This window comes from Impatiens glandulifera, chromosome 1, assembly GCF_907164915.1.
Source record: "Impatiens glandulifera chromosome 1, dImpGla2.1, whole genome shotgun sequence".
In the NCBI taxonomy this organism is placed as follows: Eukaryota; Viridiplantae; Streptophyta; class Magnoliopsida; order Ericales; family Balsaminaceae; genus Impatiens; species Impatiens glandulifera.
In genome coordinates this window covers 69,206,031-69,278,119 of record NC_061862.1, presented here as the reverse complement: position 1 = coordinate 69,278,119, position 72,089 = coordinate 69,206,031, and the positions used below count along the sequence as shown (strand labels likewise).

Genomic DNA, 72,089 nt, shown 5'->3' with positions numbered 1-72,089 from the left:
CTTGTATGTCAGAAGTGGCAGAATTCCCCATGGACAACTTTTCACCATTCTTCACTTCTTCGAGGCTTGAAAATACTTCTTTGTTGGAGCAAACATGTCTTGTAGCTCCTGTGTCAACCCACCACTCTCGTGGATTAGACCCCACCAAGTTAACCTCAGATATCATCGCACATAGATCCATGTTCGATAATCCTTGAGTCAAGTTAGCCTCTCGAACTCTTCTCGGCTTCTTGCAATCGGAAGATCTATGGCCCATGCCATTGCAATTGAAACACTTGCCCGTGAACTTCTTAGAGATTCCTCCTTTAGGATTAAGGCTCCGGTTTTTGACAAAAGAATTGTATTTCTTCTTGTCTTTACCATGCTCAACCACATTTGCTTTAGCCACATGTTGACTAAAGTATTTCTTTGAAGTGCTTTTATTTTCCTCTTCAATGCATAGACGAATCACCAATTCTTCTACGTTCATCTCCTTTCGCTTGTGCTTAAGGTAGTTCTTGAAATCATTCCAAGACGGTGGCAACTTCTCAATAATAGCAGCCACTTGGAATGTTTCTCCTAAATTCATGCCCTCAGCATGAATTTCGTGCAAAATAACTTGGATCTTTTGAACTTGTTTAATGACCGGTCTTGAATCTACCATTTTGTAGTCCAAAAATCGACCGACCATAAACTTTTTTGCACCCGCATCTTCTGTTTTGTACTTACGTTCAAGAGATTGTCATAGTTCTTTGGCCGTATTCTTCTCACTGTACACATTGTACAATGAATCTGATAAGCCATTCAACACGTAATTTCTACATAAGAAATCTGAATGGTGCCAAGCATCAATGGCCGAAGCCGCTTGCACATCAACTTTCGGATGCACGTTTGCATCCGACGATGAAGCCACGTTTGGCTCATCGATTTTGGGAGTGGGAGGATCCTCTGTGAGGAATCGCGCAAGACTTAGGGTCGTGAGGTAAAAGAACATTTTCTGCTGCCATCTCTTAAAGTTTGAACCATCAAACTTTTCTGGCTTATCCAGATGGTTAGCTGGAACCGGCATCCTCATGTTAGAAGTAGGTGTTTCGGTAGTCATTTCTGAAACAAAACCAGAAACGTGTAAGAATCTGAGATAAGTAATACTTGAAACTGTTTTAAGATTATTGGTAATCTTATCTCGTAAAAATTACACGTAAATAATATATGAAAATAATACAATGATAATAAAACAGATACAACATATTATGTAATAAGATGAAGAAAAGTCTTCTCGTTTGCTCCGAGGCCTGTGAAATCACAGTTCCCTTAAAACAGTTTCACCGTCTCCGGTTTGTGCTGGAGAGTTTCGTCGGTGGCTGCTTCCCAGGGTACAATGGAACCTGCAATGATTTAGCACAGAAAAACCACTACAACAGCGAACTAAACAAAAATAACTGAATCACAATCACCGAGTTTCGCACAGAAATGATCGAGTCAAGAAACTCGAATAACACTCACAAGAACACTCACAAGAACACTCACAAGAATACTCACAAGAACAAGGAAAGACTTTAGAATTCTAGAGAGAGAAGTAATAAGATAATGTATGGAGAGGAATACAATATGAAGGGATATTTATAGTTGAAAATTAAACTCATAATCAATTCTTTAATCCAACGGTCATTAATCCATCATCCATTCATCCAACGGTTATCGTTGCTTGCCTTTTCATCATCTTTACAAGTTACATCCTACAATAAATATTTTGTAGTTACAAGGCATTCAAGACATTTATGTTAACAAATTTAATTCACAATGAATTTGATGTGAATTTCATTTGGATGAAATTTCACCTTAATTTACATTTGAATTTCATGTGAATTTCATTTGGATTAATTTCACTTTAATTCACATTTGAATTTCATGTGAATTTCATTTGGATTAATTTCACTTTAATTCACATTTGAATTTCATGTGAATTTCATTTGGATTAATTTCACAATTAATTCACATTTGAATTTGGTGTGAATTTAATTAGCCCAAATATCATTTCTATTTAATTAATGGAATTAGTTTAATTCCAACATGTTGATCTAGAAGAGGCCTCCATAAGTAATTCGGTTTCACCTCTATTATGGAGTTTTTGATTGTTGAGAAGTCGCATTGCAATTGACTCCATGTTTGGGGAAGCAAAAGAGTAGAGCTTCCCTGATGGGGAGAACATCATGGCAATAAAATCGAGACCACAATCAATGCTTAGGTCATTAATTGTTTTGTACAATCCAGTACGACGTTTAGAGAAGGTGATCCAACAATCTTCTTCCTTCTCTTGACGTTGGTCCATAGGGATTCTTTGACGGCCTTTGGACATCTTGTTGCATCTCGAGTTCCTAGGACCGTTCTCCATTATTAGCTCCCAAAATATAATAAAAATTCTAAACTATGAAGAAATTTGGTTTGTGTCTCATTCACGAAGTAAAAGCTGTATTTAAATATATAAGAATGGAAACAGTTAGCAATTCAATTGAAAATTTTATTAAAAAAACACATTATCAATGACAATCTAACTAATTTGATTTGGCAAGTTTCAAATATAGAAAATTAGAATTTTTACAAGTAGCTAAATTGACCATTTGAAATCATTTATTATCTAGTCCATTTTAGCATTTTTTGCAAAGCTCCATATTGTTTTTATAACTGGTTTATTGACCACAATTAAATTATTTAATTGTGTTGTTTTGACTACTATAATTAATTATTTATACCTTATTGAGATATTGTTGTAACATAAATATAAATTATATGTAATATTATAATAATTTATTTTGGAGATATTGTTGTAACATAAATATTAATTATATTAAATATTATACTCATTTATTAGGACGATTTTAGTTGATATGTGCAATAAGTCTCTCAACATTCCAAATGTTTTGTCATTTATATCTATGGTAAATATCTAATGGAGATATTGTTGTAACATAAATATAAATTATAAATATATATTCATTACAATGTTTATTTATGTGTATCGCGGATTTTCATTAACTTGGCATTTTTGTGAGTGTATGAATATGAGTGATTTTCTGGAAAATATACTGGTCAATCGCAGGTCATATTCATTAATATCTAAAATGATCTCATACATGTTAAAAGAGGTCATATATAATCTCATGTTACAAATGATTTAGTGTAGTATTCTTTATTTCATGATTTGTTTACAAAGTTTGAAACAACTTAAAATTCACAACAAATATGTATTTAATTCATCAGCGGACTAAACCCAGCAAGACCTAAGATGGGTGGCATGAAGATTAGAAACTTCTAGTGTATCAAAATTAAAGAAAAACAAAATCTATTTATATAACATAAAAAACATAAGTTGTCACATTTTATTTAAACTTAAATTATCCATTCATCCCTAGCTGATTTTTGTTTGTTAAGTTCTCAGTTTGGGAAAATTAAAAGGTCCAATACAAAACAATCCATGCATGTTTATGAAGAGAACTTACTAAATTTGACGAGGTTGTTGCGAGAGAAAAGGAACTTAAAGCAAATATGCATCGTCCAACTAACCAATATTTTGGATTCCCATGTCCATGGCTCGACCAATATTTATTGATCTTTCAATGTGATCTCAAGGTGCTTCTTGAGATGACTCAATATTATATCGATTAAACTTCATATTTTCACTTCAGTTCTTGACCTAACTCAATACCATATCAATTAAACTTTATATATTTTTGGTAATTATTAACATGTTGTGAGTTTGAATCCATCCAAAAAAAGTTAAATTAAAAAATAATATCTAAACTAAAACTTTCAAATTCCTTAGTCATTTAAACATTTATTTAGGAGGATGAAAGACGTGTAATACCTCTATTTTTTATGTAGTCACAAATACGTACTCCTAGATTCCGAGTATTCTCAAGAAAAAAATATAGATCTGGATAGTTAAATAATAGGCCACAACTTAGATCAAGTTCCGAAACCTATCCATGCGAAACATGTGGCACCAACTTTCTTTTAACACATTGAATAAACTAATGGTGATTCAATTGAATGTACTATAAAATAAGAAGGAGTTGACCTCAGATGAAATATATAATTTGCACAAAATTTAGATCGAATACAAATGACGCAATATGGTTTGGTAATCCAACAAATGACAATGAAATCTAGTAATGAATGTATTTAGTGAAAGAAGACGGTTTGGTAATCCAACAAATGTCAATGAAATCTAGTAATGAATGTATTTAGAGAAAGAAGACGAAGCATCTTGGGAGGAGGACAGCTATAGATGCTTAATTGTGTTTAGCATAAGCTAGCTAAATATATATTTATTGATCAAGAGGGTTAGGGTTTTCTTCCGAGTATGCGCATGGGCTTTTTTCGGCCAAACCTTAGGCGCACAATTCCCTCAACCCTATCTATTTGTTTCCATTCCTTTAAATAAAATCTCATGCGGTACAATGTCCTTTAACCCTATTCAGTTATCCTCATGTTTCGTTAAACGAAAAATCAAATAAATTTTATGTAATTCTCAAATTAAGTCATCTCTATTAGAATTCAACTCTTGAGTTATGTTTATTGTTTCAATTTTCATATTACCCATTTTAACTACTTGATTTAGAGTACATATGCTATTAAATATTATCCCATTAGGTAGATAACTCGCACTTAGTCCAAGAAATGTTTAATTATTTTTTATGTTTACAAAGAAAAAAAAGTTATATAAAAAATTTGTGAAACAATAAATTACTATCGCTCCTACTCTTATTCTTCTTAATTTGTCATCAACGTGAAATTTAAGGCAATTTAATTTATCTTGGTAAAAATACAATACATTTTATTTAAATAAAATTAAAAAAATAACACATAAAATAAGGCAATTTAATTTATCTTGGTAAAAATACAATACATTTTATTTAAATAAAATTCATTAAAATTAAAAATAACACATAAAATACAAATTTTAAGTGCATAAAAACAATCAAAAATAAATGATCAAAAGAATGAAAATGTGGAAACCCTCCCCATATGTCCGATTCCCAAAAATAAATTAGAAACCGATGCAACCTAGTTAGAACTATACTAATAATAAATCAATTATACATATTTTATTGTTTGTTTTTATAAAATAGTTTAGTCATCAAATTCTCTTCAAAAACATTCTATTTTCTTAAATACATATTCTTAATATATATATATATATATATATATATATATATATATATATATATATATATATATATATATTTTATTATTATTTATCAATAATTTTTTATTTTTAGATATGTAATTATAATTGTTCAATTTGTTATTTATTTATGTATTATGGTTAGTTAGTTATGCATGAATTAAAATTATAATAATAATTGTTTTTAATTGATAAATTATTAATAAATTACCATAAACCATTAATGTCAATAAACCATTAATAATTTTTTATGAGAATATAAAAATGACTTCTGAATATAACATGACATTAATTTATACCTTTTATCTACCTTATTTATATCTATATCTATATATTATTATTATTATTATTATTATTATTATTATTATTATACTTCATTGATGGGTGGATAAATATTAGATGAGATGAATGGTTAGTTAAAATAGGGCCGGATTGGTGAGTCAAAATGAGAGTAAAAGAGTTTGGTGATCACTAATGGAAAATACGCCATCAGCGACATCACATACCGTCTCTAAAAGCCCAAATGCCGACGTTACAAAATATTAACGTCGGCGAACAAAACTGTCGACCGTCACCGCTAAAGAGTTGGTCGTTAAAAGATAATTATTTTTAACCACTATGATATTCCCCTAACGTAGACATTGATAATCTTTTCTAATTCCATTATTAACGTCGGCTCTCCCCCAATATCGACATTAATATCGTTATTTATCAACGTCGGTTATCCCTTAACGCCGACGTTAATATCTTTCTTTATCAACGTCGGCTCTCCCCTAACACTGCCATTGATAATGCTTGCTCTCTGGTTTTTGGGAAATTTCTGATTCTCTTATTAACACTGGCATTCACCTAATGCCGGCGTTAATATCTTTCTTTATCAACGCCGACTCTCCCCTAACGCCGACAATGATAATGCTAGCTTTCGGGTTTTGACAATTTTTGAATTTTATTAAACCTGTTTTCATATATTGTTATACTAATATTAACAAAAAAAAATACCATTCATAAATAAATATCAATTCCAAGTTTCAACGAAAATCTCAAATCGTATGTCAATCACTACTAATCGGGGGAGGATGGAGGATCCCCCTAGTATGCATTTGTAGAAAGAAGTCTACATAACTAAGTGTGTCCAATCTCCCTCTCCTATACAAATAACATATATACATATCATCTATTAGATATTATGAAAATTTAACACTCTTACTAAAACTTATCATATGTCGCTCCACTTACGAAATGGTCTGCTACCAGTGTGGTGGGGGTATACCAATTTCGATCTATTGTCGGCGTTGGTTGTACTTTTTTTTCAATTATAAGATAGTTATAGTTTTTAGTTAATAGTCGATTAAACATATAATGAACTATAAATGACTACTATACTTTAAATTCAATCGTGAAGTAGTGATTGTCAAGGAGATAATTTCAATCTTCGAAGTCGAATTTAGGAGAAGGGTTTAGTCTGATTCTCTCCTCATCGCCATTATGTGGTTGGATGTAGTCTCTTTTGTTCGTATATCTCCACCTATCTCATACTTTCTTCACTTGTGGCATCACCCTATCTCTGTAGGAGTCAATGGGATGGGTTGTTGAAAACTGGAAAGAATCTTGAAAAATAACAACATATTTTTATATTATGAAATCTTTAAATTATAAGATAACATGTTAAAAAATATTAAACTCACAAAGATGGACTTCCATATATGGTTTAATTGGGAATGAGACAAATCTGAACAATATTGTAGACATTGTGGCACCACCTCGAGTTTCCGAACAATACTACCAATATGTCGAGACTAGTAACAAGTATTATCACATATGGGCTTTCCATCCATCTTCCTGAACTCCAACATCATCTTCTTCCTAGTTGCCATTTTCCCGAGAATCGTATTTTTGTTCTTACCCCATCCCCTCTTCGATGAAGAACCTGCAAAATAATAGTGAAACGACATTTGTTAAAATTTATATAATCATTTAAATGTCACATATAAGTTGTAATTAACTATCTGTAGTCTCGAGAATCAGAGAATTCCCCTTGGGATGACAGACTCCTTGGGAATGCTGGAAACGGGATCATCTAGTCTCTCAATATCATGAAGTGATCACATAAAGTCCATAGGATTATCGAACTATACATCATATGTACAAGCTCAAAGTTCGTCCAAATGTCTCGATAGTGCTCGTCTAGTAGCCCGTTTAGGTGCCATGATATTTGGAAAAAAAGTTGAATTTTAAAAAAGTCATCATATTTGATTGACACACACAAATAAAACTTATATAGATGTTTAAATAATGGAGATTTATCTTTTGACAATTTTCCATCCATGTCTAGATGCCATATTTGTAGCATAAAAAACCTAGTGTTCTTGATTTGTCATTACAAATGGATTATTAAAAAAACTAATTAGTAGTATTTGCAAAAACATACCACAAAGATTACCAACGAAAAAAATACAATAAAAAATAGATCATAACTATTATTCCAAGCTTATGTCAATTGTTACTTTATTATTATTTAAATATTTATAAACTTTCAGCGATGGAATCTTGAATTTCTTCCCAAAATACGTGCACATTCTCATATTCAATCAAGAATCGCGTCGAAATCAAGATCGTCGGCATGTTTGGAACAATCGACACAATCGGCACAATCGGCACGTTTGGCACAGTTGCTCAGTCGCGCGATTTAGTTGATTTGGTAGTCGGTTACGGAAAACGTGGTCGGAGTAAAGATCGTCGGCACATCTGGCACGATCGGCATGACAATTACGTCTGGCACATTCGACACATCGGAGAAAATCGTCTAGGGTTTGAATAAGGTCGTTTCAAGATTGTTGTTCTAACTTTAATCCTCTGTTTTGAAGTCTTATTGGAATATGGGTAAAAGGAAAAACAACAAGGAAAAAGAAGTGGATGATTTTGTTCTTAAAAGAGTCAATGCCATAGAAGTGCAGGACTTTGTTCTTAAAGGAGTCAAAGAAACTATAGAGAAGGAAATGAACAAAATAGCTGAAGAAGTTATTAACGAAAAAATGCAGGAAATCAGCAAAGACCCAATTGCTGCCCAAAAGCTTTTGGAAAATAATGCAAGGATCAAGGAGAAGAAAGAAGGAGTTTGGGTGATAGGGTATAATCAAAGGGAAATTTTATTTGGACTAAAAAACCAAATCACCAAACTCCTGTTGCATGCTAAGAAATGAGAGATTGTACTCAGCAAGAAGAAAATACAAAGCACAACCGTCCAGCTTAACATTTACTATCTCCAAGACTGGAATTTACTCAAGAAGGATAAATATGAAGTGATAGTAAAATGATATGTTGCAACAATGAGGGAGTTAATGAATGCTCCTAAATCAAAGACATATACTATCAGAAATAATTCTACATGAAAAATCAATGAAGTCTAAAAAAACAACATTGGGAAAAAGGCTGAAGATCATGCATACAAAGGAAAAATCTACTTGAGCAGTGTACAGACAAAAGTGGAGGTACTGAATTCTCCTTTTGAATTTAAATTGTCTTCTATAGTAGAAGCAAATTGTGTTAAGGAATGGTAAAATGTAGTGGTGGGAAACTACATAGGAAAGAATAGAGTTTCCTTCATAGTCACCAAAGAGGCACTTATGAAGCAATGGGAGGAAAAGGGATTGGAGAAAATTTCAGCGAATGTACATGATCTCTGCTTTCTGAAATTTAAGAAGGGATCAAATCTGGATGAAATTCTGGAAAATGGGCATACATATATTGGATCCAACTGCATGAAGTTGGAAAGATGGTCTGAAGATTTGAACCTATTAAGAAAGCCTAAAGAAACAGCTCAGATATGGTTCAAACTTTGGAATATCCCTGCACACATGTATAATGTAGAAGCTCTTGGTCATTTTACAGGTTTATTGGGTACGCCATTATACATGGACCCAATTACTAAAGGAGGAGAGCAATATCATTTGCTATAATTAGCATTGAGGTGCATCCTAAAAGCACATAGGGGTGGGGAAAATTACCGATATTAAAGGTATATCGAAAATATCGTACCGTAATATATCGAAAATATCGACTTTTAAGGTATACCGAAAAAATGTAAGGTATGATACCGATACCGTAATTATTGGTACGGTAAAGGTATGAGAGTTTTTAAAATTTTAGTATATCAAGATATACCGAAATACCGAAATAGTATTTATAAGTTAATATATATATAAATATATATATAATACTTATAAAGAAATAATTAAATAGATTTGAAATTAATTTAATTATAGAAATATATTTTTTTGAATAATATCAAAATATAATTATACTGAAATATTATTCCACATATGCAATCTTTACCTTACCGATGGAATTGATTTTTTTTTAAAATTAATATATTTTTTAGGTATCAAAGGTATAATACCGATACCGTACCAAAAATAAGGTATACCGAAATTAAGATAAGGTAAAGGTATGAATTTTTTGTATACCGAAATTAAAGTATATCGAAACAAGGTATACCGAAATCAAGGTAAGGTAAAGTATGAATTTTTTGTATACCGAAATTTTAGGTAAGGTATAAGGTATGGATAAAATATTAAGGTATACCGTACCGACCCATCCCTAGAAGCACACTACTGAATAGTATGACAGTAGTAGACAGAAAAGGAAAACCTATTGTCATGGAAATCACTTATGAGTGGAGGTCATACAGATGCACTTTCTGCAATACCTTCCAACATGCAAGCCCAAATTGTGATTTGACTAAGGAAGAAGATCAAAAAATTCATAAAGACCAGAAAGTAAAGATGCAGAAAAATGAAACAGAGATGTTTATTATCAAAGAGCAAATGTGGTTAAAGATCAGGAAACATAAGATAAAGAAAATTATGTACAAGACGAAAGCATTATGATGAAGGAGGTGGAACCTCAACCTAATCATATTGAGGAGATAGTTGAGGATTCTCAATCTAATCAAGTTGAAGTGGTTGCTGATGAAAATAGAGAGGAAGATACTCAGACTAATCAAGAGGAAGAAGAGAATTCTAAGGTTGATATAGAGGAATTCAAAGTTGCTGAGGATTCTAAAGCTGAAATTGAAGAAAATAAAGACAATGATCTTGAAATTAAAGTTGAGAATAACAAGGTGAAGAGAGCTCAGAATTCCTGAAGAATAATTCTTTTTATCAAATTAGAATGAGTTCATATAAAGGAAAAAACAAAATGAGAATAGACAGTACTCATCATCATCTTCAATTCACCCCTCTTTCATTACAAGAGGAAGGGGAATGAGAAGAGGAAGACAGGGGGAAGAGGAAGACAACCTGTTGAAACATCAGATAGGTATGGAAATAAAAATCCTAATTGGAATAATTAGGATTTGATACAATTTGTAATCTTTGTTTGTAATTTCTGTTTTTTGTATGTTTGATGACTACTAATCAGTTTCTTTAGGGTCGTTTGATTGTCATCTTTTAATCATAATAGGGTTTGTCTAGCTTTTATTCTTGACCTTCCCAGTTTTGGGATTTTAATTAAATGGTTTTAACCGTTTTCCCAAAAAATATTTATAAACTTTAATTATTAGAAAAAGAAATATAATGTTTAACTAAATATCAAACATAATTGAAACCATTTTCCTGAGAAAGAATATAATTAATAATATAAAATAATAATAATTAAATTACATTTTATATTTTTTTTATCACATAAAATTGCTAAGAAAGTACCCAAAATAAAGATTATATTATGAAACAAAATGACTTAATCAAAATAGAATTTCATAATAAAGAATATACAATTAGACATTCAATCATACATAATGAGAATAAAATTTTATTGATTACTTGACCTAAAACATTCCATCTTATTTACAACCACAACCATGGAAGATTTGAACAAACCGAGACCTTCACATAACTTAAAGAAGATGATAGTAACTTATGTGAAAGGGTAGAAGTTGGAAAAGAGTAAACTTGCAAGAAGAATATAGGTTGTGGAATATGCCCAAATCAATATCTTGCTAACACGAGCTATATACGTAGGGGTGAGCATACGGGTAAAGCTAATTTGTTTTATCCGATTCGTATTAAATCTAAACTAAATTTATCCAATTCATAATCTAAACTATTTTACTAATTAATACGGATCAGATATAGACACTAATAAAAAAAGTCTATACCGATTGGTTTACCTTGTTATCAATCGGTATATGGTAACCAATCGATAGAAACTTTCTCGGTATTACAAATTCAAGGCATGTCGATTAGAATCTAACCAATCGATATAAGGTAACATCGATTGGTAATTTAACCAATCAATATAGGGTAACACCAATTAGTATTTTAACTAATCAATATAGATCTTTTTTCAAAGAAAAAAAGAATACTATATTTTTTCAGTTAAAGACGAAGTTTGAGAGAGACGTCTTTCTTATTCCTCTCGAACTCAATCACTCACTTAATCAAGTTGGCATTACTAGTAGAATGACTAGATGACATTTTGCAGCAGATCGGGAAAAGAGAAGAACGAATAATTAGAAAAGCTCTATTTACTAATTAAAGAGGGAATATCGATTGATATTAAAACCAATTGGTACTATAACTTAAGAAATACCGATTGGTGAAAAACCAATCGGTAATATTACTAAAAAAACGACAAAATTTCGGCACTTTTTCTTGGGGTTTATTAGGGTTATACCGATTGGGGTTTTTCTACCAATCGGTAGAATTAATGGGACTTTACCAATTGGTTGTAACACCAATCAATATTAATAAAATAATACTGATTGGTTCAACCAATCGTAGGGGTACAAATGAGTCAAGTTGCTCGTGAATCGCTCGATCAAAGTTTGATTCAAGTTCGGTTAAAATCGAATTTGAGCCGAGCTCGAGCCAACTCGTTTAAGAGTCAAGCCGAATTCGAGCTTAGGTAAGACTCGATGATGACTCGTCGAGCTTTTTCGAGCCCAATCATATAACTTTTTATTATATTTAATTTTTATTATATTTTACTTTTTAATCAAAATTTGAAACATACTCATAAGACTATCTATTGAGCTTATTACTCGTGAGTCTCCCAAAATTATAGTTATAAATTAAAAAATATATATTATATAATACTTATAAGAAAATAAATATATTTGATATGAATTTAATTACGAAAATATAATTTTTAAAAATCAAATCAAAATATAATTATACTATAATATTATTTAATATATACAATCTCAATCTATTATATTTTATAAGTTATAAAGCTATTTTTATTTCACTTTAAATTATTTATCGAGATATACCAAAATAATATTTATAAATAAAAAATATATATTTTATAATACTTATAAGGAAATAAATATTTAATATTAATTTATTTATATAAATATAATTTTTAAAAATTAAATCAAAATATAATTATATTATAATATTATTTAATATATGCGATCTCAATATATTGTATTTTATAAGATATAAAACTATTTTTATTTCACTATAAAGTGTTTTAGTTTTCAAAATAAACCTAATAGAGTCTAATATGTTTTCAAGTTCATCTCAATTACAATACACGACTTGAAAGTAATCTTCTTGAGAAGACTCTCGACTTCCATTTGCATCTCACTCTACACTTTGGTGATTGATGAATGTCGATTTTTTTAATATAAGAAATTAATATATAAATATATTTAAATTCGAGCCTTTCGAGCCGAACTCGAGTCTATGGTTATATGATTGAGCCGAGTTCGAGCTTAATATTCAAAGCTCGATCGAGCTCGAGTTCAAGTTGAGCCAATAAAAAACAAGTCGAGCCAAACTCGAGTTAGAACTAGTTCGAGTTCGGCTCGTTTACACCCCTAATCAATCAGTATTATTATGTTAATATCAATTAGTGTTACAACCAATCAGTAGAGATGGTTGTCATTTGTCATTTTTTTACTAGTGGGATCAAATGGAATATGGTTTGGACTATCCAAACTAAAAAATATTTATATAATTGTAAATCTCAATTTTAAATTATTCAATAATTTTAAATTAATTAGATTATTCAAATTCAGTCCGAATTAAATTCAATTCAAATTTAATCCAAACCGAAATAGTTAATTTAATTTTGTAATTCAGATTCGGTTCAGATTAGTTCGTTAAAGGATCACATCTTGAATTAAGAAAATCTAATTACTTAATTTATTTTATTATTTAATTTTTAATATTTTTAATTTTAAAAAAAATGTATTAAATTTTTAATTTTATAATTAATTTTTTATTTATAATTTGAATTTGAAAAAAATAAATAATAATAAATAAAAATCATGTAAACTAAACTGTGCAGAATTGAGTAAAATAATATATTATATTGAGTTTAATTAATTTAAAGAAAAATAAATTGAAAAATATATTTTTATTTAGATAATTTAGATAATCTTAATCCAAACCGAATTTAATCCGATCGGTACTCAATCCGATTCGATCTCAATTCGAATTAATATTTCAGATTTGAATCCGATTGAATTTCGGATTAATTCACCCCTAATTTGATATCCATATAAAATTTTCCTGGTCAATAAGTTTTGTATTTTTACAAGACAGACTTATTGTGTGTGATCCACCATGTTTCGGCTAACAGGAAAATGTTAACACAAATCAAAACAAAATGGTTTGTTCTCCAAATCATACCTAGGGATCCGGTTGAACATCTACCTATTTTTATTTTTTTTAATTCATATAGGTAACATGGCCTCTAACTTTAACCTAAAATGTTCTTTTTTATTTATTTATTCAATTCATTTTTAGTTAAATAATATAGAATTGATCTATATATTCATAAACATGTGTCTAAGGTTGTAAACAAGTCAAGACGAGTCGAGTTGAACAGTTCTAGGCTCGAACTCGACTCGTTTAACAATGTTACTCTTATTATAGAGTTAGAGCTTAGTTCGTATGTATTTAGTTGAGCTCAAGCTCGATTCATTTAGAGATCGTTAAGAAAGTTCGTGAATAGCTCGTTTACGACCGATAATAATTTTCATCTTAAGCGAAGAACTTCACTTTTTATTATTATTAAATATTAATTTATTAATAAATATTAAACGTGATTTTAAACGGGCCTCTAAATAAACATGTTCACGAGCCAATTAAAGAACCTTATTAGAAAAATTAAGTAGATTAATTTTAAACCGGCCACACATTACAATTTTTGAATATTTAAAAAAAATAATCAAAAAAGGAGAAATTGTTAAAAAATTAAGTAGATTAATTTTAAACCGGCCACACATTACAATTTTTGAATATTTATTCTAAATAATCAAAAAGGGAGAAATTGTTAGAAAATAATTGTTAGAACTTATGAAAGGTTTAATGAATAGATAAATTATGTTCAAATAAATATGTTAAACCGCTAAGTCATATCAAGTATATTAATTGGTTTAAATATAACAAGAAGCTGCTGTAGCATAGTAGTAAACACCTCTGCCTGTCACATAGGTGACTAGGGATCAAATCTCACCTTAAATAATATTTAAAGTTTTGCTATTTCAGGGAAATTGAGCAAAATCCGTTCGGTTGGAAATATATATCGTTCGGTTGTTTGACTTTGGTTTGATGTAAAAGCTCGGTCAACCAGTTCGGCCAAGAAGTTCAGTCAGCCGGTTAGTCAACCGGAGTTCAGTTAAGAGATCGGTCAAACATGCATTTAATGAAAGAAGGTGTTACGACTTGTTTCGTAAGATGTGTTTTGGGTTCAAGAATCAAGTTCTTGATTTATAAGACCGGTGGAAATTCTACAATCAAAGGGCAGCGGAAGGTTTTCGATAGAGAATTTGGGGGAGGGGATAGAAGAACCAAGGTGCGAAGAGAAATACCGTTGGTCTACACCAAACAGTCCATAGTAAATAATAATAGACGAATAGGGCTAAAGTTCATATCTTCATTATTCTATTCATGGGTCCTTGGGGAAGAAAGATCATCCTTATATAGGTGATGTCTTACCCCTTAATATTCGGTTATAACAAATACTAGAAAATAATAGAATTCGGTTTGTAAAGTAGAAAAGGAAAGCAAAACAAAATAATAAAACAACAAAACAGAAATCTGGCTCATGTGCACCATAGGACCGAGACCGGGTGCCGAGAAAGGTTGCTGGAATTTATTCTAGGACCGAGGCCTTGATTTTAGACCCTAATAGAAGGCTTCGGTCAACCGGCACTTAATGAAGCATGGCCGGTCATAAATAAGCCGCTCCAGTCATAAATGTTCCGGTTATTAAATGAGCCGCTTCAGTCATAAATATGCTCCGGTTATTAAACAAGCAACAGGTAGTTGTCAGGCATGCTTGTCTAAATCCAGAAGCAACCTCCAATTAGAAGGTAGCTGTCAGGCAGGCTTATCCAAGATCTATAGCAAATCTCTGAAACAGGAGGTCGGCCATGTGTCCAAAATGCAAACCGGCTAAGTGCATGTCTGCCACGTGTCCAAAATGTAAATCGGCTAAGTGCATGTCTGCCATGTGTCTAAATTGATCTGTCCAAGAGGGAAGGCGTGCAAGCCTCTTGATCATTACCGGTTTCCAGCGGCCAATCTCCTGGAGAGAGAAAATATGACCGTTGTCATATTTTTCATATAAATAGAAGCCAAGGAAGAAATTTTACAAAGTATCAAATTGACATTCAACAGTTCTGAAACAAGCAAGAGAGAGAAAGAAATCTAAATAGTTGTTTCATTTATTGAAATCATTGTTGTTATATTGAGTTATTGTATTACATCATAGTTAGTGGTATAACCGACGAGTAGCGATTAAGGCTCGTTCGGCATTGTGTGAGTGTTGTAACATTCAAGTTAGTGGAGATCCTTCTCATAATCTGAGAAGAATGGGTGACGTATGAGGGTTTGCTCCGAACATCCATAAAAAATCTTGTCTCGTGTCATTTCTTTTATTTCCGCCTTACTCACTCTAAAAACCGAACTATCACTCACTTCAAACGAAACCGGAACATAATCTTAACCAAACCGGTCTATCCATCCTCTCTAACCGACTCCTCCTAAATACTCTCCAAACCGAATCGTATTCGTTGCTTCAGATTGAAACGGACATTTCTGCACTTGAACTTGGTTTAAGAGTCTGTGACAATCTGCGTAGTGTTAAGAACGGTTTTAGTCTCTAACCGGACTATCATCAAATTGTGTGTTGTGTTGTGTAAGCGGCTACCCTTCTAGAAACCGGAACACCCCGGTCCTCCAAGGGCGTCCCCGATCCTAACAAACCTTCATTTAAAAAAATCACGAGTCTCTAAATGAACATGTTCACGAGGTGACAAACCGGATATTTAAAAGCTCTAGCTTGACTCGTTTAAATTTTCAAGTTTTTAAACGAGCTCAAATTCGGCTCATTAAGACTAATGAACGAACTCTATCGAGTCGAAATTCAAACATCTTTGTTCATGATATCCATTTACAGTCCTGTTTAGAAACATCTGGAGTTGAACGAATAAATATTATTAAAATTTTCAAATAAACATGATTTAATCTAAATCAACCATCTCAATCAAATATTGTAAAAAAAATATAATTTTTAAATAAATTATAAAAACATATAGTCAAAACCCAGCTACAGCATCTCCGAAACTGCACAGACCAAACAGGTCCAATACCCATATCATTAAGTCCACAATTAATTGGGCCTTAGCCTAGACTATTACTCTTAACTAAAGCATTCACTGACGTGGCGTCCCACTATAATTTTGTTAGAGAAGAATATTCGCGCCTTCTCTCTCTCTCTCTAACGCTATGGTTGTTCGCTGAAGGGGGAAATACAACCTTCATATCTTCATATTCCGATCTGGCAATCACATATGAACGGTACCTCTTTCTCTCTCTCACGCCGGAAAAGTGCACTTGGAGAATAATTTCTTTAGTTCACTTGCATAGAAATCGGAAGAAGCAGAAGGAATTTCTTGTACGTAAGCTCTTCTCAACTAATTGAACTTCCTTATGTGCATCTGAGTCGATAATCATCTCTACGCACATGATATAATGCAATTTTATGTTTGATTGATTGAATCTAAATCTCCTTAATAGCTTTGATTGCGTTTTTCTCTCTATAATATCTTTCCGATGATTCATTGAATACAAAACTCCTTAATTAGTTACCAATAGTCGTGCTACAATGTATGTATGACTTCATTCATGTCCTGCTAGCATATGAAACGAAAAATGATCTTCTGTCACTTCTCAGTCTTCTTGATGATCAAGACGTTGGTTTGATTGAACAAGTAACGAAAGTAGAAGAAGAAGAAGAAAACGAATTTCGGAAATCTTATTCAATCTGAAATCGTGAAATTACAGAGACTTAAAAATCACCTAGGGCACTGAATTCAAAAGTACAGACTGGTCTTTCAAATTTTCTAAATGTTAAAATTGCATCTTAAACCTTTTATTTATATAATAATTCAAGCTTTCTCTCATCATTATTAGAAATAGGTGATAAAAGGTTTTATAAATGCAAGTTGAGGACCTATTTGTTTATTTTGATTTGTTATAAATAGGACCGGAGTCCTCATATATTTTTTGTTCTCTTCTCCTTCAAACTAGATTCCAAATCAGAAGCTTCAGGATTGCTGCTCCTTACATGGTATAAGATCATCAAGTATCAGTCAGAATAATGAGATGGAAGTAGTACAATGATGATCCATTGTTAATTCAAATCTCAGACAGCCAGGGATAATATTGGTTACCATACGTTCACTCGTGAAAACTACCTATCCTGGAATCGATTGATGAGGATGGTGCTTCAGGAGAAACTAAAAGTAGGGTTCATGGATGACACCTAGAAGTGCCCGAAAGATCCGGCGATGCAGGTTCAATGGGAACGCATAAACTGCCTGGTCAGAATTTTTCGTATACGCGACGACAGTGGACTGCTTCTGGAAGGAAATTAGAGAAGGGTACCAAGTTCATAATGGACCTCTGGCTTTTAAAATACAAAGGAACATGTTAAGGAAGGTACTACTAAGCTTGGGAAATATTTTTCTATGTATTAATGACTTTGGGATTATCTACAGTTGGTTGCCTATTCTTGTGTGTAAGTGTGCATATCGGATTGTGTACATGTAATCTGACAAAATTACAGGAAAATATGGCTATACCACTAGATTTCAGTGATGACACAATTAAGGAAGATGGTTTAAGAGGCAATTGGGAAGCAACTAGTCCCTGACTAGGAAGGAGTTGCTGAAGATAATGAGAGAAGGCAAAATATGAAATGACCAAAATTTCTCAGGTAAGCTTACTGAACCACTGAAGTTGGAATAAAAAGTCAATTTTGACAAGAATGAAATCTTTAATTACTGGAAGTTTCAATGTTAGGCAGATTATTGGAAGCTGCAATGCTGAAACCAACAATGTTAGGCATATTAACCATAATTGGATTTTAGATACAGGGGCAAATGCACATATATGTTATGACATTAAGATGATGACACACTTGGATGGTATATCTAGTCAAAGTACTTATAAGGCTAGACTTAGGTGAGAACAGAGAATCATCAGAGTATTTGCAGTGGACATTTCATTGACCCCAAACATCTACATGAATTAAATCAAAACATGCTGAAGTTTTTGATTATCTTAAATGAAAATGCAGTATGTGTTGTTTTATCTTTGGACAATATTCACAATGAGTTACATCACAATTCAAATCTGGGTGAAAACATTTCAAGATAGAATTTGAGGGATGACCTAATCTTCTATGACATATTTTTTATTCCACAAGGGTTTATTCCTTAGAGGAGGCTAGTATGACAACTCACAACAACCATGTCCCCCACTTTAATCGGGACATTGTTAGGGGGAATCAAACCTAAGACGGACCTCTTAAGTAAAGACCTTGTCCACTTGAGCTACCTTGGTAGGTTATCTTCTATAACATTTTTTGTTGGGTTATCTTCTATAACATTTTTTGATAAATGGAAAAGAGAACACAATTGTACTTGTAAAGAAAGTATGGAATCAAGCTTCCAGTCTTAATTCTTCAAGACTCTTAAGGTTCTTCAAGACAAATTGTTTAGCATAAAAGATGCATCGACCTTCTGATTCAATAAGTTTTGAAACTATCACATTATACTCAAAATCTGGCACTAACAAAACATTTTTCAACTAAAACTTTTCGAGTTGAGCTGACATTTCCAATTTTGCTAATTAATTTCGAAGTTCTGTCAGTAAACATAATTGTTTGTTCCCTTTTATGTCGTGCATGTGTCATGATTTTGATATTAAAACATATCTGTGAGTTAGCTCCGGTTCAATAATCCAGTCATTTTTTGTTTACAGGGTTTGATTTAACAAAACAGACACCAACAAATATGAATTTTTCATTCAAAATAGGGTCAAGAATAAAAGCTTACTAGTTTAGTAAGGTTACCCGCCAACTCTTGCTTTTTTATCTTTTTGTCTTTCATCAATTTGACAAGCTCTCTCATGGCTATTTGACAAGCTTGCCTCATTAGTTCTTCATTTAGATTGAGTGGGGTATCAAATTTTTACCGTGGCTTTGTCTCTGTTTTCTCTCCTTCCTTTAAACGGAGCTTGAAGAAACCATGTTGGTAATGACCCTCCATTTTATGGTGGTTGCACTAGAGGCTCCTTTTGTTTTTCTTGAAGTTGCTCAATCGACTTTTATTGAAAGGCCAAGTTTGTACCCTTACCGGATACATTCTCATTCGTATTCTGGGATCGGACTTTCTCTTGCTTCTCAACGCTAAGTAACATTGTAAGAACTAGTAGTAGGTGAAGGTCCATAACCAAGATATGTGCCCTTGTGTGTTCATGTGTGTTTCTTAGTTCATTTAAGAACTAGATTAGCCTATTGATTTTTTTTGTCAATCTTGTCAGTTCTTATGTAATTGTGAAGTGACAATATTGACAAAGAAAATGGATGAATTTAATAGGCTCATTCAGTTCTTAAATGGACTGAGACCTATAAACATATAAGAGAAAAAAATCTTGAAGATGGATCCTTCGCCGCTACAGTCAGAGCCTTCATGATGTTGTTGAGCGTGGAAAAGTATAAAGAAGTTCAATCAAACAACAGGAATGAGAATGTTTCCATGGTGGTTAAAGAAAGACAAGACTTCAAGACGATGAATCTGACGTGATCAAATAACTTCAATAAGAATAAAAATAATTTGTGATAACATTAAAAAATAAAAAATAAAAATAGTTTGTGTTGTAACCATGGTAAAACAGAGGTTCATAACCATGATGAGTGTTTCAAACTCATTGGCTCTACTGATTGGATCAAAGGAGCGAGTGATAACAAGGGAAAGAACAACACGGGGAAAGCTGCTTTGTCAAATGCATAAATACAAGCCAGGAGCAAACTTGTTAATTGTTGAAGGATAAGAGGACCAAACAATAAAAATTTGCAGGTAAAAACACTAAATCTGCAAGCATGACAACAACGGTTTTGAACTACAATGGATATATTAGTTTTTGAAAGATTCAGAAGTAGAAGTAACACTCCCCATTCCACCTTGGTGTGACAACAAAACGTCCATACAGATTACTCCTAATCCAATTTTTCAAGAATAAGGCATTTAGATATAGATTGTCATATAGTTCGAGACCCGTTCAAGTTGGGATTCACGATCCGAAACATATTTATTCAAAATATCAATTGACATCTAGATTTCGAGAAGGATAGTTCTTATGTCAATCTTGACATACTTCTATACCAAATTGTTGAAGGACCACACTTTCATAGATAAATTTGAGAAACATTCACAAGATTTCATCTTGAAGAAGGAATGTTAGAATTGTGATGTGAAATTTAGTTTAAGATGTAATTTTAACAATTAGAAAAGTTGAATGATTAGTTTGCACTTTTATGTTAACAGTATAAGTCGGTCTTCAATCTTCAGTGTAAGACAAAACTCTTCTTGTAATATTTCCCTGCTTCTTTTTGTTGTTCTTTCATTTCTTGTTTAGTATCGAACTCACTCATGGGTCATCAAGAAGATCGAGCTCATTCAATTTACTCAATTCAAAATTATGACTTTACCTGAATATGATTTGTTCTATAAGTTTTGTGCATATATATTCTTGATATATATAGATACTTTTGGGTATCTAATGTTTTAATTTTTGTACTTTTTTAGAAGGATGCAGAACGAAAACAGACACGGGCATATAGATACTATAACCATCAAATACTTTAGATTTGCTTATCAAACTTGTCTTTGTCCCCAGCTTTTGGGTTTGTCTCTGATTACGACAGGGCCTTCTTTATCTTGTTATGATGGCAATCATTTGCCTAATCCATTTGTATAACAAAGTATTGTAAGTGCTCTGCAATATATGACTTTCAGTCATGTTGAATTGGAGAGTTTATGCAGTCACTAACTATGGTCTCATTAATAGTGGTCAGCCGCTTCTACATTATCTTCGGCACACTCATTAGCATGGACTTCTTCTTCGTCCAACCTCATCCCATACTCTTACTATCTATTCAAAATAGACGGGTTTCATAAAGATCGCCAATCCACCACCGGTTATTGTATCTTCTTAGCAGACAATGACCCCATTTGAAAACACTTTTTATTTATGCTTTTTCTGGACCTGGATCTAGATACAAAATTGTTTGGAAACTAAACTTAGCTAGAGACTGATTCAACAAGTGTTTCTCTCTAAATAGGGACAAATTTATCGCCAAGAATTACAAGAAACAACATGTGGTTGCTAGATCAAGCATCCTAGTATAGGTCTCACGACCACACAATTGTTGAACTTTCTTGGCTCCAATCTTTGTTAGGTGGGCTACACGTTACTTTGGGCAATGGGGGCTGGTCCTTTTTGTGAACATTTCTTTTGGCCAATCTTGTGTTTCATACTCATACAAAATCTATCGAGATAGAATTTCATTTTGTGCATGAAAAGGGATGCAAAGAAAGCTATAATCATTCAGTATATAACTCAATTGTGGATCCGAATCTTGTTAAAGATGTTGAAGCCACATCTTCTAATTCCAAGTCTCTGCTTTTTATAATCATATGAAGTTTCTCTCTGCCTTCAACATCTTTGTTGAAACGTTTTTCTTTTGGTCCTTGAAATTGATTAGTCGATTATGCTGACAATAGCAATGATTGAGCTTCTGCGTCTCTGACTTAAAAATCCAGGATGGGCCAGTAAGAATATGCCTTCACATGTATGTTGACAATGGTAGTAGAAGGGGCTGCCACTAAAACTGGAGAACTCTTACACTCCTTATCTCTTCTTTCTGTATCTCTACATATAGATAGCTGGTCCAGGCTTCTAATAGTCTCATTTTTATCCATTTGGCAGGAATGTGCCAAATTTCATCCCTTTCGTAGAGAATATTGGAAGAAAAATGTCTCTGTCCTCTTTTTTTTCAACTTAAAATGTCCTTTGGCACGCTGCCTTATCTGAAAATTTATTCTCCACCAATTCACACTTTCTATAATCATGAGCTAATTTTTATGAAAATCTAATTTTCTGATTGAAACATTTCAAATTAGAATATACACATATATTTTAATAGTTTCAGAGGGCACACATGATTTCCTGACACGTGGTACATTCGGGAACAATTAGTAATGTTGGCTGAATGTAGAGGACAATTTGATGTTGCTATATTCACAATCATTGCAGAAGAAGCAGAAGATGAAAAAGCAATATGGTATAGAATGTGACATCTCCCAGAAAGCCAGAACAAAAAAGGTAATGAGTAAATGCCACTTTAGTTTTTTGTGGGTCATTTCTTAATGAATATGTCCTACTTAAGAACTGATTGAATTGCTGGTCGCAGAATGGGATGGAGGACAATCCCTTTTTTAGTGTTCTGGCAGAGCATTGAAAGAACTGAGAGGGGACCAGCCTACTTGTTAGTGGGATCTCACTTCATGATTGGTTGAAGGACAAGATTCCAATTTCCTTTTTTCTTCTACAACTATTCACAACTAGTTTTAACCTCTGCTCACATCTAGATCCAACTGCCACCGGACCAGATTGCCTCAATGAGTAAGTCCTTGTTTTACTTCCATTTTTACTCTTGGGTGACCAGTGCTTCTTTCTTTAAAATCGTATTTTCGTCACAAAAATAGCTTTATTACTCAAATATTGCGAAAATTTATATAAATGATTAAAATATCCCTAGTATTTATTATAAAGAAAAAAGTAAGGATAGAATGAATAAGTCCATGTTTTACTGCCATTTTTACTCCGGGGTGACCCTTTCTATATATCTTGTTTTTCGTCACAAAAATATATTCGTTACTCAAATATTGTGAAAATTTATGTAATGATATAACAAGAAAAGCTATAAAAAAAACATAGCTTGTTTGATCCTTTTTTTCCAATAAATGACCAATATATCTTTTATATATTTTAAAATATTATGATGAATAAAGTAATGATATTTTTGTGTTTTAGATGTTGAACTTTAACAAAGTCTTGCTTTATAGAATCCGTTGATAGCTATAATTATTTAAATCCATTATTAACTTACAAGCAATAGATTATGGCCCGGAATTCCATAATACAGGATATTAGCTATTTAGCTTAAGAAAGTCATGTTAAGAGCTACAAAATCCTACTCTTCTTCCAGTGTGAAAACATATACTATATATATATTTAGTCCAACTTGTTGAGAATTATAGCCTATACTTTAAACAGAAGTGAATAAGCTGGAGGCGTGGTTGCCCTCATGTTCCATTGTTTAGCAATATCTTCTGCCACCTCTAATGCGTCGTGTGAAACTCCCAGCAACCCTCGTCTGGTAAATCCAACACTGTATATTCCATTGCTTCCTTTCCAGTTAATTGGAAATGGGTTATTTGGATAACCATTCTCCTTATTAAAGTAGTTACCGTCTTCCTGATGGTTTAATTATAACATAAGTTGCATATTTTCAATGAATTAAGGAAAAAAGGTTGCAGAGAATTATATACTGCTTTATTTACCTCTAACCATGTGGATACATTGCTCCTATAACCTGTTGCTAGAATTACCACATCATATTCACTTACTGTCCCATCTGTAAACTCCACACCTGCTGCTGTAAATCTTCTTATGCCTCCAACTACCTGTGAATTGCACATCTAAGCAAAATGATACAAATGGCTTGTTCCTTTTCCGTCAACTTGTTTAATCTTGGGTTATATGAAAAAATCTGGGTTATGAATTCAAAATCTTGTTTGATGAAAAAGTGGATTATTTGGATTAAATTACTAATATCTTGGGATTTATTTGATCTTCTAGGGATTTAATTGATTTTGGCTTTCTTGTCTTTCCTCAGGTTGTAACTTGTGAATACATTTCATGTTCACGCCTTTTTTCAACTAAAATATAAAATTACTAGACCCTTCCCCTCAAATTCAATCTAGGTGCTTTTAATGAGAATTGAATATGTGATTTGATTCCTTTGATATGCTAGGGATTTAAATATTTTTTTCCTTTTTTGAAATAAGAAAATAAAATTTGGCTTGAGAACTGACCTGAATGTCTCCAGATCTTATTTTAGAGATAGCCCCTACATCTAGAGCAGGAGTTTTTCCAGTTGTGTTTTTGAGTTCAAGCGGCCCAATCTCGGGTCTTTGGATTCCAAACCGGTGGGTTTCCCCAAGAATCATTCTTGAACATAGGAGAAGTATTTTATCAACTAATTTGACAGGAAACCATCTTAACAAGAAAATAGACATGCCAAAGGTAGATATGCCCAATACTTGTCTTGGCAATATATGCATCTGCAAAACATAATTAAGTAAGGTTAGAAAGTAAAATAATATATATATATATAGGTTTTGAACAATATAAATTAATATACCTTGTTTCTGACTACCAAAGAAACTTGAGCACCACAATTACAGAGATCCAAACTGACCTCCATACCTGAATTACCACATCCAACCACCAAAACCTTATTTCCCTTTAAATCAACTCCATTATGATATTCACTGCTGTGTTGCATCTTCCCTTTAAATTCTTCTCTTCCAGCAATCTCGGGTAGAAGTGGTTCTTCATTCTCACCTGTAGCCACAATTAGCCACCGAGAAACATACTTAGTGTCGTCAGTTTGAACCGTCCAGAGACCCATAGAAGTGTCGTACTTTGCACAGTGAACGTACTTCCCATACAAAGGATTGATGCAGAAATGCTTTGCGTAAGCGTCGAGGTAGCATATGAATTGTTGCTTAGAAGGGTATTCGGAGAATTCTGGAGGGAATGGAAAAAAGGGTAGTTGGCAGAATTTCTTTGGGAGGTGGAGTTTAAGACGATCGTAGGTTCTTAGTTTCCATAGAGATGCTAGACAGGTTTCTTTCTCGAGGATTAGAAATGGAACTCCTTTTTGTTTTAGGCATGCAGCCACAGCTAGTCCTGAAGGTCCTGCACCAACAATCAATGGCCCTGGAATCCAGAAACAAGCTGTTGATTGAGACTTCATTCCAAATAACCGCCACTTGGTCTATATGAATATATATATATATTTTTTTAACAATGCTGTTGCTGTTGACCTTTGGGATTTTGATTGTTTTTTTTTTGTCTGATGATGATGATCAGGCTTCAGTGTTGCTTCTTCTTCTGTTCATAGATGGGAACTACTAAAAGAGAATAAATATGCTGCAAGAAAGCTAGAGAGAAAGGTATGTGTCTTATTCTATAAATTCTCTCCATCTTTTTATTCTAGTAGAAAGATATTTTTGTGGGGTTGTTTATAATCTTTTTCTTTTATTCTTTAATTTTTTTTTTTTTTTTAACTTTTCATGCTCATGCATCGATTCCCTCTACCCCATATCTGAAATTCAAGAGCTTGTTTGATTTATGAAAAAGTAGATTAATTGGGTCAAGGGGTAATTTGGTAATCAAGCATTCAATTTTGAAGTTATTTTTTTGGCTAGAAACTATGAATGAAATGCTACTACATATTATAGGGGAATGGTTATAGTTTTGGATGAAGTGAATGGAATTGATATCTAAAACATTTGTAGGAGACACTAGCTATACATGATTGTGTGTTGATATTTGATATGAAAAGACCTAGGATCATTTGATAGGTGACTTAGTAGGACCTTGTAATAGAAACCCAGAGAACCTACCCCATTTTGTTGTAAGAAAAAGAAAAGAAAAATTATGGTTTGGTTTTGTGATTTGGCCAACCCATAAGATCTTTGATGCATTTAGTCCAATTTGTGTTGTCTTTGTGTTTGTACATGACTGGCCAAATTACCCATGAATAGGAGATGATAATTGGGCAGTTAGTGCTGGACAAGTTTATATTATCATAATTATAATTAATAATTAAAAAAATTGAAGTAATAAAAAGAAAGATATATAAATGTACCGAACTCAGTCAAACTAAAAGGATCCAATTGGTCCCCATAGAGACACGTATTGAAATACTCCTCCCCATTTACTTGGGATTGATTTAGTTAGATTATTTCTTTTCATGGAAATGATGAGGTGGATCTAACCTTGTACTGATTTATTACTTTTTGAAAAATAAAAAAATAAAAAATTCTATGTCTATAATGTCAATTTGTCAAAACAAAAGAGTTTAGGTCTTAGGCTTTGTATGTTAACTTATTATTTATTTTGAATAGGTCTAGTAACTTTTTAAATTGAATTGTTTTATACTAAAAATATTATAATCATTTAGTTTATTAGTATGAACACTTAAGTTAATTACTTATACAAAATAAACTTAAATAATAAAATTTATTTTATACTCTCAGACAATCAGCCAAATCCATGGAGGTAAATCACATAATTCTGTCTAGTAGTAACTCTGAGTTAGTTAGTTACTTATGAGTTTGGAGTCTTCATGACTATTTGAAAATAAATAAAATTTATTAGACTATTTATATTTTAAAAATTTCTCTTGACAGTTTAAATGAATAGAATTATAGAAAGTTATTATATACAATCTGGTCTCCGATAGGTGATGAGAATTCATATTATTTTTTCGATTGATATCAATAAATATTTTCTAATGACTTATTTTAACTTGACTTTTAATGGAAAAGGGGATATGAAATATTTGTCAAAATTTGTTTGTTAATAAATTGATAGGCAGATAGAAGGATTTAAAGAAAATTATGATATATTTTTTTTATTAATGATGCTTGCAATTATTTAATTATGTTAGATAAATTATGATTTGATTAATTTAGTTTGGATAAATTTTTATTTTATTTTTATCTTGAAAATTGTAATACAAATATATTTATTTATATAATAATATAATTTATCTATACATATACAATGATATTATTGTAATTTTATGCATTTGGAGCTAAATAAAGAACTATTATGATTTTATGCCTTTTGAGCTAGATAAAGAATTACCATTTTCGATCATTGGTTTATGTTTTTCGGTTTCCTTTCAATCTGTCCCATTCGGTTTCAAACCTCAGTTAATATTAGAATGGTTTTTAATTTGGCATATTAAGGAGGAGGATTGTAGTAAATGTTTTTAATAGTGTATAAAAGATTTATGTTTTTGAAAATTATATTTTATCCTTAAGAGTAGTCATCGCTTAATTAAATATTTTGTTTAGTGTCAATTGAATCTTAGGTTTGGTTCGAATTCGGGTTATTTAATTCGAATTCGGATTATTTAAATAATCCGGTGGTTATTTAAATGATTTGTGATGATTTTGAAATGAATATATTTTGGTAAAAAACGTTAAAAAGTGTATTAATATATAATGATAAAATAAAAAATAATAATTTAAAATAAAAAATATTTTAATATTTTTGATAATGAATTGAATAATGTGATAGAGAAGTGGGAGAGTCATATAATGTTTTTAATTATAAATAATTATATTGAATAACGCCTTAAATATTTGGCCTCTTAAACATTAATGATTATTTTTATTTTTTTTTATTTTGTATAAAAGAAATTAAAAAAATTAAAATCACATTTCTTTTTATCTTGTATAAAAGAAATTAAAAAATAAATCACATTAGAGTAAGTAAGTATCTGAAATGGGCCCTAAATTTCTTTAGAAGTGATCAGCACAATTCAGACAATTAATTGAAATCATTCTAAGTTTATTCTATTTTATTAATTATAATTAATTTATTATTTAAAATATTATTTAGTTTAAAATATTATTTTTTATTATATATATATATTTATCAAAAAATAATTATTATTCCTTCAAAATTATTAACCAATCATTAATTTTTTTTCGAAGTTATACAACTAACTTTAATCTAACCCAGTTATAAGTTAAACACGGAACAGTTAATAATATTTAATAATTTAGTTTCAAACACAAACCTATATACTTTTTAAACAACTTAATAGTCAAACAAATAAATCTAGAAGTTGATTACCAACCTTGAACCGGTTCATGCACATTGCCACATGGCAATGGCACTCGTGAACAATGACGATGTTGATTAAATTTTAAATTTTTATTATATATTGCTTATTTTTTTTTTTTAAATATTAATTTATATAAAAAAATAACATTAATATTTAAAACTCACTGGGAGAGGTTCAAGTGAGCTTAAGATACTCGATAAAAGATTTGATTTTTTTTTTAAATGTAGATTCAATGATAATCATGTAATTTTATCTAAAAGAATCTATTTATAAAATTTTAAACATTACAAACTTGGTAGAATCTCTCAAACGAGTTTGTGCTCATATTCTTCAAGAATATTATTCTTATTCATTATAAACTTATTTAAATAATTTTGTTCAAAAATAATTTTTCTCAGAGAATTTTTCAAAATAAATAATAATAATTTAAAGGGTATTAATACTTTATATAAAGTTCGGAACAAGTTATTCAAATTTTATTTTTTGGGTTTATTTTGCCTTTGTGATTCCAATGTTGATTATTTGCTTGAAAGTTGGTCATAGGCTTTTAATTGTGGTCACACTTAGGGTAGCCGGTAGGCTAGTGTGGTGTGTTAGTTAAATCTATAATAAATTAACCCATGATAAAGAAAAGGAAAAAAAAAATAATTAATTGAATATATCATGTTCAAATTCAATGTCCATCATCTTATTAGATCAAACCGTGTTTGGTTGACCTAGAAATAATCAATCATATTTATCCATAAGACCAGCCACAGCAGGGGAGTATTTGGAGGGTTATTTGGGTGTCAAAAGAGGAGGGTGGGAGGCAGCAGGGGGGCAATTTTGGGTGTCAAATTTTGGGTGTCAAAATTTGACACGGGTGTCAAATTTTGTTTGGCCAATGAGAGGCTGCCATGTGGATATCCCTTTTGATTTTAGTTTTCTTATTTTAAAAATACATTTTAATAATAATTGATCAATAAAAAAAAAAAAAAATTATATCAATATTTTTTATTTTTCACGATCTATAAATAGAGACTTGGTTTGTGTCATTTGGACACAAAAAAAATATTGTTTGTGGTGAATAAAGTGATGAATAATATTGTTTGTGGTTAAAAAAAATGAAATTATGTATATGTTTAAATGATGTGGAAGTGAGAGAAAGTGAAAAAGTAATTTTGATACCTTGAATAACACGCTGCTGTATGACATGTTAAAAAGTGGGTGTTAAAAGAGATGTTAAGCTGACGTGGCAGGGTGTTAAATGAAAAAATTTAACACCCTGCTGTGGGTAGTCTAAGAGCCAAACATATGTCCTAAGTACATTTAAGAGTCTATCAAGTTATTTTACATTTTGAAATATACCTTCATTTGTTTGAGTTTGACATATCTAATTCAAATAGATAACACTAGTTTAAATAAATAAAAATTTACATATAACTCGTTAAGATTGTTCAAATGATAAAAATTGTGTCTAAAAAAGTAGATACTACAAATATCATTTTTATTTAAAATATATTAACTTAGTATAAGTCATGATTGTGAGAGGATACTAGTTTATTATATATATTTTTTTTAAATCTTAAATAAGAGTTCAAATATTTAAGTTGAATTCTCACTTACCTAATATTCTAAATAAAAAAAAGAGTAAATAAATAAATAAATCACACCCAACCCACAAAGTAGGAAAAACATCACCATTTACCTACATTATTTATACTAATAGTATGCTGTTTCATTAAAAAGTAAATTATATAAAAAATTATATTTATATATATAATATAATAGGTAGTATAACTTTAATTAAAACAACCTTTTTTTAATAATATCTTAATTTTTATTTCTTGGTATACCTTAATAATGAAATTAATGTCATTAACGAGAATGAGGAGATTTGTAAACTCTCTGCTGAGGAGATTAGTTCTCGAATTCACATGGTTAGAAAGTTACTTGATATGTGTAAGGAAGAGAAACGGGAGCATGCCAGCGAAGTAGAGCTACATGGTTAAGAATCGGAGATAAAAACATCAAGTTTTTCCATGATATCTCTAACGCGCAAGCAAGAAATCATGTGATAAATTCTATCTCGATCGAGGGAGAATTTATGATAGTGAACCTGAAATCTCTACGAGTATTGTCAAATTATATAAAGGTTTGTTTAAGGAGTTATTTAAGATCAGACATAATTGAATGGTATAACTTTTGATTCAATTAGTACAACGCAAAAATATGTTGGAGGCTCGTTTTACGTTAGAGGAGGTTGAGGAGGCCATGAAGGAGTGTGGGAGTGATAAAGTGCCAAGATGCGATGAGTTTACTTTTGCTTTTTTTAAAAAGGTGTGACCTTTCATTAAAACTGAAATTATGGAAGCAATTAGTTATTTTTATTGATTTTTATCATTTTAAAAGAGTTGGAACTCTACTTTGAAATGTCTCATTCGTAAAGTTCCAGGAACTATTGATGTGAAGAATTTTAGGCCTATGAGTCTAGTTTCGTCATTCTATAAGATTGTCATAAAATATTTGGCCAATAGGTTGCGGAGTGTTAGAGATGGTCATATCTAGTAATCATATTACATTCATTAAAGATCGTCAAATTTATGATGTCGTATTAATAGTCAATGAGTGTATTGACTCAGCTAATTCAAGAAGTGAAAAATGTGCTTTTGTCAAGTTAGACATCGAAAAAAATTATGATTGTGTCAATTGGGAGTTTTTATTTGATGTAATGGACAAAATGAGAATGGGTGCGAAATGGATTGTTTGGATTAAATTTTGTCTTTCAATATTAAGTTTTCTATAATTGTTAATGAAAGTTCTCAAGGATTTTTCGAGAGCTCTAGAGGGATCAAACAGGGTGATCCTCTCTCTCCTTTTTTGTTTGTCATTGTTATGAAAACTCTATAAAAAAAATGATGACTTTGCAGAAAACTCGGGACTCATCCGCGGAGTGAGTTGTGGGTCAAGAAGATATTTATTTGTCAATCACATTTGATTTTTGCTGATGACATGCTTTGCATGATTCAGACTACTTATAGGAATTCTAACCACATTCGAAATATTTTATGGTTATTTAGTGCATGATTCGATCTTCGAGTTAATTTTAATAAGTCAAACATCTTTTTTTCAATTTTTGTTTTGACTAGAAGAATGATAAGGTTGGCAAATATGTTGGGTTCAGAATTGGTGATCTTCCGTAAACATATCTTGGTATGTCATTAGGTGCAAATTAAATTACGATCCAAGGTCTCTTGAGACCCGATTATCACTAAAATAGAATGTAAATTGTTTATATGGAAAAGTAAAATAATCTCGAAAGGAGTTCGACTAATCCTCATTAAGAGTGTGTTGTCATTTATGCTCACATATATGATGTCGTTATTCATTCTCCCGAAGAGTGACAGTGAAAATGGAGAGAATAATGTGTAAATTTCTATGGGGATCTTCTAACTCGTCGTTTTGTTATCAAGTTAGTTGGGATAAGGTTAAATGTTTTAAAGATCAAGGAGGTCTAGATACTCAAGATCTTATTTATTTTAATAAAGTTCTTCTATCAAAATGGTGTAGTAGTTTTGCAATGGAGTCGAATAGTCTTTGGGCATCGATAATTAGATGTAAGTATGATAATGATTAGTCTGTTTGGTTCACCAAAATGTTTATCCAGCGGGGTGTAGCATTTGGAAGGGAATTTATTCTATGTGAAAATTTTTTTATGAGTAGTCTAAATTCATTGTGGGGGATGGTTCTTCGATTAAATTTTTGAATGACATTTGGTGTAGTGTCAAAAGTCTAGCTACGACGTATCCCGAGTTTGCTTTCATTTCTATATGTAGAAATGTCACAGTTAAGGACATGTTTGATCATCGGTCTAGTGGTTTTCGCTAGCCGAATTAGATAAAGAAGAAGATTAAACATTATAGAGACTTCGTCCCATAATAGAGTTTTACTTTTGGTAGGACGCAAATAAGTCTCACCATATGAACAAGACATTATGCGTTGACAATATTGATAGTTTCCATGTGGGGCATTTCTACAAGTTGTTCGCTAAGATTATTCCATATACGTTTATTGGGAAAAACTTTACGAGTCAAAGATTCTATCTAAAATCTCGTTCTTTGGATTAGGGGTGTTCAATATTTGGTCTGAACCGAATATCCGACCGAATTCGAATAAACTGAATTCAAATTTCATTTTCGGTTTTCGAATCGAATTTCAAACCAATTCGAATTCAAATACGATTTTCGAATTGGTTATCGAGTTTGGGTTTCAACTCGAAAACAAAACCGAAAACCGAATTCATTTTTTTATTATTTATTCTTTCAAACTTAGCTTAAGAAAAAATCAAAATAATCAAATTAGAATATTTTGAACTCAAGATTTAATAATAAAAAAATGTAACAAAACCACCAGTGGTCTGGTGGTAGAATAGTACCTGCCAAAGTTTGGATGGAGTATTATTCATGGTGGAATTCTAACAAATGATATGTGCATGAAAAAAAGTTGTATTATGACTAGTCGTATGTGTCAATAAAATGTTGAATCGGCAACTCGCTTACTTTTGCATTGTTGAAGGGTGACTAGTATTTAAAATCTTTTGTGAAGTATTACTGCAATTCATTGGGTGATGTCCGAGTCTTTAGGTAGTTGCTATGAAGTTTTGACTGATGCGGCTGATATGGAAGACCTACATATTTGAGTTAACATTTCAATTATCTTTGGTGGACTATGTGGCTGGAGAGAAATCGTCGAACTTTCAATAATCGTAGTCATCCAATGCGTATCATTAATAATACTATTATTATGTTACTTTCTGAGATTCGTTAAGGAAAGTCAGTAAAGTTTGTCGAATTTAATCGTTTTTTTCGAGAATTTACGAGTTTGATAACTTATTAATTATTGTTTATTCTTATTTTTTTTATTTTTTATTTTCATGTCATTCTTTGTTATTATGTTTAATTGAATTTTTTATTTATTTTTAATATAAATGAAACTTTAAACAAATAGATAATAAATACAATATATTTTCATATTTAGTATTATATTATATTATTATATAAAATATATGTTATAATATAATATAATTTTATTCATTTTAAAATTATATGGATTTGTTTTTTCGGGTATGTAAGGACTTTTGTTTTTAAAGGAGGAGTCTAAACATATTATTTTAATAGAATACGTCTGAAATAATTTTGTTTTAAAAATAAAATAATATTACTAAATTAATATTATAAACATAATAATATTTTTATTCTTAATTATTATCACTTTTTCTAAAAATAATATTATTTTATTTTTATACAATCTCAATAATATGTAATCTTTTAATTTAATAATTATAACATGATTAACTTTTATATATCAAATAAAAAATTTAACTAATTTAAGTATCAAATTAAAAATATTTAATTTATATCAACAACTCCATCCACCACCCACAGTTATGAATATTAACTGTACAAAATTAACTATGACAAATCTTATGAGATCATATGACTAAATAGACCGACTGGACTAAACGATTATCGAGAAGTAGTTGTGGAATTAAAATTAAAACTTTAATTGCAACTATACAAATAATTGACATAAAAAAGAAAACTAGTTTGAATAGCAACATATAAACATAGATATATCATCTACCAAATTATAATGTTTTCTAAAAGAATTTATTATCAGAGATAATGATGTTAATATATATATTAAGGAACATTATTTAAATGATAAATGTATGAAAACTTCATTACAACATACAATTATTGGAAATAATAAATTATAAATAATGTCAAATATATTTTCTATTACATTACATTATATTTTATAATTATTTTTAAACATAATATTAAAACAGAGTAATTTGACTTTTCTCCGTTCAATTCGAACAAATTCTTATTATTTTTTAAAATATAGTGTCTAATTTTACTTAATGTATTATTAAATAAGTATAAAATACATTATTCACTTACTTTAAATTAATATTTCCTTACTTAATAAAAGTTAACCCACTTAACAAATTTTATTAAAAAAATTTAAATGATTTATATTTATTGATTTTGTTTTGTTTAATAATATAATTATTTAAAAAATAAAAATAATAATTATTAAAATAAAAAAGATGCATCAGTTATTTAAAATGTCAAAATATAATAAATTAATTATTATTTAAATATATATAAAAATAAATTAATAAAATATAATTTAATACTCATAATATAAATATATTTATATATTTAAACATCAAACAAAATAATTAATAATATTACATTTTTATAAATACAAAATTAAAACTATTAATTATTATATTTTATATTAATATTTTAAAATAATTAATTATTCATATATATTTATATATATAAATAAATTCATACAAATATAATAAATACTATTAATATATATATATATATATATATATATATATATATATATATATATATATATATATTCAAATATTCAAATAAAAATAAATAATTATAATATATGTTAAATAGTTAATAACTATTTATTAATTTAATTTATAATATTAGTGTAGTTTGTACATATTTTTGTATATAAAATAATATTATTATTTATAAAAAAAATAATTATATTATTTTTTTAAAATTTAGTAAATAAAAAGAATTTAATAAAAATAAAATTTAAAAAGTTGAAAAATAAAATAATAAAAAGTTCAAATGAAAATGAAAATATATCAATTACCTCTATTAAAATCATAATTATAAATATAATAAAATTACAAAATTGAGCAATCTGAAAAGATAAAAATGTTCAAAAAATCAAATACAATTGTACACACTACTAATTCTACTCGTGATAACCAACAATTAAAAATATAATAGGAAGAACATCTCACCTCAAATTGCTTTCAAAATCCACATTATGTCTTCATCAAACTTGGTTAATTGGGATGTTATTTACATTCCATAGTTATTATCTCTAGATTCAATTCATTCTTTTATTAATTGAATAATGCATCGCATTTCTACTCCCATGTATATATAGATTTTATTGTTAGCATCAATGTAGTGGTTTAAGGAGTTACTTAATGGAAAATGAGTTCCTTCATATCTTTTTGTTTGTACCTTGATATTTTTTAGTTGTATCAATCATTCAACTATTTATCCAAAATGTTGTAAAAATGGAATTACCATGCATTTGCTTTGTAAATGACAAGTTTATTATATTATATCTAAAGTTCAGAACTATTAAAATCCCACCACCCTCGAGAATTGTGATTTTTATTTTCTATAACGATGATTTGGGAGCAGAGGAGGAGCATCCTTATAATTTCACTTGAATTGTTCACACAAACAAACCAACAAAACCTACAATTCTAGAGTCACTAGGAAGGGAATTAAGTAGAACAAAAATGCACCGAGAATTATCCAAACACAGTACAGTACTAGTTGCTGCTAAAACTCAAAGAAATGATTATTCATTACACAGTTTCGACACAAACAAACAAACAAACAAAGGATGATGATAGACAGTGTTGTAGTAAGTAGCTTTATAACAGCACCACACTACTTAGTAACCACTACCACTTAATACTATTTTACTACATTTAATTAACTAACCATCATATTCCCCCTGAGAAAACTTATTCTCTGGATAATAAACAGCCACAACTTGGTTACCTGAAAACTTCCTTCCGTGCAAAGATTCCCGCGCTTTTGACGCACTTTCAGTATCAGCATACTCCAAAAACACCTGAAATTAAAATTTTAACTTGTGTTTATTATTTTTATTCATAACACCGCACACTACTGCTGCACTCATGATTTACTAACCTTCCCCAGCCCTGGACTCGCTTCCCCACTAGGATTAGGCCGCGGAATCACAATGTTCACCAACGTACCTACCACGCAAATTCAAACAAAATCTTTTCATTCCTCGCTCTTGTTTGTTAAAGTGATGGGTAAGTAAGTGCAATTATATTATAATATTAAAATTCCCTTTACCATATTTTTCACACTCCAATCTCATATCTTCAACTATATCTTGATAATCCTCGTCATCATTGAGCTCATCTGGAGTAACAACTTCAGTTAAGCATACAACCTTCGTGGCCAACACACCCGGTGGTTGAAGCATAAGCTTCTGCACAAAAAACAAAAAAAACAATTAAAACATTCTTTTATAAAATATAAAGTCAATATTATCTTTTTTTACCTGCAATGCAATCTGTTGCTGTGCATGCAGTAATATACTCTCCTGCTCGGGTTTAGGCTGCATAGTAGTCTGATTAGCACGTCTAACAGTAAGAGTTTTATCACCCATTTTAATTCCATTCAGAGCAGCACATGCAATATCAGTCACCGAAAGATCCTGATAAATACAGAAAGCATATCCCTTTGAATTCCCAGTCTCTCTGTCCTTCACTAGATCAAAACCTCTAAGCGGCCCAAAAGACTCCAACAGCTCCCTTATCTGTGACTCGGTAAAATAATACGGAAGACCACCCACAAAAATTCGATCTGGGCCTTCGAGTCCACCGGCAGATCCTGGCGACAGACCAACTGCAGCAAGGTTTAGATTCGGATTCGGTTGGCTTGGACCCAGCGTTGCAGCCAGAGATGGATTGTAGTCACTCGGTCTCCTCACCTTCACTGGGGCACCCTAAGCAATTACAAAGTGATCCACAATTGAATCAGTTTTAATTATTCCACACTCGACACGAATATCAAACTTGTGACCCACAATTACATTCAAAGAATTTTGAAATATTCATATACCTCGAAAATGATACCATCTAAAGCCATGGCATTACTTGCTTCCTCAACAGATCTCATCTCCACAAACGCAAACTTTTTCTCGTGGTTTATATAGACATTGACCACAGCATCCCCTGTTCAACACGCAAAATAATAGTGTGATTACCCATACTACTGACAGGATAAATATAAAATATTAACAGGTTTTGTTATCAACTATTTTTCATGTTGATCATGATCTAAAAATTCTGCATTTGTTATGTTTCACAAAAATTACAATGATCTAAAGAATAATCTTTATATCAGGCGGAAAAATAAATAATGAATTTTAATTTATGGCAATTTCCAATGAGATCTTGATGGTTAAAAAATACTAGTTTTCAAAGAGCCACAATAACATGCAAACCAATAAATGCCGACTAACCTGGTCCAGCTGTATTTCCTCCAATTGCAGCCATAACATGACTGAAATATATTGCCACAGACTGTACAAAAATACATAGTCACATTACTGAAACTTCAAAATATGTGCTAATTTCAATTTGAAACACAAAGAGTTGGACAAACCTGCTCATTTGCAGATGGAGGAAGCCCACCAACATACACACGCCTAGCATGTCTAGTAGCCTGCCATCAAAATTGTTGACTTTTATATATGAAAACCAAAAGAGTCTAGGGACTTGTTTGATCGAGGGTTATTTGAATAACTAAGTGATTATTATAAATAACATTGTTTCATGTAGGTTACTGAAAATTAGGTTATTAGGGTATAAAGATAAAAAATGAAAAATTATTTTTTATGCAAAAATAAAGGAGACCTTTTTGTTGATAATTTGAATAATTGATTGATGAGTAGATTGTTAATTGGATAGTGGATTATTTGGAATTAATTTCAAATAACCAACATCAAACAAGGCCTAGGGAAACATCAGACAGAGGGAGGAGGGCAAGGGAAAAAACTGAGAAGCAAAAGGCTAGATGCATATAGATATATACCTGTTGGGTCATTGCCTGAACAGGCATGATAGGAAGAGCCCCCATCTAGCACCAAAAAGAAACATGTGCAGAATGAAATTAAAAAAGAATTGCATTTGTTGATATGTTTGTGTTATTGAAGTGCTAACCGGAAGGAAAAAAATTACCTGTCCAGTTCCTAATGGGAACATATTAGGAAACATTCCAGTAAAGTTTGGGGTTGACCCAGGGATTTGACCTGTCAAGGTATTTATATAGTATGGTGAGTATCAGAGTGAACAAAGAAAATATAAAAACATCAACAAATGGTTAAGATGCTATCGTTACGATAGAATTAAAGATTCAATATCATTAAGCTGTATCCAGACTCTCCCTATTTATCATTATACTAGTTTATACCTCTCTTTACACTAAGCCCTTGCACAATGAACATAGCAAGAAAAACATAATTCTGGTTGAATGAAAAGGTTCAAATTGTAATTTTCGTGACAAAAAATAATATAAAAGGCTAGTATATGGCATTCAAGTATTGGAGGAAATATATCTGTAAAAACTACCAAAGAGGCAATAGTTGGCCAGACGAAGACAGATAACTGGTGCATTTGTTGTACCTCCTTGTACATAAAAGCTACAGAGTCGGCTCACCCATTGTCAGCACATAGGGACTAGTAGCCCAACATTGCCTTCTAACAGAAGTACATAAGACATAGAAACAACAAAACAAACACCACAACAGAAAACAACCAAAAAAAACCTTCTCAGTTTCAGAATATTATTATTAAACAATTAAAAGAAATGATACATGACATCTAAGCTCCATGGGGTGGGTTTAAATCATTCTCAAATGAAATAGTAACAGGTATAGCTTACCAAATTGATACCATGCAATTTGATAGGAACTTTCCACACTATATCCAACCAGAGACAAAAAGTTATAAACCGTATAAAATTTAATGACATAAAGGGGCAAATACCTGGAGGAGTAACAGCACCTAATATTGCAGCAGATGGAGGTGCCATGTCAAATCCACTGACCCTTTTGCTGTTACTAAATACCATTAGTAGGAAGAATAACAAGATACATATCAGACGAATGCATTCTAGTGACAGATCTTGAATTGATAACAAAAGTCCTAGGTCATCTCGAATGGTATAAAAATGTTATGACATGAGCAATGAAACTTCAATTGTGTAAAGGACAATTCAAATATGTCATGTTTTGCATTAAATACACACTTATAAATAAATTAAGCCTAATTTCATAAATATCTAACTCGCATGTAAACACGGTTGTCTAAGAAACAGTTTTTGAGATGAGATTTCATGTTTTCTCCAACAAACTAGTCAATAGAATCAATTATTTACAGATCTCAATTAGATGGAAACATCATTCTATTGAAAGATTTTGGTTAGATCTATATAGGGTAAGGACATTTAACAACAACAAAAAAATGCAATCTGAAACAGAAAGATTGACTCAAAAGACACCACAACTAATAAGGCCTAAAGGGCTTGTTTGATATGGATCTTTCAAAATAAATTGTTTTTTTTGGAAATAATCTTGTTTGATGGAAAAGTGGATTAATTGGATCAAATGAGCAAAATATCCTTAGTATTAATTTTAGTATTATAATTGATGATTTAATGAAAGAAGTGATTGTTAATTGGATGTTAGTTTATTGAGATTAAATCCAAATAATGCAATTCAAACAAGGCCCGGGTAATCTGAAAGATTCTTTAACATCAGCATTAAAATAACCTTGTTCATCTAGAATTCTACAAGTTAGTGATATCAATTAAAGATCTAGTAGCATCACAATAGATACAAATAATAAAGCAGACCTTTTCGATTGTGAACGAGAACGTGACCTTGACTCGGGCTCTGATCTGCCCTTAGAGCGGGATCGAGACCTATGTCTGGTCCTCTCTTCTCTATCCCCATGATCCCTGCGCCTGAGAGTGGGTTCCAAAGTAAGAAAATGAGGTACCAAATCCTTTATTTGGACAGAAAATATAAGTCGGAGAAGAAAAGAAATACATTACCAACAGATATCACATCTCTTACCTGTCATAGTCCCGACTTCGACGATAATCATCCTCACCTCTATCTCTTCCCCTTTCTCTTCTGTCACCTCTCTCCCTGTAATGATCACGATCCATCTCTCGATCTCTGTGGTGACGACCGCCACGGTCCCTTTCCCTATTGCTATCCCTGTCCTTATCCCCCCTGCTTCTTTCTCTATCCTTATCACGCTCCCTGTCCTTGTCACGGGATTTCTCTCTATCCTTATCCCTGCTTTTTGATGATTCTTTTTCATGATCACGAGAATGCTGCAAATCATACAATGTTTGTTAAATATAGTATCAGATACTCACTGTCATCAAAGAGAATCTTAATCAACCAATAAAATTGTATTCCTACTATCTGATAGGATAAGAACCTTGAACATGCAAAGATAACTTAATGGCAAGTGAGTACTACTCAAAAGATTGTTAAAAAACCTCTCCACCGACATCAATTAGGTTAAGTGTCGACCATGACAAGCCTAAATATATCAGAACAACGTCAAGATAAATCGAGGACCAGAGAACTATAGTTTTTAAATCTCAAACATGAAACATCTAACTATGAAGCAATGGTATCCCAGAACATGAGAAGCATTAATAAAATTGGAGAAATCGAGAGAAACTACGGTGATATGTACACATCGACCGGGAGAACTTTGAGAGAAAATTGCGTGAGATTTACAGATACCTGAGACTTGGAATCAATGTAGTCGTCGGCGCCACCATGGTTTCCAACTCTAGGCTGAGGAGAAGATCCAAAATCGTTATGATCTTCATCTTCCCCTTCGTATCTACCTTCAGAATTTGCCATTTCTAGGCTGTGGAAGAGACTACTATACTTAGTTAGGGTTTCACTTTTCACGATCGTCTCCTCAAGGCCGACGGAAGGTTTGGTTTTATGTGCGAAAAATGAATGCGGAATTATCAAAACAGACCCTAAAAGATTTTAAGATATTCAAATTGGGAATTAAAGTTAATTTCTATTTAAAATGGGATTTAAAGTTCTGAAATTTATTTCTCAATATGTTGTTCACCCTAAGATTTTTAAGTGACCTATAATAATGGTTTTTTTTTAATATAATAATGGATTAATTATGAAGTAGTTTGAATATTTAAATAAATACATTTGGATTTTTTTTTAAAAAAATTCTCCAGATCTTATTACCAGACAATTAAATAGCTTACAATTTTCTTCAACTTTCAAACCAAATCACATATGCCATAGAACTGCACAACCATTTTGTATTTCTTTTTACCAAACGATTAAATCATTGTCCAAGAACATAGTAACATAAGAAACATAATTATACAATTATATTACCACTTTCTTTAATCATTCTTATACAATAGATTGTTCAAATCGAAGCATCAAGAATTGCGTCGTCTTCATTGTCTGACAACTCTGTAACCGTGTTTCTAGTCGAAGGCAAACCCGCAACTACATCTTCTTCAATGTCACACTCGTTTGATCCTCTTTTTATCTTGAAGTATCCGTCCTGCAAGTTTTCCAAAACAAAGAAACCAATAACATATTAACCAAGATCAGCTAGAACAGAAGATTGAACCCCAAAAACAAAAGGCTAGAGCATAAGAAGCCAAACTAACATCTCCCCAATCTCTGTTCCATTGATTAGCAAGAAGCTGCAAAAACAAAAACAATGATCACATTTAAGATATAGAAATCAAGTTTTCTACTAAATGGTCATTTTATAATGCCATACCCAGTAATCTTCTCCATTATCAGAAGTTCCCCATCCAATCAGCTTCACAGCATGACCACCCAAAACGTCACCAGTTACATGTTTGTAAACACCCGACTTGTAGTGTGCAAAATCCTGCGTACAAAAAAAAAGAAAAAAACATCAACATCAAATTAGATTTCAAAGGCATTATCAAGACCGATGTCTATGTTATATGGGGTGTCCTGCATGACTACTTACAAGTGTGAGGTTATTGGGCTACAATTACACTTCCTAGATATGGCTTGGGCCAAGGTGACTATAACCTATATTCTCACAAGCGGCACAAACAAATTGACAATAGAACAAAATGACTCGGTTAAGAGGAAACACTTTATGTTTCTGGACCTGAATCTGGATTCAGACGAGAAACTGCCAATAATTTTTTGAAACCGTGTCAGACTAAGTTATGTTTCCAAAACTAGATCTCATATGAATCCACATACAAATGAGATATCTGACAACAAAATAATGTTACCAAATGGGGTCAAAATGTTCATGCGACTCATTTTTAGAGTCCTAACACGGGACAACATTGAGACTAAAAATGGAACGCGAGGTCTAAGCTGGGGAAATTGTGATTTCAATACCGTGTATGAACAAAGAAAGCATATAAGTGTTAGACTATTGGGTTGTAGTTACTTTTCTAGTTCCAGATTGAGCTAGGGTAACCCAGTTGTATTGCCTAGAGTTTCTACAACCTAAATTCCCACAATCATAGCAAACAGAGTCAAGCCAGTAACAACAGAACAAACAAAACGCATGGTTATGGGGCCGTGCTAGCTTTCTCCAGAGAATAAACCCTGTCTTAAAAAAAATAACTGACGCGGTTTCACATGGTTCAAGTCCTAACTCAGGGACACTTTCACGAGCCCAGGTTTCTTATACATTCAAAGTAATTGTAATGGGCATTAAATAATTCCATTTTTTTACCTCATAAACAGTGAAGGAAACCTCTACAGGTCCATTCTTATAAACTTCAGCCATAATAGTATATGGGTCCGAACCAACTCTGTATGCGCTGACACTGAAATGCTTTGAGTTCTTCCATAACATGTTCTTGTTTACGCATTTCTTCACACACTTGGGCGTGTCATATGCAGGTTCACAGCCAGGGTGGGAGCATCCAGTATTATCGAAATATGGATCACACTGCCAAAACAATTATCTTGAAATCTCAAAATCTATAAAACCAACAACAATTTAGACATTCCAAATTATGTAGTCTAAAGGGTAATCCCAAACCTCTTCTGTGACAACACCATGTTGCTTAAAATATCGCCAAGCATAAATAGGATAACCGCCATCACAACCACTACCACACATAAAGCCGCAGCAAGCAAGCAGATCATTCACAGATAGTGATATATTCTGCGATGACATAAAATTTACAATCATATATATATGTGCGGTTGTAAATAGTTACATTGAATAAGATATAAAGAGGGTAGAACCCTTGACAACTTTTCAAGATTGTCTGCTAGTAAAAGCTAATATGACCCATTTGAAAACTAGTATTTTGTCACGATCTCATATTATTTTTTGATCATGATCCAGATTAAAGTGTTAATTTCTATTGAGATTATTTTGTATCTCATTCTGATTTTTGGTGAACTTATATAGATTTTCATTATCATGATCATGATTAAAAAAACAATTGTAACAAAACAGCCAATTACCATGCTGTAGTGTACACAAAAACGATCAGACAGAGATTCAACAGCACCGAAAGCCCAACATGAACCGCAATGACCCTGCATAATTATGAACAAGGTCATATTATTGATAGCAAGAAACTGGTAAAAAAAATAAATGCAAGTAATGACTCTCATTTACCTGATCTTCAGATCAGAACATTCCAGCAGTTACCATATTTGAGAGAAGAAAAAATATTAGAACTCATAATTCAGAAAATCACAATCTTTGGAAAAGACATATGTGAACTTACCAAGAATTCTTCCAATTGTGCTACATTGAGGCCAAGCTGTTCTAGCATCAAATTGAGCTGGCAAATCAATAGTTCTTGGATGATCAACAATCGGAATTGTCTTCAAAGCATATGCTGGTGTAGGTTTCACGCCAAGGAGGCGTTTAAATTGACCAACCTAAAAATGAGAGTTGATGGAATTAGAACATAATACAATAAAATATTATGAAATTTTCTCATTTAACATCAATCGGGCTCACTGTTAGATTAGAAAATCTGGGATTCATGATGGCTTTCCATCCAGCTTTAGGGTTTCCATTGATGAGTTCTATAATGGGCTCCTGAATAAATAAACAGAAAGATTGAACAGTCAAGATATTAAAATCAAACATAATTGTTATATGGAAGAATTCTTACATACCTGAAGAATCTTGGAATTCAATTTAAGATGAGAAATTGGTTCTGATACAACAACCTGCAAAAAAGCTTAGTGAAGAATTAATATGATAGTCTAATTTCTTCAAATTCTCATTCATAATCTCTTCAATAACATTGGACTAATGAAATGAAGTTGAAAATCTAATTAAAACATCAAAAGCATAAGGAAGAATCGTAATCAGGAAAATCTCAGAGATGACAGTCAATCTGGAGACGTGTCGCGAAGCTTACCCCATAGATTTGGCCGGCGATGGCGCAGATGGAAAGAAGTAGAACGGAGATGGTAACTGAAGAACACCTCGCCGTCATCACCATCTCTTTCTCTTTCTCTCTCCCACCTCCTCAGACTGTAGATTCTTCGTTTGTCTTTCTTCATCCCCCACGGCAGCTATAAATCAACTCTCCTCTGTCAAATAGGCGACCCAAGAAGAAAACTGTTAGGTGCAAAATTCCCGATTTTCAAGGAGATAAAGGACCTTTTGTTTAATAACAAAATATGAAAGAGATAATTCATTTATATAAATGTTATCCTTTTTCTCGAAACAATAATTTATGATATTCTCTTTTGTAGATAAGAATTTTAAATTAGATAATGGAATGTAGTTTAAAATAATTTATTTTATAAACACATATATTTGTAGTTAAAAGTTCATATTAAAAAGTATAATAAACTAGTTTGATCTTGAATTACCTGAAAATTAATGGGTTGATGTGAATATGATTTATTTGGACAAAATGTTAAAAGGTTCTAATATTTAATAATTTAAAATATTATAAAAATAATAATATAGTTTTATTTTAAAGTTTTAGTTACTCATTGAAATTAATAGTATAAGCGGTTCGGTTTGGTCGATTTATTGATCGAAATGCACATCCAAACTATTGAGGTCGGTTTGCTAAATTTGATACCGTGGGCTTGAAAATCGGTTTGGTCGATTTATTCGGTTTAAAAATACAATTATCAAATCTATATAAATAGTTATAAAAAATTACTTAAAATATGTTACTAGACTATAAAATCTTTAAAATAATGATTTAAAGTCTCAAAATCTATTAAGAACTACATAAATATATGGTATTGAACAATTCAAAATCAAATTCACTCCTCTACAATTTTTAAGTTATCATATTACAGCAAATTAATTTTTAAATACTGAAGCTTTGAATATGAAGACTAAAAGCTAGCGTTAGAGAGTTCTTCGGTAAATAAAATGTGTGAATAAAGATTAACATTGTAATACTATAATGTTGACGATGAATGATGAAATTTAGCCATTTTTAGTATAAAACTCTTTTTGAAACTAGTGAGAGAAATAGTTAATTACTAAATCAATGAAAAAATGGTACAATTGTAAATAAAAAAAAGAACAAAAGCAGCTTGAGCAGTTGAGCTTGCAGGTTGCAGCGACCATGCTGACATTGAACAGTGAAGAGTCTGAAGCATCATTTACTTTATTATTATAATATATAATTGTATATTAATATACAGAGGAAAATGAATAACATAATCGTATTATACAAAATCAGTATATTCGGTTCGGTCGGTAAATCGACGGATTATAATACCGCAAACCAACTAACCGAACCGTATATTCGGTTCGGTCGGTATAGGTGGTTCGACTTGATATTCGGTTTAGTTTGAACGGTTTCGGTCCGGTTTGAACGGTTTGATCGGTTTTCTTACACCCTTAATTGAAATGATGTGAGAAAACAAATGTTTGAATGATAAATAATTTCTAAGGTTTTGTTCGGTTTAGGTTATTTTAATAACCCAAATAAAATTAAGTATCATTTCATTTTTTTTCATTCATTATATCACTTAATTTATTAACCAAAATATTAAACCTTCAATTATTTTAAGAGAAAGATTGATTGAGGTAATTTAAGAGAGAATTATGTGACAGCTGAAAATTCAAAAAATAACCAATTTTTTCTCTTCTCCCTCCTCACTTTTATCTTTTGTCTAGTCAATGATGAGTCATTCTCTCTCTATTTCCTCTCATAAATTCTCTTTCCTTATCACTTCTTTTATTTTAAATTATTACTTTTTATTTTATTTATATATATTAATAAACTTAAAAAAAAAATTTAAAAATAATTATTTCCTCAACATCATCCCTATCATTATTTTTTGGCTTTAAGTTTTTCAAATAACTTCCTAACAAATTATAAATTAAACATGCTCCAAATCAAGTGAGACATAGAATTTAAGCTTTTTATGCTTTTTTGGTTTTTTTTTTTTATCAAAAACTTAATTAAAAATGTTTGAGACTTTTTTTTCATCTTAATTAAAATATTTTTAATTTAATTTTAATTAAATTAAAAATTATAATAATTCAACATTACAAAGTTAAATAACTTATTTCTTTTATTAAAATAAAAAACTATAAAAAAAATACCATAAATATGTCAAATCAAACAAGCAGTGGCTGAACGAAATCATACATCCCACTGGTTCACGTTATCGAATGTGTGAAGAAAATTCCAATCAATGAAATCCAAATTACAAGGAATTCTCTTTAATTTGTGGTCACAATTATTAGGTCAAGAAGTTAATTTGCACATAATCTCTATATCTCATCTAAATAATTAGAAGATATTTTAAGGGAAAATTATTCTTAACGTGACTACTATGTCTATTAAGAGAAATGATTGAAGTGAAAAATTGGGAGAGAAAATTTTAAAGGGAATGACGTGGTGGCGTATGTATTCTGATTGACAAAAAAACAAAATTTCTCTCTCTTCTCTCTCCTCACACTTTATCTTTTTTCTAACCAGTGATATATTGACACATCATTCCCTTTCCCAAATTCCTTCCCCTATCATTCCTAGATACTAATATGAACTGATAGTTTTTTTTTTTTTCATTATATTTTTGTTTTCTTTTTAAAACTATAATTTCTTTTCAAAAGAATTTACAACATCCTTAAAATGATGATCTTTATTTCAAGAAATTGAATATAAGACTTTTTATTTTATTTTTAGCTAAATCATTTTTCACTTACAACTATTACAGTGAGTTGTGATTTTACATATTGTTAGTTTAGTGTGATAAATTTTGTATAAATAAGGGTATATGAATATAAATTAATATAATTGTTTGATGATATATTTTTTTTTATAATTATTGTTATGTGTACGATGATCAAATGAGGTATATATATATATATTATATATTTTATTTAGATATTTTTTATTTTGGTGACATTATGCAATTTAATTTTCGATAAGTAACTCTTATTTGATTTTTTTTTTCAAAATATAAAATAAAAATATCTTATAAATTTATATAATATAATAATTATATATTACCATTAATGTTCAACATTCAAATCAATTAGAACTATTAAACCACTATATTGACTTAATCTAAATTGAAAAATAAATTAGATATTGACTTAATCTAAATTGAAAAATAACTAATTTATTAGATATATGATTTTGATAATGTAAAAACTTATATATCATAATGGAATATAGAGTCTATTCAAATAATTTATCTAATTCGATTTGTACTTGTAACAATTTTTTGGAACCGAAATTTGCAGGTATTTTATTTCTAAGAATGTCAAATGGATTTGTGAGCCAAGAGACATAATCAAAATGAACTCCTCTCTATATCCATGACCAATTTTAGAATTTAGATTTTTTATTTTATGAGTCACCGTTTAGTTTGCTCACTCGGAAACTAGAAAAAAATACAAATATTTGTTTTCTAGGTTGATGCTTAGATAAATGTGAGAAAATGTATTAACAATGTCGGTCTCAAGGATTAGGCTGCCCCATCTAAAAAAATGTGAAAAGAATTTAACTGACTAATTTTATTTTTAATTTTTTTTTTGTTGAGATTTGAATTTATAACCAAATATTTTTTTTAATTTTCTATTCTAAACCACTCTACTACATAATTATGTTAAAACAATTAATAAGTTTAACTAAATATTTTAAATTGTTTATTAAACATACTTCTAGGTTATAGAATTTGACAATATAAGAAATTTACATTTAAAATAGACATCATATTTGTAAGATGAAAAAATATAAAAAGGTCCAAACAGAGTATTTAAAAAATTAAGTTAGTATACCAAAATGTGATGGTTAACCTCTAAACCGTATATAAATTTTATTTGTAATTTTTGAAGCCACTAAGCAGAAGTTATGCAATACTGCAAGTTGGACAAAACAAACTATCAGAAATAGTTAATTAAGTAATAGTATTAATTAATTATTTAAATAAGAACTTAACTGTGTCAAAATAATCGTATGCATATTAAACCAGAAAGATAACCGATATTCAAATTGAAGACGGTTTTGTCAAGTATCGACATCTTATGAATCATCACTTTGAGAATATCGGTTATTAAACATATCGGCATTTTACAACAAAAGAAACCAACACTTTAGATATCGGTCTGAGATATACATTCCTTGGAGATTGAAATCGCATTAATGAGAATTTAGCTTACTATCATCCAAGTACAGACAAGATCAAAGAATATCTCATCTGATGTACTATTCTAGACCTCAACCAATCAAGATCAAAATAAGATGTTTTATGAAGCAGATATAACCATTGAGCAACAAATATGCCCGTTGACATATGCTTATTTAAGAAGATAGAGCTCAACCTGCTTCATAACTTTTTGGGCAACCAACTTCTTTACATCTGAACACAATCTAAATTTTCTCACGAACCTTAAGCTATCAACCCTTTCAAGCTCTCACAAGGCTTTCAAGTGTGTTAGAGTTCCAAACTTGTATTACAATACTAGCTATTCTGTGTGAGTGGTGAGCATTATAAGTTGACAGAATTTGTTTCTGTTCAACAGAGTGAGTGTATTGGAAGATCGAAAACAGGTAGTAACTAAGTCCTGATTGTTTGATTGAGTTTGCATACGTGTTGTAAATAGACTAATTATTCTAGTGAATATCCTTCTCAAAGGTTTGAGAAGAAGGGGTGGCGTAGGAGTTTATACTCCGAACATCCATAAACTTTGTGTCTTGTATTGTGTGTTCTTCATTATCTTATCATTCCTATTGATCATCTGTTACTTCAAGCCTAAACAAACAGTTCCGCACTTGACTTTGTCAAGAGCCTGTGACGGCTTGTGTTCGAACACCTTTAACCGTGACAATTGGATTGCGAGAAATCTTTATGTTGACACACGGTGACTGATGGGCAAAAATCTGTTGTATATCTTGTCTTTAAATTACAGAAATATATAAACAATATAATTTTACAAATAAATAAAATGTATACAAAGAATGATATCATCGAATAAATGGTTGATTCAAGGCATGTGCTTAACACATTTCTTTTAAAACAATTTTATTGTCTCCCGTTTGTGTACTAGAGCTTATCGCAAATGAGTGTCTCCCAGGGTACAATGAATCTAGTAGTGATTCTGCACTAGAATCACTACGCGTCGAACTTGACCAACGTACCTAAACTATCACTGAATTTTAACAGAAAATGTCGAACGAAGAACTCGAAGATCATTCACAAAATAAGGAGATGACTTTTTAAATTTTAGAGTGAGAAATGATAAGATGATATATTTGTGAGAATTATATAGAAGAGCTAATTATATTGTTGAAATAATAAAATCAACCATTACTCCTTGATCCAACGACTGACATTGATTGTCTCTTCATTTCCCTTTATATTTCCTCTTTATTAGAAAAAACACCTTACATGACTTTTTTTATTGATAATATATTGATAGCAATAATCTAATGAAGGTTATAATGACAAATAACAACATTGAATTAATTCAATTTGTTAATTTCTTCTTAAATTATTAAATGTTAATTACACAATTAACAAATTAATTATAATAATTTAATTATTTGGATCAAATTTCATTTTAATTCGCGTTTGAATTTCGTGTGAATTTATTTGATTTTATCTACCCAAATTCTCATTTCTATTCATTAATGAAATATATGAATTAGTTTAAAATTCCAACAATCCCACACATTAATGTAAATTTAAAAATTAATCCGGTGAAATGTTCAATATTTGAATTCTACATATGATTGGTATGTGTAACCCTTTGAACCTTCCTTATGAAAGTATATATACTTTACTAGCTGATTAGTAGACTCGATGTCCTTGAACTATTCTACCATTTGTGTAAACTATTATACACTTTCACATAGAATTCCCTCTAATACATGTCAAACTCTTATATTGTATCCATTTTGGCCATTGAACACGCGCCTGGTTATTTAAGAGGGTCTAGAATTGAGTCGTGCAATTCTTTCAAAATGACCTAATTTCTCCCTCACACAAGTGATCTCTTGCTCACAAAAAATCATTAAAAGCGAAATTTTTTTCCTCGTCAAAATATATATTGTTTCGTTATAGGATTAATCCTCAACAACAACTTTTCAAGCCAGTATAATTAGACTGTCCTATTGAACCTAGTTATTGGGATCTCCAGTCTACATATGTTGAGTTTTCCTTCATACCAACTTATAGTAGGCTCATGTCTTAAAAGACTTTCAAACTAACTATCTATTCAATAATTCGGTTAGTGGATCCACAATGTTATCTTTGACTTACATAATTAAATTTAATAACTCCATTAGAGAGTATAGTCAAATGACATTATGTCTAAGACGTGTATGTCTAGACTTGTCATTGACTCTAAGTTTGTCCAATTTCAAATTACTATCACAATAATTAGAAATTCTCGTTGGTACATTTTAGATAACATTGGAACATCTTCTAATAAGAAGCATAGTCATTCGTGCATGCTTACCATTTAAACTTTTTTTTATGAAAATATTGTTTACTTAGCTAATTAGTAGACAAAAAAATCTTTGAACTATTATTCCTTCGTGTAAACGATTACATATTTTTCATAGGAATATTTTAATTTTCGACATAAGTCAAAATTATAGATTATAACGTTTAATCTATCAAACATAATTTTCTTAAAAGATTTCCATACATAAATTGCACTTTCAAGTGTAAAAATAATCACTTGTAGACGTTATGTATTTCATTTAATAATATCAATATATCATTGGATAATAACATGACATTTCTTTCAATGCAATTCAGATTGTTTGTGGATTTAATCATTTTTATTGTAATTTTTAACGATAAATATATTGTACAAAAGACACGTAATGAAATAATTTTCATTGCCTTCAAGATATATATAATTGTCACATTTACTTTTAATCAAAGTCTGATAAAATTTTATTATCATTATCAAAAATTTATTATAAGCCATACAAATACTTTATAAACTTTCTTTTTCATCTATTTCATAAAATCATTTTGAAGACATTGGTTATTCAAATTTTTATGAAAGTAATGTCAAAGAAATGATACGTTTCTTAATTTCAAAATCCTCAAATTTTAAATATCGATTTGAGCACCACTCAAAAAATATAAACAAAACATTTTCTTATTATTTTATTTCTTTTTGTAAAGTTGCGCAACTTTATCTTTTGTAAGGAACATATTTCTCTACCAATAAATTACCTTTTTATTTATCATAATATACATAATAATTTTTGTGTTATTATGAATAACAATATTTGTCCCCACAATCGTGTTGGTAACTTTTTTAAATCACACACATTTATATGATTTAAATCAATGATTTTCTAATCAAGAAATTTTCACACAATTCTTTTACAAATTTATTTTATTATACTTATCGTACAATGAATAAAATAACTATATTATAAATATTTAATTGAATAAAACATAATTTCTATACAAGAGATTATAATGTTTATTCATATATAAATCATTCTTCACATAATAAATTATACTCCCTCCGTCTCATTCAAAGCTTTATACTTTGTCATTTTAGGCGTCCCACTCAAAGCTTACCTTTCCAAAAATGAAAAGCATGGTCCCTACTTACTTATTACAACTATCCTCACCTTTTACTTATATTACACCATATGCCACTCAATTGACACACATTAATCCTACACAACTCTATTAACCCATCCCATCTATACCCTATAACCCACCCACTCAATTAAAATTCTCTAGATTCTTGTATTATGAAACCCTAATCCTATTCTCTACCTCTTTATGTCTCTCTCTTCTCACAATTGTCGACCCTCCACCTCTTGCCTCTCTATCCGATTATGTACTTCCCATTTCCGATTCTCCGGATAGAAATGAGTCGGAACTAGTAGATTTTTTGAAAGATTCACGGGTCCCCGAATCGATGTCGGATTTTTGGGAGCCAGTGTGGCTAGATTCGACTCTAGAAGGGTCCGAAAGCCTATTTTCAATGTCAGCGGACTCCTTGGTGGCCGAAACGTTACCTCCAAAGGCCGTGAAGACGAAGAACGTGACGACGGTTGACATGGAGAGGAGAGTCGGGGTTTTGGCTATGCGTATTCTCTGCCCTCTTGCGATGACACTTCCTAAATTCCAACAGATGCTATTGTTTTTATTATTGGCGATGCATGTTAATAGATCTATGGTTACTTAAATTTGACAGAAATTGTACAAATTAAAGCATTTAGTCACCACATATTGAAATGTTAGTAGACTTAGGCTTCATATACTCTACGATGATCATTTTCTGATAGTTGGAACCTTAGTTACATTAAAAGTTAGGTAACTGACATATACTTCCCTTCAACACAAAAATCGACCTATGTCACCTTCAATAGTCTTCTTCTAGTTGATTCATCTCTGTTATCAACTCCTCAAGTCCATCAGATTCATTTAATTCTACCAAGTAGTTATACACTCCTTCACTAAGTAATTAACCACTACTAAAACATGTGGTAAAGTGCTTGCCTTGAGTTGAGCTTCTTTTTTCATATGTGGGGTCTTGTAGTTGTTATGCCCTTTTGCCTTGAGTATTTCCACTATGCATCCTTGTAGGCTTAGAAAAACAAAGTTCAATGTTGTGTGTGATAAATCCTCAAAGCTTGATTCCACTGCCCTTAGCAATGCACCAATTGTATATGATGCTGTTTTAACCTATAATGATTGTAATGCTCTAAACCATCCCAAATCATTAATGTTAGTGTCTGGACTGTTTGGTGGTTGAAATTCAAGATGAATGTTAAACCCATCACTATTGGAAACATGTCTAAATTCTAGATCATTATTTGCTATGTGAGGTCTAGCATTGTCTTGTTGAATTGTGATATCTTTACTTACAAAATTTGGCCATTTAACCTTTATTGTTGGGATAACCTATAATAATATCACCAAATAAGTCTGTTATCATTATACTCTTATTTTGGAGACTTGTTATAACTACTATATGTGACATTTAATGTATGAGAGGGTTGAAATTTGTTACCTTGTTGATCAAACATTGTTTTGTGATCTCTTTAGTGACTGATTCCAGTGCTTTTATTTTCATTTTACTTGCTGACCTATTTTTTGATTTTATTTGAGCTGGTACATATTGTATGAATGGAAATATCTCAATCTTACCATCAAACAAACACTCACCATTAATCCCATATACGGGCCTTGCCAATGCACAAAGGAACATAACCTTGGTTATGAACCTTTTGCTTTGACAAGTCCTATATGGTTCTTCTTCCCCTGGGATAAGATAGTATCTCTCATTGGTTCTTGTAAGTTGAACCACTTCTCATCAATATGAACTGTTAGTTGCATACTTTTGAACTTAATGACTTTCTGATCATTATCAACCTTTAATGATAATAGGTTAAACTTCGGTCTATTGTACCTATTTTTGTCAATTAATATTGACTTGATTGCATTTGTATGAGCCTTGATTAGTCCCTATTTGATCCACCTCCCAACAGTAATTTTGCTCACCTCCATCTCATTGGCTATGCTTCTAAATGTTCTTCTTTTTTATACTTGAACTTGTTTTAGTTTTTCTTGATCAAATGCTATTCTTTTTTATTGTGTTATAACTCTTTTCCTATTGATGAAATTAATGGGATTACCTGATTGAATTTGGATCACTGTTGTCTTCCATATAGCACTAATTGCTTGACGACTGTAGCCGAACTCTCTTGCTGTCTTTGTGAGTTTTCCTTTAGGTGGTGCACCATTAATACAACTCTCAAGAATATATTGTGCAATGAAATTTCTTTGATCATCACTAATGGTAGGTTTTTTATTTGACCTTATTTTGGTGGTTGAATGTGTAGTAAATACCTTATAATGGAGTATTTAAAGCATTATAGAAGGATGGAAATATTGTATTGTTGTAAATTTTGATATAAAAGTTGGAGAAATATATTGTAATGTTGTAAATTTCCCTCACTGATCATTTTATGTAAACATCATTGTAGCAGTATGATTTTAATTAAAAAAGTTAATTACTTTGATTACTTTTTATAAGCTTACAAGACTTAGAGGTATTGCAGTCTTTTTTTTTTTTTTTTATCTTTTCTTACTCATTCCAACTACCCACTACATATAATATATTATTTCTTAATCAACGTGAAAACAGTAACCATAAAGCTTTGAATGAGACAAATGGAGTAATATTTAATCAATTAGAATATTTATTTCATCACATTATTTCTATAAAAGAAATTAGAATATTTAATCAAATAAATATTCACCATGTCACATGATTTCTACAATAAAAATCATAATGTTTCAAGTATCTTTGGCCGAAGTCGCTTAAGCTTTATATTCGCTGCACGTTTGCATCCCATAATATTGGAACGTTTGCCACATTATTTCCCAAATCAAACACGACTTTTCTTGTATTTATTAGATTTAAAAAAATACATCAAATTAAACAAGTCTTTATGATGAAATTGAACAATGTATATCAAATATATAATTGAATAGTTTAGAAACATAATCAAACAAATGACATGTCATATATATTATAATTACTTCATATATCATTAAGCAAATACCTTTATAAAATACATCAATAATTAATTATTATATTGACAACTAATCTTTATCAAATACAAAATAACTAAATATTATAATAACTATTTATGTCATCAATTCGTCAAATTCTTAATTAACGATGACTTTTAACTTTTCATAGGAGTTATTGTATACCAAAAGACACATAATTTTTTTAAAAACTATTAAAATAAACAGATATACAATAATCTTTATTCACGTATGTATACAAATAACTAGTTAATCATACATATTATGAATTAACACAAGTTATCATATTACTAGCTAATATGCATGTTATATATATATATATAAACAATCACTTAGCAACACAATATATATAACTACAAATGTACTTCATTTCTTAATCGAAGTATTTATATTATCATTCTTTGACCGATAATCCACGCGAAAAGACAATGCTCAAAATAAATCTAAGTGGATCGTTCTCACCGAGATAATTCTTGCAAAAATAATTTCGACTCACATAATTGTCTCTTTGAATGCATTAATATAATGAGTTATAACATAAATGTCATTCATTCTATGTCATCTAATAATTAATCACACAATTTATATAAACAAAATAAAAATGTTTCAAACTATCATTGACAAAGTCATTTTAGCAAATTAAATTTCTATATAATAAACCGTTAAGTGCCCCCAATTCATTTCATAATTTCTACACAAGAAATTTGAATGATTTTAACATTAATGACTTAGTCATTTTAACAAGTCTGATTTCTAAAATAAATTATTGACTATCCCATTCATCTCATAATTTCTACACAAGAAATTAGAATGATTTCAATATTAATGACGACTAAAGTCATTTTAACTAGTCTGATTTCTATAAAGAAATCATTGACTACCCCATTCATAATTTCTACATAAGAATTTGGAATGGTTCTTAAAATCAACGACTACAATCATTTTAGCACATCAAATTTCTATAAAAGAAATCATTGCCAAATTAGGATACGAACAGGGACCTGACTTCTGCCTTGCACCCTTGCGTCTGAAACTTCGAACCACTACACCAACGCATCATTTCATCGTTATACTACTATTTACGACATTTTGTCTTCTTTTCGTCCGAACTTCGAACCAGTACACCAACACGTCCTTTAATCGTTATACTACTATTTACAACCTTCTGTCTTCTTTTTAGAGAAACTTATTTTTCTTCTTTTTGATTTAAGTCTAACAAAATATGATAACTTATTATCATAATTAGAGCCGGCCCCGATGTTTGGGATGCCCTAGCCTAAAAAAACGTAATTTTTGATTGCTAAAAAAAATGATAAAAAAATAAGTTTTTGTGAGGTTTGAACTCATGACAAAATTAGAATTTTATATTTTCTTCCCAAACCACTAGGCAAGACCTATTTATGTTTAAAAAATTATAAACATTTATTTTTTATTTTATTTAATGGGCTCACCCTAGGACCGGCCCTAATCATAATCAATGTTAAATATATAAGACAATTTGTATATACATATATAAATAGACTATATTTCCTTAGTTAACAATCAACATACCACGTTCTTTTATAATTATTAAAACGGAAACCAAATCTTCCAAGTATAATTAATTTTATTTATTATTAATAAATTATAACTATTAATTTTATGAAAATTAAAAGCTAACTTTTAGTTACTTTTTTATTTTCTTTTATATTAATAATAATTATTGTTTTTTAATTTATTTTTTTAGATAAAATTTATATAATGAATATACACTATTTTTCTTGAGAATATATATCTATATACAATAAAGACTTATCTTTATTGGTTGATTTTTCCATTCATTTAAATGCATGATTTCTATCTCTTTTGTAACATCACAACTCGTATTTCTAAAATATTAAAGATAAAGATTTCGATGGAACAAGCTACTATATAGCTCAGTACACATGAAACTATTTTAAGATTGTTAGATATATTTTCTTTAAATTACCAAAATATATAAACAATATAATGTTACAAATAAATAAAATATATACAAAGAATGATATCACCAAATAAATGGTTGATTCGAGGAATGTGCTTAGCACATTTCCCTTAAAACAATTTCATTGTCTCCCGTTTTTGCTTGAGTATATCGTATATGACTGTCTCCTATGATACAGCGAATTTAGTAGTGATTCTGCACTAGAATCACTACGCATCGAACTCGACTAACGTACCTGAACTATCATCGAGTTTCAACAGAAAATGTCGAACGAAGAACTCAAATATCACTCACAAAATAAGGAGAGGACTTTTAGATTTCTTGAGTGAGAAACACTAGTAAAAAAAGGGATATCAGTAAGGGTGAAAACTGTTACTGAAAGCCTCAAAAGACGTTACTAATAACATTCTGTAATGACGAATAAAACCGTTACCATTCGTTACAGAAACGAGTGTTACTGATACTCTTCTAGTATCAGTAACGACTTTCAACAACTATTACTAATACTCGTCTGACAATAGTAACAGTTTTAGCCAAGGTTAAACCGTTACAAATAAAATATTAGTAACGATTTTAGCCAAGGTTAAACCGTTACAGATACAACATTAGTAACGGTTTCCTTATGTGTGAAACAGTTATTGATATGATATTAGTAACAGTTTTCTTATGTGTAAAACCGTTACCGATGTATTAATTGTTTTTTTTGTTTTTTTTAATATTTCATATTTTGTACCTATGTAAATAATAATAAACTAAACCATGAATATAAACCAAAAACCACAATCATCAATAAACCATAATCATCCATCCAAAAACCATAATCATTCATCCAAAAACTATAATCATAAATCCACAATCATCAATTCATCTGTACTTAGCGATATTTTGCTTATTTCCCATACTGTACTTAGCGAAGTCCTGTCTTCAACATTTTCAAATATTCCTCTTAATGGGATTAACTTCTTTTTCCCTCTAAAGACCTCTCCACCCGCTACGTAAATAACTGTGTCCCAAGAATACCCGTAGGCAAGAAGAAGTATGCCAACCTATACAATAATGTGTTAGTTGTTTAGTGATGTAAATGTTTGTTCTTTTGAATAAAAAAGATAATCGAACCTCTTCTAGCATAAGAGGACATGACCGTTAAGCCTAATCGTTTCTGAATGGACATAAAGGTTTCCCTTCACGATCCCACGTTTGATCATCCAAGCCCGACGGTGTTGAATGAGCTTAGAGTGCACATCCTTGAAAGATCAATTAATTGACCGAATTCAAATGCACAATAAGAGGAGGCCTAGTATTTTGATCATATCCTTTTAAAATGATGATTAGAATACCTGAAAGAGTTTAACACAACCATAATATGCCAAGACATCTCTAGTCATTCCAGGATCATAAGAAATAAAAGGCCTTCCTGAGTTTCTTAACCTGAAACAACAATATTACTCATAAACTGGGAGCGATCACCGAAAGAGAAGTAGAATCTGTTGGGTCAAATTATTTTGACTAAGTGTTGAAATAATTTAACCACTGAGTTTTTGATGATGAAATAACTTATGAGTTTTGATACAGGTGTATTGAGACAATATGTTATAAGACTTGGATCTAATGAGGGGTCATTAGACCGATTTTGGCTTTCATTGCATAAAATTAGACATACAGTCTAACTCATCGGAGTTAGACGTGTAGTTTAATAGACGTGTAATTAGACAGATAGTCTAATAGATACACGGAATTAGACGTAAGTCTAATGCATAGAATTAGACGTACAGTCTAACTCATCAGAGTTAGATGTGTAGTCTAATGAATGCACGGAATTAGACGTACAGTCTAACTCATCGGAGTTAGACATGTAGTCTAATAGATGTAAAGAATTAGACGTAAGTCTAATGAATACACGGAATTAGACGTAAGTCTAATATGCTTATAATTAGACGAGTAGTCTAATTGATATTCAGAATTAGACGTACAGTCTAACTCATCAAAGTTAGACGTGTAGTCTAATATTTTTGTAATTAGACGGGTAGTCTAATTTATGCGGAATTAGACGTGCAGTCTAACTTAATGAAGTTAGACGTGCAGTCTAATAGAATGTGAAAGTTAGACGTGCGTCTAACTCCTTCAGATAAGTCTGAGGTAAAACTGGAATTAGACGTGCAGTCTAACTCAGTGGAGTTAGACGTGTAGTCTAATGATTATTGGATAATTAGACGTGCGATCTAATTAGTGAAAGTTAGACGTGCGTCTAACTCTTTCAGACAAGTCTGAGGTAGAACCGGAATTAGACGTGCAGTCTAACTCAATGGAGTTAGACGTGCAGTCTAATGGTTATTGGATAATTAGACGTGCGATCTAATTAGTGAAAATTAGACGTGCGTCTAACTCCTTCAGACAAGTCTGAGGTAGAACCGGAATTAGACGTGTAGTCTAACTCAGTGGAGTTAGACGTGCAGTCTAATGGTTATTGTAATTAGACGCGAGTCTAATTCTATTAGACCAGTCAGTCTAATAGACGTTTTTCTATTAGAAGGAGATGACTTATTTCATTAGACTGATTTTCACAATCCGTCTAACTGAACTACGTCTAATGCTTAGTTTAAGTAGTACGCTTTAATCTAGCATTTCACCTACCCACGTGCTATAGTTGTACCCTACTTCTGCTCCACTTTCTAGTGAAGATTAGTACAGCAGCTATACGCATCCAATCAGTGAATGCCACATAAGAGAATTTTCCTCAAATTACTTGTTTTGCAGGTACATCCCTGATGGAATATTCGGCGCACTACCAGCGATGTACGACCACGATCCTTGTGCTCAGAACCTGTTGTGTACAATGGAGGCTTTCCAATCAAATAGTGCCACGTATCATTCTTGAAGTTTTGACCATTAGCTCCTGCTCAGTATTTAACCAATCCTAAGGACAACGGACGAAGCACCTGTTACTTGCCAATCTTGCTTACTGAAACTACATAGAATTCAAGCCTTTGAATATTGTGAAGCTTCTTTATGATTGTACTGTGTGTGAATCGAGAGAGAGAGCTATAATCAAAACACCTTTAGATGAGTGATATTCTTCATCTTGTAATTGAACATAAAGTGTTATGTTCAATCGTGAACTAAGTGTGTGTGTAAACTATATTTGATTCGAACCATTTTATAGTGAATCCTTCCGGTGGTTGGAAGAAGGGGTGACGTAGGAGAGTTTCTCCGAACATCCATAAACAAACTGCTGTGTTGTTCATTTCTGTCATCTTTTCATATTTCATCTCGTGCTTCAAACCCAAGTAAACAATTCCGCCTTGAAACCGTTTCAAGTGTTTACACAAGTTTGCGTAGAATAAAAAGAGAATTAAATCCCTAACAGGATTTCTTTCAAACCGTTTTTCATAAGCCTTCATCCTTAGGCAAACCCCAGTCTCTATCGATAAAGCCGATCCTATCAATTGGTATCAGAGCCCTGTTTCTATTCTCAAGCCTTTCCTGAAATATGTCGAACATACCCAAAGATGCCAGTGCTATAACCATTCAACCTTCTCTCGTGAAAACTACATTGTCTGGAAGAAAAGAGTTTGTGCTCATCTCTCTTCTCTTCATGATGACATGTGGAGCGTTGTCATAGAAGGTCATATCAAGATTGAGAAGGAGAAGGCTGAATTGACCGCTGATGAAAAGAGGCAGAACAACCTCAACAACATGGCTCTTGATGTTCTGTACAGATCTCTTGATGACAGTATGTTCAACTACATCATCGAATGTGACACTGCCAAAGAGGTCTGGGACAGACTCACTCAACTGTGTGAGGGCAACGAGCAAACCAAGGAAAACAAGATCATGGTTGCTACTCAACAGTTCGACAGCTTCAAAATGCGTCCTGGTGAAACAATGAACGATTTCGACACCAGATTCAGCAAGATCGTCTCCTCTCTGTCCATTCTTGGCAAGACCTATAGCAACCGAGAGCTTGCTATCAAGGTCATGCGTGCTCTTCCAAGAGAATGGGACATAAAGCTATGGCGATGAAAGAATCCAAAGATCTTAACAAGATCTCTCTCTTTGATCTCTTCGCTGACTTGAAGGCCTATGAGTTCGAGCTGAACTGTAGGATGAAAGAAGATCAACCCACGTCCGTTATCATTGCCAAGGCGCTGGTGACTGCTGAAGAGCCACCAACCGCTCCGGACGTGAAGATGGCGGCTCAACAGCGATGCCATGTCTCTCTTTGTGAAGAAGTTTGGGGACTTCATGAAGAAGAGAACCTCTAACTCAAACTCTTCAAATTCTAATGATAATAGAAAATCTAAAACTAATGTTACTTGTTTTAACTGTGGTATTAAAGGTCGTTATGCTTCGGAATGCCGGAAGCCAAAGCGTGAAGATGCCAAGGATGATGGAAAAGAGTTGAAGGCTCTTATGGCTGGTGACGGAAAGAACAGAGGAAGCAGTCGTGGCTCGTACTTTTCATCCAGTGAAAGTGTTGAAGAAGACGTGGCTTGCTTCATGACCAGAGAAGATGAAGAAGGAACTCAGGAGACTGAGGTATTTGATTTCTCTTCCGAAAGGTTTTCAAGGGAACAACTGGTAGCTGCACTAGATGACATGGTCATCGAGTACAGAAAGCTAGCAGAATCTCTAAATAAACTAAATCTTCATCAGATTTAAATAAATCAAATTCGTCTAAAGAGAAAGAGTCAAATGATTTTGAAAAGAAGATTGAAGAGGTCTCATCTGAGAATGAGATACTCAAAGAACATATTCAAACTCTTTCATCTGAAAACAAAAGATTAAACTATGTTGTTAGTGCATGGACAAGATCAGGAGATGCTGTTAAATATCAGATTAGCATGTTGAAACCTGCTAGATCTAGATCCGGATTGGGATTTGATAGCATTGATCCTAATCTGTCCTGCAAAACGTCAAAGACAAATGACAAACTTAAACCAATAAGTTTTGTCAAAGGAAGTGTGACTGATAATGAATCTGATCCTATTCATGAAGAAGTTGCTTTCAAAAATGAAATAGTTTATGTCCCACCAACTATTAGCTGGCTTAAGAATAAGCTAGAAAAAGCTAATAAGTCTGATAATTTAAAACCTGACTCTAAGTCAAGGAGTTTTAAAAGAAAACCTTCTTCAAAAGTTAAAGAATCAGTGACTAGCAGGAAGTCATCTGCTAAGTCAAAATCTTATGCATTAATCAAAACAAAAAATGGGAAATCCATTAGAATAACTCAAATATGGATTCCTAAGGGACTAATTGATCAAGGACCCAATTAAGTATGGGTACCAAAATGTGTAAATAGTTTATTTTGTAGGTGATACAGGAGGATAGCAAGAAGGAAGCTAAAAGAGCACTCCTCTGAGTACACGACTTGGAAGATAAAAAATGGCATCTGCCATTCTGGAAGAATAAATGTTTTTATTTGCTAAAAATGGTTTTGGTCTTTGGACCACAAAAATTGTTTATTAAACTCTAATGTCTATATTCATAATGAGAGGGAAAAATTACTTTGGAAGTAAAGATACTCTCTAGACGAATATCCTTAATCGGTCTAATTAGACAAGGGTGTCTAAAAGAAACAGTGTGTACTTAGACGTATTTTTGCTCATAATCCATACATCTAAGTCTATATGTTGAGGTGTTATACCTACGTAATTAGACGGACACGTCTAATAGACGTTAGACGTTTTTACGTCATGAGCATAAAGATGCTCACGTCTAATAAACACACGTCTAACACGTGGTATTTATGCGGAATTAGACGTACACGTCTAATAAATATTAGACGGATTTGTTATAAACACGGAATTAGACGTATGCGTCTAATAGATTCATCCGTCTAATAGACGTTGTGTTATATGGATTTGTGAAGTAAGAAAAACGTCTAACTACGTGCCGATTAGACTAATCAAGGACATCTGTCCCACGTTGAGAGCTATCTGCTTTTCCCGCTCAAAATATCAAATAGTCATCTCTTAATAACATGAAGACACGTGTCTATCAAGTTAGAGAAAATGACTGATATACCCTCATTTTTAATGATGACTTCTTGAAAAAGGACGTCTAACATTTATTAATGGGCCATACCCCTAGAATAGACGGTTATTTTGTATTTCCCTCTTTCATCTATATAAGGACATTACTGCATGAATTTGAAAGCTTTCAATTTATCGAAATCTTTAAGAACCCTAGCCTTCTTTGCAGTTCTCTCACTAAATCTCTCTAAAATCCTATGTCGATTCATATTTTTTTTTCAAAATGGTGAAGAAAATCACTCTCGATCACTGTACTCTGCAGGTGGATTTTCCATCGGTGTATACGTTTGATCAACCGGAGGTGGTGAAGATGTTCCAAACCCTAGAATATTCTGGGTTAAGGAAGTATCTGGGCGGACCGTTCATCTTCTACGAAGATTAAGTTCGCGAGTTCTTCAAAACAATAACAATGGTGGATGATTCCATCGTAGCAATCATCAATGGAACGAAGATTTCTTTTGATGAAGCAGTTTATGCGGAGTTCTTTAAACTTCCGACGGAGGGTCATCTATTCGACTTGGTTCTCTCTTCAGAAATCATGGAGGAGATGATGACAACTTTCTCTGCAGACGGTTCGAAGATCCATGTGAATGGATTCAAGAAGGTATTCAAACCGCATTTCATTCTTTTGAACGATGTGGTGGCAAAGGCGCTTCAGGGGAAAGCTGGTTCCTTCAATCTCTATAGTCAAGACCGTTTTGACTATATGTGTGCTATTTCGAAAGGGATCCAGGTAAACTGGGCTCATACCCTCTTTCAGAACTTATGCTATTTTATCTGTCAGACGAACAAAGAAAGTATTACATATGCGGCTCAACTGAGTCACTTGTTTAAGCATTTGGGGGTTCCCGTTGGTGAACCGGTGCAGATCAATTCTCCAAGAGTATTTACTGCTCTTACTGTGGCTAGCACGCTGACGAGGTTATAGAACAACCTTGAATCTGCATCTGGTGCTTCCAGTTACCAGACCGGTGGAAAACCTTCCACCCGATCCAAGCCTTCTGCTTCTGTTATGTCAACAGGGGCAAAGAGAACCAAAATAGTGAACGAATCGGAGGCCAGTTCCTCCAGTCTGAAAAGTCCAAACTAGAAGGACTCTGAATCTGTTGATTCAAGGTTGAAGCAAGGTCCAGGCGTAATTGCTGCAACCCCAATGTCCTCCTTATCCACTCCCTCAACATTTTTGAGGAAACCTTCGAGGTCCTGTGCCTCAAAGGAGAAGAAGACAAAGGCTCCCCGCGCGTCTAAATCTTCAAAGGTAAAGTCTTCCAAATCTTTGGCCGCTGTGCCTAAATTTGATGTTCCCGTAGTAGAACAAGCTGAATCTATATTCTCTCCTTTGAGAGAATCTACTAAAGGGTCTGCTATTGAGTCAGCCGGTCCAAATGATGAAACTGTTGACAAGGCTGAGTCTCCTGTTATTCAAACTGATCTTGTAACCGCCGGTGCTACAGAGTCATCGCAACCAGAACAAGGTGTTGTTCTTACCCTTGTGACTGGTGAACCCATTTCTCCAGTTCCTAAAGATTCATTGATAGCTGGGAAAGTTGTTCGTATGGAACTCCCTGCCGAGCTCTGTAAGAAACCACTATCTGCGTTCGAACTGATGCGTTCCAGAAATCGGGCAGATGGAATCGTGATCGGTGAACCAAGACCTGCTCCAAGACCCGTAGAGGTTATCGAAAAAGGTAAATCCATTGCAATCCAAGCTCCTGAGAAGGTATCTGAGGCAACAGGAATTGTTGACCTCATTCTATATCAAGTTAAAGTTCTTGCTGCTGAGAAATTGGGAATTTATGAATCCTGGTCCATGGAGAGGCTGTCCTCTAAGTACAACGATTCCCTATCAAATGCTGCTATTTCTAAAGAATGGAAGAAGAGGGTGGCAAACGAGAAGAAAGTCTTGAAATGGGCAAGAACTTTAGAAGTTGGTGAGGCCCTAAAGAGAAAAGAACTGGTGGAAGCTTGCATATTTGGAAAAGCTCTTTTTCCGATTTTCGAAGCCAGGAAAGCTAACTTCAATCCTGATGTGAAAGGAGCTGATGTTGAAATAAAGGTATTGAAGAAGCTGAACGATATCCTGGACAGTTATGTCTCTGTTGCTTCTAGACACATTCATGGAGCCGATTGCTCTAGCGCAGAACCTCTCAATGAAGAAGAAGAAGCTATGGATATTCTAGATGGTGATAATGATGCTGATGAGACAGATGCTGCTCTCCTGATTGAATTCATAAATCATTCTGCCGAAGAGAGACGCATTCTAGATCAACCTATTCAAGAGCGTCTGAATGGAGAAGAAGAAGAAGATGTGATTATCCAAGAGCCTGAACAAGCTCTTGAGATAAATGAAGAAGAAGTCATCATAGAAGATGTGACTGAGGAGGCTTTTAAAGCTCCTATTGAAGAAGACATGTTAATAACCCCTGTTGCGAGAACAGAGGTTGTTCAAGAAAAATTGGCCGAGGACACTCAGCCAGAAACTGCCAGAACTGAGGGGGAACCCTCTAAAGAGAAGAATGATGAAGAAGAAAGTTCCTCATCTGAGGATGAACAGGACCAGCAAGAAACTTTTGTGAAGCCCTGTTTATTTCCCGACGCCATAGTGGGAAGTGTTCACGAAAACATCAACATTCCTCGTCACTACTCTGGAAATCTACTTGAGAGATTTCAGAGGGCTGAAAAAGAAATTGAAGAAGAGGAACGAGACAAAGCTGCTAAAAATGCCGAAATGAATCAGCCGGAGCAATCCTTGCAGGTTCATACAAACTTTGAGCCTATTCAATGTATGACAACATAATCTGAAGAAGTCTCGTCTCATGAAGAGTCATCTGCCGGAGGAAACAAAGTGTTAAAATCAATGAGGTCTATGCTCTCATCAATTTAGAAGACCATGTGTCAGACAATGAATTCAAGTGAAGACGAAAGAGAGAGCTTTCGCAATATTTTCAAGGTCCTCACTGAGATGGATAACACTTTGAAGAAGAACACATATGAGACCCACATCGCGAATGTAAACTTTTCAAAGTTTGAAAAGAATCTCTTCAACCGTCAAAGTGAATTATTGGACATTGAAAGGCATTTCAATGATGAACGCCACAAGGAAACCATGGAAGAATTCAGAATGGTGAAGAATCAGATGGTGGAAATTTAGGGTTGCATGAGCATGAATGATAATGAACGTCATGAATTTGCTGACTCCATTGCTAGAAGATTTCAAGCGAAGGAGGATGCAAAGGTCAATGCTGAAAGTGCTCAACCTCGACTAGTTCAAGGAGAGTCAAGCAGAAGAAAGGATGGTGTGACAACTGGGACAAGATCCAGGCGAGCTCCAAGTACTGATGACAATCCAAGGCCAACCAAAAGAGGTGGTGGTCGAAGCGGTGGTGAGCGTGGAGGTCGAAGTGGTGGTGGCCGAAGTAGGCTATCCAATGTCGATCAAGGTGGACGTGCAAGTGGTGGTGAACGCGGTGGAAGATCAAGTGCAGGCGGTCATGGTAGTCGCGGCTATCCTCCCTTCTTCAACATGCTTCCCGGGCAAGAGATGAGTCCAACCGATTCTCGAGTTAAAAGGGAAGAACAATGATTTCTCTTCTCTTAATTTATTTAACTCTTATGAACAATTGTCCTTGATGGTTTTTCGAATACTGGTTTTTGGATGAATGATGTAAGTGAACAAGGTCTTTGTTTATTTATATGATGAATGCATGTTTTGATATATGTATGCAGGTTTGCAATTTCTTCATCAAAAAGGGGGAAATTGTTGGGCAAATTATTTTGACTAAGTGTTGAAATAATTTAACCACTGAGTTTTTGATGATGAAATAACTTATGAGTTTTGATACAGGTGTATTGAGACAATACGTTATAATACTTGGATCTAATGAGGGTCATTAGACCGATTTTGACTTTCATTGCATAAAATTAGACGTACGTCTAACTCATCGGAGTTAGACGTGTAGTCTAATAGACGTGTAATTAGACGAACGGTCTAATAGATACACGGAATTAGACGTAAGTCTAATGCATAGAATTAAACGTACAGTCTAACTCATCGGAGTTAGACGTGTAGTCTAATGAATGCACGTAATTAGACGTAAGTCTAATAGAATTAGACGTACAGTCTAACTCATCGGAGTTAGATTTGTAGTCTAATAGATGTAAAGAATTAGACGTAAGTCTAATGAATACACGGAATTAGACGTAAGTCTAATATGCTTATAATTAGACGGATAGTCTAATTGATATTCGGAATTAGACGTACAGTCTAACTCATCAGAGTTAGATGTGTAGTCTAATATTTTTGTAATTAGACGGGTAGTCTAATTTATGCGGAATTAGACGTGCAGTCTAACTTAATGAAGTTAGACGTACAGTGTAATAGAATGTGAAAGTTAGACGTGCTTCTAACTCCTTCAGATAAGTCTGAAGTAGAACCGGAATTAGACGTGCAGTCTAACTCAGTGGAGTTAGACGTGCAGTCTAATGGTTATTGGATAATTAGACGTGCGGTCTAATTAGTGAAAGTTAGACGTGCGTCTAACTCCTTCAGACAAGTCTGAGGTAGAACCGGAATTAGACGTGCAGTCTAACTCAGTGGAGTTAGACGTGCAGTCTAATGGTTATTGGATAATTAGACGTGCAGTCTAATTAGTGAAAGTTAGACGTGCGTCTAACTCCTTTAGACAAGTCTGAGGTAGAACCGGAATTAGACGTGCAGTCTAACTCAGTGGAGTTAGACGTGCTATCTAATGGTTATTGTAATTAGACGCGAGTCTAATTCTATTAGACCAATCGGTCTAATAGACGTTTTCTATTAGAATGAGATGACTTATTTCATTAGACTGATTTTCACAATCCGTCTAACTGAAATACGTCTAATGCTCAATTTAAGCAGTACGCTTGAATCTAGCATTTCACCTACCCACGTGCTATAGTTGTACCCTACTTCTGCTCCACTTTCTAGTGAAGATTAGTACAGCAGCTATACGCATCCAATCAGGGAATGCCACGTAAGAGAATTTTCCTCAAATTACTTGTTTTGCAGGTACATCCCTGATGGAATATTCGGCGCACTACCAGTGATGTACGACCACGATCCTTGTGCTCAGAACCTGCTGTGTACAATGGAGGCTTTCCAATCAAAGAGTGCCATGTATCATTCTTGAAGTTTCGACCGTTAGCTCCTGCTCAGTATTTAACCAATCCTAAGGACAACAGACGAAGCACCTGTTACTTGCCAATCTTGCTTACTAAAACTACATAGAATTTAAGCTTTTGAATATTGTGAAGCTTCTTTCTGATTGTACTGTGTGTGAATCGAAAGAGAGAGCTAGAATCAAAACACCTTTAGATGAGTGATATTCTTTATCTTGTAATTGAACATAAAGTGTTCTGTTCAATCGTGAGCTAAGTGTGTGTGTAAACTGTATTTGATTCGAACCATTTTATAGTGAATCCTTCCGGTGGTTGGAAGAAGGGGTGACGTAGGAGAGTTTCTCCGAACATCCATAAACAAACTGCTGTGTTGTTCATTTCTGTCATCTTTTCATATTTCATCTTGTGCTTCAAACCCAAGTAAACAATTCCTCTTTGAATCTGTTTCAAGTGTTTACACAAGTTTGCGTAGAATAGAAAACGAATTAAATCCCTAACATGATTTCTTTCAAACCGTTTTTTCATAAGCCCTCATCCTTAGGCAGACCCCAGTCTCTATCGATAAAGCCGATCCTATCAGAATCTGTAAGGATATATACTCACGATTAAGATATTAACCTATTTAAAACATTACTAGCGAGATCCCGAATCCCCGGTCTCAATTTCAGTGCATTAAAAGCAACCCGACATCTCAACCTTTAGTACTCTTCTTGATGAGAAGGCAGTATGGCCTAGACAAGTACAATAACACTTATGTTTTTAAACAAAAACAAAAAAGAAACATAGTCTAAACAAAAACACACCTGCAGCGCGCCTCCGTATGAAACAGTTAGTTCAACTACCGAGTGTCGGTTGAGAACAGGAAGGACTTGATGAAGGTATAAATAAGGAGAGGTTGAAGGTGACACTTTAAACATTGGAATATTTTTCTTTCTTCTTGTCCCTTTAATATCCTTTGGAAGAATCTTGACCACCTTTATATCTTCTTCTAATGCTAACATGAATTCATTCTTATTGTAGAGGTAAGCAAAGCTTTGAACTCCGAACTGAAACACAAAATTGAAATCAGAAAATCGGGTTGTCGCTATAAGAAAACATAATTTGTTAATGAAACATTCCCTTGCTGCTAGTGGTCGAGAGAATCTCTGGGATTATTAGGGTTGCATTGAGAAGTTTAGAAAACCAAAACCACATCACATATCTAGCTAGTAAGAAAGTAGAGGAGAAGAGAAGATCAAATTAAGTCACCCCCAAATCAAATCAAATGAAGACAACTAACCGAATTTATGATCTCGTGAAATCTTCCTCTTATTCTAACGAAAAGATAGCCATTTGTAGTCGAAATGGGAGCTGTTACAGAAGGAAAAAAGTTGATAAGATTGATTCATTCATTATTTCAAGGGTTTTATTAAAACCTGCATAATTTCTTCTTCTAGGATTGAAAAATGGATACAAATTTCCAATCTTCTAACAGGACTCTATAGTCTTCTATATAGTGGACTCTAAATCAAGTATGATAGATTATACTAGATCCCAAATTAATTAAACACACACAGTCAATCACATTTGGAAAATCGATATGCCCAGAACAAATAATGGTAAAGCGTTGAAGTTTTTATTCTGAAAAGGGAAAGATGAGATAGTGGACATACATTTCAGATAAGATCTGCATCCTCAAAAACAGGTCTCCATGAAAAGATTGTGACTTAAGACTAGTAATACTTGTAGATGTCTTCCTCTGAGTAACCGGCGAGAAGGAAATGAGTGAAATAATCCCAATACCGGCTTCATTCTCTGTCTCTTCACCCATCAGGGTTTCTCTTTTCTCGGTCTCTCAGTAATAGTAACAACAGAACAGAAGAAGAAGATGGTGAGGGGTCAAGTTAGTGAAAAGTCTAAAGAGAGACACGCACTAGAACATGCATTTCAGTAACGGCTATACTAAAACCGTTATTGATACCCTTGTGAAGATGAAACGCCAGGGCACATATTAGTAATAGTTATCCTCAAAACCGTTACCAATACACTTTCAGTAACAGTGTCTCTTTAAAACTATTACTAATATTCCTTGTACAAAATTTAAAGGGTATCCATATCTGTAACGGTTATACTAAAAACCGTTAGTGATACCCTTAATTCGAAAAAAAAATTTTAAGATGCTATTATCTATAACAATGATTCCTTATGTCCGTTACTGAAGATTTATAACAGTAACAATATTATATAACCGTTACTGATATCTTCATAACAGTAATGATTTATTATAACTGTTACTGATAAAAAGTATCAGTAAGGGCGTTCGAGCGCCGTTACTAAGCTTCTTTATGAAAACTTATTTTTCTACTAGTGAAATGATAAGATGATGTATTTGTGGGAATTACATTGAAGGGTTATTTATATTGTTGAAATAATGAAACCAACCATTAATCCTTGATCCCAACGGCTGACATTGATTGTCTTTCAATGCCTTTGTATTTCTTCATCATTAGGAAAGACTCGTTACTGACTTTTTCTAATTGCTAATAAATTGATAACAATAATCTCACAAAGGTTACTATTTGTATTTCTTCTTCATTAGGAAAGACTCGTTACTGACTTTTTCTAATTGCTAATAAATTGATAACAATAATCTCACAAATGTTACCATTAGGGGTGTTCAATATTTGGTCTGAACCGAATATCCGACCGAATTTGAATTCACCGAATTCGAATAAACCGAATTCGAATTTCATTTTCGGTTTTCGAATCGAATTTCAAACTAATTCGAATTCAAATACGGTTTTCGAATTGGTTTTCGAGTTTGGGTTTCAACTCGAAAACCAAACCGAAAACCGAATTCATTTTTTATTATTTATTTTCCAAACTTAACTTAAGAATATATTCAAAATAATCAAACTAGAATATTTTGAATTAAGATTTATAATAAAAGAAAAAAATGAAACAAAAACACTAGTGGTCTAGTGGTAGAATAGTACCCTACCATGGTATAGATCCTAGGTTCAATTCTTGGTTGGTACATTTTATTTTGAGTTTAAAATAAAAGAAAATTGAATTCGGTTTGAATTCGAATTATTCGAAGTTCAAACTGAATATAAAATTCGAATTCGGTTCGGTTTAATTAGAATTTATTCGAATTCGGTTCGGTTTTCGAGTTGACGAAAAAAAACAAAAAATTCGAAGAAACCGAATTGAGGAACTCGAATAACTCGAAACCGAACCGATGAACACCCTTAGTTACCATGACATTTAACAAAATTGAATTAATTGAATTTATTAATTTTTCTTAAATCATTAAATATTAATTAAATAATTAACAAATTAATTATAATAATTTAATTATTTGGATCAAATTTTCACTTTCATTCAGGTTTGAATTTCGTGTGAATTTTGTTTAAATTTCATTTGATTTTTTCTATCTAAATTTTTATTTCCATTCATTAATAAAATTTATGAATTAGTTTAAAATTCTAACAAGATCGGCACCAACTCGTAGCTAATTTTCGGGCCGTCATTTCGGTAGGTCATGGGTGCACAATGGAGCACCATAACTAGATTTCTCTTTGCTTACAGAGGTTCTTCCACTACACCGACGGTGAAAAACAAAACAGCTCGAGGCTGGTATATAATTGATCTTTATTGTGTTCTGATCATTTTGGTAATTTATGAGTGAGTGAGTGACAATTGGTGAACTATAGCGTTATCAATCTTCAGTTGAATCTTGGGTGGTCTTCCGTTCCAGTCGGTGCCTTGTTTCTGTCTTTCGATGCGTTTCCGGCTTATAAAC

At 32.1% G+C, this 72,089-nt stretch overlaps 3 protein-coding genes, 1 long non-coding RNA gene and 1 pseudogene across 12 annotated transcripts; 1 reads left to right on the top strand and 4 right to left on the bottom strand.

The window, feature by feature from the left end:
* Nucleotides 1–16,910: 16,910 nt before the first annotated feature.
* On the top strand, nt 16,911–26,597 carry LOC124918815. 5 transcript variants are annotated; one of them, XR_007097524.1, is made up of 4 exons: nt 16,911–17,077; nt 17,728–22,854; nt 22,943–23,154; nt 25,724–26,597. It is a non-coding gene; the product is annotated as an uncharacterized LOC124918815 (long non-coding RNA). The 5 variants fall into 5 exon arrangements; XR_007097527.1 differs by having other exon boundaries at nt 25,693–26,597; XR_007097523.1 differs by lacking the exon at nt 25,724–26,597 and having other exon boundaries at nt 17,728–18,123; nt 18,251–22,854; nt 22,943–23,610.
* LOC124918813 (probable indole-3-pyruvate monooxygenase YUCCA4) lies at nt 23,652–25,743 on the bottom strand. Its single transcript, XM_047458870.1, has 4 exons — nt 24,959–25,743; nt 24,630–24,878; nt 24,096–24,218; nt 23,652–24,009 (listed from the first exon to the last, which is right to left on the bottom strand). The coding sequence occupies exons 1-4, from the start codon at nt 25,574–25,576 to the stop codon at nt 23,794–23,796; spliced, it is 1,206 nt and encodes a 401-aa protein (XP_047314826.1). The 5' UTR covers nt 25,577–25,743; the 3' UTR covers nt 23,652–23,793.
* A 9,201-nt stretch (nt 26,598–35,798) lies between the features above and the next one.
* On the bottom strand, nt 35,799–41,065 carry LOC124918812 (splicing factor U2af large subunit B). Of its 5 annotated transcripts, none has more exons than XM_047458865.1 (13): nt 40,889–41,065; nt 40,199–40,464; nt 39,976–40,086; nt 39,108–39,181; nt 38,301–38,371; nt 38,155–38,199; nt 37,726–37,785; nt 37,583–37,643; nt 37,180–37,292; nt 36,617–37,063; nt 36,406–36,544; nt 36,235–36,302; nt 35,799–36,154 (listed from the first exon to the last, which is right to left on the bottom strand). In XM_047458865.1, exons 1-13 carry the CDS (start codon nt 41,009–41,011, stop codon nt 36,017–36,019), a joined length of 1,716 nt encoding a protein of 571 aa, XP_047314821.1. In that variant the 5' UTR covers nt 41,012–41,065; the 3' UTR covers nt 35,799–36,016. The 5 variants fall into 5 exon arrangements, with proteins under 5 accessions (XP_047314821.1, XP_047314822.1, XP_047314823.1 ...); XM_047458866.1 differs by having other exon boundaries at nt 36,406–36,541; XM_047458867.1 differs by having other exon boundaries at nt 39,108–39,175.
* A 363-nt stretch (nt 41,066–41,428) lies between these two features.
* LOC124921336 (cathepsin B-like protease 2) lies at nt 41,429–44,727 on the bottom strand. Its single transcript, XM_047461983.1, has 11 exons — nt 44,536–44,727; nt 44,288–44,341; nt 44,127–44,207; nt 43,888–44,044; nt 43,776–43,780; nt 43,619–43,693; nt 43,185–43,310; nt 42,873–43,091; nt 41,922–42,035; nt 41,806–41,841; nt 41,429–41,696 (listed from the first exon to the last, which is right to left on the bottom strand). Exons 1-11 carry the CDS (start codon nt 44,617–44,619, stop codon nt 41,556–41,558), a joined length of 1,092 nt encoding a protein of 363 aa, XP_047317939.1. The 5' UTR covers nt 44,620–44,727; the 3' UTR covers nt 41,429–41,555.
* Nucleotides 44,728–57,961: 13,234 nt separating this feature from the next.
* LOC124931328 lies at nt 57,962–70,294 on the bottom strand (annotated as a pseudogene).
* Between the last annotated feature and the right edge of the window lie 1,795 nt (nt 70,295–72,089).

What these genes read in the sequence shown, in the direction of transcription:
- LOC124918813 (XM_047458870.1), bottom strand. Translation starts at nt 25,576, where the DNA reads ATGAAGTCTCAATCAACAGCTTGTTTCTGGATTCCAGGGCCATTGATT. An exon ending in CTTTGGTAGTCAGAAACAAG is followed by an intron (nt 24,879 to 24,958) that starts GTATATTAATTT and finishes TATGTTTTGCAG; the next exon opens with ATGCATATATTGCCAAGACA. An exon ending in TAAGATCTGGAGACATTCAG is followed by an intron (nt 24,219 to 24,629) that starts GTCAGTTCTCAA and finishes TGCAATTCACAG; the next exon opens with GTAGTTGGAGGCATAAGAAG.
- LOC124918812 (XM_047458865.1), bottom strand. Translation starts at nt 41,011, where the DNA reads ATGGCAAATTCTGAAGGTAGATACGAAGGGGAAGATGAAGATCATAAC. An exon ending in ACATTGATTCCAAGTCTCAG is followed by an intron (nt 40,465 to 40,888) that starts GTATCTGTAAAT and finishes TATGATTTGCAG; the next exon opens with CATTCTCGTGATCATGAAAA. An exon ending in ATTGGAGTGTGAAAAATATG is followed by an intron (nt 36,303 to 36,405) that starts GTAAAGGGAATT and finishes TTTGCGTGGTAG; the next exon opens with GTACGTTGGTGAACATTGTG.
- LOC124921336 (XM_047461983.1), bottom strand. Translation starts at nt 44,619, where the DNA reads ATGGTGATGACGGCGAGGTGTTCTTCAGTTACCATCTCCGTTCTACTT. An exon ending in CCAGATTTTCTAATCTAACA is followed by an intron (nt 44,045 to 44,126) that starts GTGAGCCCGATT and finishes TCTCATTTTTAG; the next exon opens with GTTGGTCAATTTAAACGCCT. An exon ending in GGAACAGAGATTGGGGAGAT is followed by an intron (nt 41,697 to 41,805) that starts GTTAGTTTGGCT and finishes GAAAACTTGCAG; the next exon opens with GACGGATACTTCAAGATAAA.